The sequence below is a fragment of the Equus caballus genome, chromosome 7 (assembly GCF_041296265.1).
Source record: "Equus caballus isolate H_3958 breed thoroughbred chromosome 7, TB-T2T, whole genome shotgun sequence".
In the NCBI taxonomy this organism is placed as follows: Eukaryota; Metazoa; Chordata; class Mammalia; order Perissodactyla; family Equidae; genus Equus; species Equus caballus.
The window spans coordinates 71,845,974-71,897,800 of NC_091690.1; the positions used below are offsets into that span (position 1 = coordinate 71,845,974).

At 42.8% G+C, this 51,827-nt stretch overlaps 2 protein-coding genes across 3 annotated transcripts in view; both read left to right on the plus strand.

Annotated features, from left to right (window-relative positions):
* Nucleotides 1-36,090: 36,090 nt before the first annotated feature.
* On the plus strand, nucleotides 36,091-38,682 carry LIPT2 (lipoyl(octanoyl) transferase 2). Of its 2 annotated transcripts, none has more exons than XM_014741938.3 (2): nucleotides 36,091-37,661; nucleotides 38,183-38,682. In XM_014741938.3, the coding sequence occupies exons 1-2, from the start codon at nucleotides 37,196-37,198 to the stop codon at nucleotides 38,410-38,412; spliced, it is 696 nt and encodes a 231-aa protein (XP_014597424.2). In that variant the 5' UTR covers nucleotides 36,091-37,195; the 3' UTR covers nucleotides 38,413-38,682. The 2 variants fall into 2 exon arrangements, with proteins under 2 accessions (XP_014597424.2, XP_023501497.1); XM_023645729.2 differs by having other exon boundaries at nucleotides 36,091-37,625.
* Nucleotides 38,683-50,996: 12,314 nt separating this feature from the next.
* KCNE3 (potassium voltage-gated channel subfamily E regulatory subunit 3) overlaps nucleotides 50,997-51,827 on the plus strand; it is an 11,213-nt gene continuing 10,382 nt past the window's right edge. Inside the window, exon 1 of the mRNA XM_005612043.4 lies at nucleotides 50,997-51,153. The gene's annotated coding sequence lies outside the window, so the exon portion shown is untranslated. The remainder of the gene's footprint in view (nucleotides 51,154-51,827) is intronic.

Below are 51,827 nucleotides of genomic sequence, written 5' to 3' on the forward strand. Positions count from 1 at the left end.
CCCAGAGTAGAGCTCAGAGTTCACGAATCCCATACCTACGTTCTCTCGCGAGGTGACAATCAGTGCACAGGGGAGGGGAGGGACTTTGTTCCCCTTAAGCCAAAGGAGACAGGAGACTTCAAGAAAACTGCTCAGTGAGCTTACCATGTCACCCTGAAGTTTGGGGATCATAAATCACAGAGTTTGACACGTGCTTGAGAAACTAAAACATGAAAGACTAACGGACCTTATAGGACAAGGAGAGAGATGGTTGTGCTGAGGATGAGCTGTGACCACGGGGCAAAGACAGGTGTGTGCCAGGGACCAATGCGGACCTTCTTAAAAGTGACCTGCCCTCAAAAGGATCACACAGAAGACACTGTGACCCCAACAAAGAGGATGCACTGCTAGAAGCTCGGCAGCTAACCCGGAGGAGAGGCTTTGCCTTGTCAAGGGAAGTGCAACGGCTCATGGGAGCATCCCCCAAGGACCTGCTAACACCTTCCAAAGAGAAAGAATTGGTTTTGGACATCTGACCCACACCAAACAGCAGCATCATATTGTAACTGATGCCCTGTGTCCTCATCTTCTCTCTTCCTCGGAGGCAGATGGATGTGCCTTAACACTAAAAAAGTTTATGTTTTATGCTCCTTGCTTGCATAGGCCACTTTAGGCCCATAAATTTCATATTTTTAATTTTAATTTTTTTTCTTAAAGAGTGTATTAGTTTTCTGTTGATGTGTAACAAGTTACCACAAACTTAGCAACTTAAAGCAACACAAACTTATTATCTCAGTTTCTGTATGCTGGAAGTTTGGGCATGGCACTACTCAATTCTCTGTTCAGGGTCTCACCAAGCTAAACAAGGCATTGGGTCAGGTCTAGGGCTCAGGGTCTTCTTTCAAGCTCACTGGTTATTGTCAGAATACAGTTCCTTATGGTTGTAGGATTGAGGTCTCTGTTTTCCTGCTAGCTATCAGCTGGGGACTACTCTCAATTCCCATAGGCCATTCCCAATATTTGCCATGTGGCCCCGTGTTATGGACTAAATATTTGTGTCCTCTCTTCCCTAAATTCATATGCTGAATTCCTAACCCCTAATGTGAATGGTATTTGGAAATGGAGTCTTTGGAAGTTAAAATTAAGGTTAAGTGAGGTCATAAGGGTGGGACCCTGATCCAATAGGATTAATGCCCTTGTAAGAAAAGACATCAGGGGGCTGGCCCCGTGGCCGAGTGGTTAAGTTCGCGCACTTCGCTGCAGGCGGCCCAGTGTTTCATCAGCTTGAATCCTGGGCGCGGACATGGCACCGCTCATCGAGCCACGCGAGGCGGCGTCCCACGTGCCACAACTAGAAGGACCCACAATGAAGAATATACAACTATGTACCAGGGGGCTTTAGGAAGAAAAAGAAAAAAATAAAATCTTAAAAAAAAAAATTTAAAAAAAAGAAAAGACATCAGAGCTCACTCTGTGTGCCCTGTAAGCACACAGAGAGAAAGCAACAGTCTACAAGCCACGAAGAGAGCTTCACCATGCTGGCCCTCTGAACTCGAACTTTCAGCCTCCAGGTCTATGACAAAATAAATTTCTGTTAAGCCACTCAGTCTGTGGTATTTTGTTATGGCAGCCTGAGCTGACTAATACACTCCCCCCCAAAACAGTTCACAACACAGATGCTTGCTTTTTCCAGACAAGACAGAGTGCATCTCTCTGACTTCAGCTTCTTTTGAAGACTTAAAAGGAACTGGAGAAGTTTCATTACCTGAGGACCAAAAAAACCCTATGGAATCTGCCCAAGATTTCATCTAACGGCAAGGAAAGACCTATTCAGTAAGTTGAATTTTAGAGAACCTGGTGGGAAAAAATATTCTACTTGCAACAGCATGAGTCCAACTTGTTCAACAAACTAGTTAAACTTACATTATAACAGAGGAAGCAAAAACACAATAAAACAAATACAGAGCACAATAACAAAAACACATAATAGCTCAGGAAGTGGCCTGAGTGCAGAAATTCCCAGGCTGGAAGTTGGGATTGGGTTGTAGGCCTGATTCTTTCACTGACCACTTAAGTTGCAGTGTGGAACATATACCAAATAAATAACTCGCAGAAACAATGGGCAAATATGAAAATAATATGAACAGGCAACTCAAAGAAGAGGAAATGCAAATGGACAGTAAACATATGAAAATATGCTCAAACCCACTATTTGTCAGGGAAATATAAATTTTAAAACATAGGATACAGTTTTTCAACAATATGTATGACAAAAAAATAAAAGATCGAGAACATCAGCCCTTGTTAAAGAGTAAGGAAATGGACATCACTACACATTGCTGTGGGAGGTGTAACATTATATCATAATCTCTCTGGAAAATATTCTGGAAGACTCTATTAAAATTTAAAATATATGTACCCTTTGGTCGAGTAATCTCTCTTTTAAGACTCTATACTATTGGAGCAAGAGTATCAGTACCTAAAAATAGATGTACAAGGATATTTATGGGAACATTGCTCATAGTGGCAAAAAAACCCTGGAAATCACCTGAATGTCCAACATCAGAGAAATGATTGAATACAGTTTTGTTCACTTACATTATATCATGGAATATGATTGAGCAATTTAAAAAATGAATTAAATCTATATGTACCAACCAGGAGGAATGAGTATGAAATATAAAGTGAAAAAGCAAACTGCACAGTAATGTGTATTTCATGTCTCTATTTTTGCTAAGGAAAAAAAAGGGAAGAACAAAACCCCTTTTTTAATGCTCATATATTTGTATTAGCAAAAAAAAGGGTGTGGAAAGTTACGCAACACAGTGTTAACACTGGATAATTGGTTTGGGATGGAGGATGGTGGTAAGGGAGCGGTGAAGGTATCAGAGGAAAGAAAGGGTAGATTATTAACGTGTGCTTTATACGTTCATTTTTCCATTGTTTGACTTATTATAAAGTGTATGTATTACTGTTCTAATTTTTTTAGAAAAATGTATGTTTAAAAATTAAAAGGAAAGCGAAAAAGCATAAGTTTGACAGTCAGAAAAACCGAAGTTTGAATCCCAATTCTATCATTTACTAGCTGAGTAACCATGAACAACTTATTTAAACTTCTCTGAGCCTCTGTTTTCTCATCTGTTAAAATGGGGGCAATACCTAACCCCTAGAGTTGTCATGAGGATAAACAAGATAATGTATTTCAGTGCTGAGCACATAGCAAGTACTTGAATAGTGGTAGCTGTTATTAGCCCCACTGGAGACTGGATTTGTTAAAGGGATGTTAGAGGACTGAAAAAGGGGACAGGGAGATAAAAGAGAATAATGAAGCAGAGCTACCTCCCTAGGGATGGGGGACAAAGGAAAGAGGATGGGATCATCAAAATCTAGAAGTTCAGAGATTGGGCTTGTTCCCCAAATCTGGAAACTGGTACCAACTGCTGCTGTCAAGGTGAATGGCCTTTGCTAGGGTGACACTCACCAGAACAGGAAATAAACAGGAAGGAGCAAGTCCCATCTCCCTCCTCCAGTGTTCCAGTTTTCCTCCCGTGCCCCTTGTAGGGAGAGGTTGATAGAGGACCAGACTGGCAAAGCAGAAATGTGATTTGCAGAGTCCCTGCTCATCGCAGAGTTTGGAAGAGTAAATTTGCAGCTAAGAGATACTAGCACGCTTTCTTCAAACCAGCTGTCTTTAACTACTGTTCTACAATTAGTTAGAGGACAGTTGAGAGCGGTAAAGGGGAAGGGCAGGTGGGAGGAGCAGAGGTGGTAGTGCTAACCCTCACCTTTACTGTCCAGGAATTCAGCTAAGACCCAGACTTGCATACTCCATTCCACAAACAAAAGCCCTCTGTTTGTCTAACCCAGCCTCTTCAGGAAGCTGTTGAGGGACCGTTCACTGTTACTCATCCCCATCAAATTCCTAATCAAAGTATCCCTTACAACGATTAGAGTACTCTGCCCCAGAGTTCTCATATACACAATTCTTCCTAGCTTGTTAAATTTCCTGCGGTATTTTGGTACCCAGAGGTGTGTTGGCACCCCTTAGAAACGGGAGTCTTTGGCAGCTGCTCAGGTCCTTATTCCAGGTGACATCGCCAGCAGGTCACTTTTTGTCTTTCGTCCTCAGTTTCCTCTGGTATAAAATGAGAAGTTTAGGCTAGATTATCCCTAAAATATCTCACAATTCCAGCATCCTATAATTTTGCCTATGTTAAAAACAAAATGAGTCATGGCTCTTCTTTTTTTAAATAATAAACTGAAAAAGGGTTTTTTTAAAAGCTAGATTTTTGATGGCTCTGAGGCTAAGTTTAGGGTTTATTATTATTATTACATTTGGGTTAAAACTGCACCTTGACATTAAAGACTTTGATACTTTGGCCCAATCTAGACATCAAATGCAAATTAAGATTTATTAACGGCTCGTTATGGGCCAAGTTCTCTACCAGAGACCCATAAGAAAGATAAAATACCAACAAGCTTCAACTCTGAGGAGCCTATAACCTTAATAATTAACTAATAAGATGACAAAGCAAGTGAACAATACTTGAGTAATGTACCAACTTTCTGTTCCGAACTGAAATTGACTGAGTGCATTGTAACGGTTTGCTGGCTGGTGGTACAGAGGTAAGGAGGTTTCCCAAAGGGAGTGAGCTGAGTTCTTTAGAATTCCATATATACCTTGTTTATTTAAAAAGAGGGGGAAAACCTCTGGCTATTAACAGGGCAATGAAACATGAGGATTGGCCCAAAGAGACATTAAATGTGGTGGAGGCAGTGAAGAAAAACAAGAAAGGTCCCGCTCAGGGCTGACCTACCACACTGAAATGCTGCGTGGAGTTTTACTGAGTACTTCCATAACGTATCAAATAGTGCTTGGAGCTGACTGAGAGAGCAGATTACTCTCCCCACTCCCACTCTGTGCTTCTAGTGCTATGTTCTAAGTGCTACAAATGTATTTTGGAAGTCACCAGGACACCCAAGAAAAAGTAGCTCTAATTTTCTTTACTTTTGCCACTAGCCCAGCCTGAATGCCCTTCTCATGGCTTGTCTGAATACTTCTCATCTACTGTCATCCTCCAGGACCTACACAGTCTAGCTCAAGCCCCAGCTCCTATCTGAAACCTCCCCAGTGTGTGAAACATTGGCATAGAGCCATCTGTCCTCTCTACTGAAAGGACAGGGCTGACTTTAACAATATCTGACTCTCTGTATCCCATCTCCTATTGTCTGCAATTACAGCCACCCACAGGAACAAGTCACCATCACCTCAAAAGAATAAATATAATGCCTATAATATCTGGGAAGAGGTATGAATACAGATCAGTACCAGGAAACATTTTACCATTGGCATTCTCTCCCTCTGTCACTCTGTCTCTCTCTCTCGTTTTCCTCCCTCTTCTCCTTCCTGACCATTTGCTTGGTCTCTTTAGTCTTCTGTCTCCTTGTGGGGTGGCCCATCATGGAAGAGAGAGCATCAGATCCTTGAAGAGCTATACATCAGTGGAATAATCTCACGTCCTTCAGCTCCTGCTGAATGAGAAACTCACAAGACAAACAAAACCTTCTTTCAAAATACTGGCTATCACTCCAAACATAACTTCATTGTGTTACCATGTAAACAAAGTCTCTGTCTCCTTCCTCCTTGCCAAAGACCACTCTTCTCTGTTGAAACAAGAGAGGAGTAAAATCCAGATTTTCCCCTGTAGTAGGCTGAATAATGGCCCCTACAGATATCAGGTCCTAATTCGTGAAATCTGTAAATGATACCTAATATGGAAACAAGATCGTTGCATGCCTACCTAAATTAAAGATCCTGTGAGGGAGAGATTATCCTGGATCACCAAGGTGAGCCCTAAAGGCGATCACATGTATCCTTATAGGAGGGAGGTAGAGGGAGTTCTGATGATCCACAGACAAGCAGGAGGCAATGTGACCATGGAGGCAGAGATTGGAGTGATGTGGCCACAGGCAAGCAACGCTGGCAGCCGCCAGGAGCTAGAAGAGGCAGTGAATGAATTCTTCCCTAGATCCTCCAGAAGGAGGCATGACCCTGCCCTGACACCTTTATTTTGGACCCGTAAAACTGATTTTGGGCTTCCAGCCTCCAGAACTGTGAGAAAATAAATTTCTGTTATTTTAAGTCAGCAAGTTTGTGGTAATTTGTTACAACAACAATAGGAAACCAATATAACCTCACTGAGATTGAAGTGTACCAACTAGTAAGGCACGTACTCAACTCTCTCTGCTGAACTATGGCCTTCAGAGCTGGTACTGCTCATATGGAAGATATCGGGATCATTGGATAGGAGAGAACTGATGCTTCTGTGATTCTTGCTGTTGCTGGCTGGGTTCTTCAGAAGCAGATGCTAAGATGGAGTCTGGTACGCTGGATATTTATTAGAGTCAACGCCTGTGGAGGGAAGGGAGGATTAATATAGCCCTGGGGCGAAACCATAAATGTATATTGTTGCACTGTCCATGTGAATGTGAACTGTTTCTGATGCTCTTCTCTGACTGGAATAGAAAAGGATACATTTGCCAAGTCAATGGTTGTGTATCCATGGACCTGAGGCCCTGTTAATCTATTCTAGCAAAGAAATCACAACTTGCCCAGAGCTCGTAATTGGAGCTACTAGTTGGTTAAGTTTGCTATAGTGTGCTATCACCCTTCAGGATCTACCTGGCATGCTGGCTACAACTAAGGTACTATCTGGTTGAGTTTGTGCAGTTTACTGGCATCCTCCAGTATCGTATTGTTTCTGGTGAATTAAATGGAAATATGATGTGGACCATCTCCCCTGCATCATTTGGATCCTTAAAGGTGGCACTAATTTCCACCATCCACCCCACCTCCAGGGTATGGTATTTTTCTGATTTATCTTGGCTGGATAGGAGGTAGTTTCAGAGACTTCCATTTGGCCTTTCTTCCTATGGTAGCTCTCATCCCACAGGCCAAGGACTCAATATAGGGTTGCATCAACTACCAGGTATGTCAATCTCAATTATACATTTGAGATCTGAGGAAATGAACTCTGAGTATGGCTGCAAACCTCCTGGACCCACTGTAAGTTGGCTTGTCTATTATCTGGTCTCTGCTCTAAGAGAGGAGCCATGATAATGTTTTAGGTATAAATGTCAACTTGGATCCTATAAACAACACTCCCTAAAATATTTTGGTATTCTCTTTTTACCAAAAAGAATTTGGTATTCCCTTTCCAGGGGGTGAAGTGGGGGAGGACTGAGAGAGAATCATTACCATCTATATTTGCCAGAATGTTCTTGAGTTCTTTCTCCTGGGGACCTAGCCTCTTCTTCAGTCATTGGGTTCTGGTCTGAGAAGTGGCTCTGAATCATCAAATTTTAATTGGGGCCATAATTCTCAACGGGTCAAGCCTCTTTGCTTGACACTTTGACACTGTTGCTCATTGTAATAACTGTATCTACCTAGTTTCTAGTCACTTCTATAATCTAGTGGATAAGTACTGCCAACTGGCTTCTATCACTTTGCAGTTCTAACATTCCCATTGCTATTTAGTGTGACTAGTTCTGTAACAGTTTCTCCTACCACTAGCCCTGGTGTACAGAGGAAAGCCACCATTCAATTTGTTAGTAATGCTGGTGCCCCTCTCACCAGCACATTCCTTGTAACTTTGGTAAATGGTGTAAACCTTCTTTGGAGCCTAGTTATCTGATGAGTCTTCTGGCCTCTCATAGTATATTCACTTCCCTGAGCCTTTTTTAACCCTTTCCTCCACCAAATGCTTTGGCGCTTCTGACCTTTTAACTTCATCTAGCGTGGGCCATCATTTCCCCATCTTCTAGAAGCCATCCTAAGAGCAATTTTGCCTATCTACTAAATCAAACGCCCCCCCATCCAGTCTTATGGTCTGGTTCCCTCAATCAAGCCTCCTCAGAGTCTAGCCCCATGTGCATGTCCTAGCTCATGCTAGTAAATGATGGCTGGGCTTTGTAGCTCCTTTGCAGCTCCTTTGGTGAATAGTCCTTTTCTTCCTTTAATAGGCCCAGCACATCCCCACCCGGATTATGCTATGTCTTAACCCTAATTAAAGGCTAGTGGCCAGGAGTACGGAAGGGCACAGATCGTGAGGGAGGCACATTTTGTCTTAAGGGTCTGAGTTCTCTGCATTGTCTTCAAGCAAGCAGGGTGTGCCACCTCTTAACAGGAGGGGGGGGGGGCTACTTATGCATGCTCAGAGGATTTAGAGGAGTCTGGGTGTTCAAAATATACTCAGATGTTCCCATCCCATTAACCTTGGCATATCAGACCTGCCTTGGTTGGTCATTTAATCTTCTCTGAAACTTGACTGCTCTGTGAAGTCCCAGTCCAGGTCTTCAGCTTTCTCTGCCCTCCTGTTGCAGGAGATGAGAACCTCTTTGTAAGCTTTCATACTTAGATTTGATTACCTGTTAATTGCTCCAGCTTTTCATGATCTTTTTTCTAGAATATCCATGGATTTGGCAATAGTCACTCAATTCCATTATCCTTGTAGTTACTATTTCTCCTATACTTCTCAAATGATGAATATACTGCACCAGCTAGTGCATTTCCCTCCCTGGGCATACCACCCTAATTCATCGCCAGTGAGAAGTGGACCACCGTCTTGTGCCACAAGTTGTTTTTGCTCCACCTATCACCAGTGATGAGGTCCTCCTTGCCAACCAGGTGATTAGTGATCTAGCTTTAAAATTCCATGTTACCACCAGCTTTTTTGGACCATTCCTGACTCCAATTTCCACAGGTTGGGTTCTCCAGATGTAGCTGCTGATATCTGTACGTGTATGACCTACAAAATATTTATCAGGGGTCCATATGTGTGGAAAGGAGAGGAAGGAAGAAAAACCAGGCAAAGGGAAAAGGCCAAATGCCATGCAGGTCTGACAAAGCTTCAGCCAACCCATGGGAACCTCTGGAACATTTATAACTTATCAGAGTTGTCCCATGGTGGGCCAAAATGACCCAGTCTTTATACCCCTGCCTCACTCAGTCACCTAACTTGGGCTGCCCCAGGAAGAGCAAGTCCTTAGGGGAGGTAGCTCTCCAGATGGCTGAGGCACATCCTGAAGGAACTGACAGCTGTAAATTGTCTGCTAGTAGCACTTCTAGCAATTGGGGTGAGTCCTCCTTGAAGGGAGATCTAAGGCAGCAGATTTGTGATGTTAAATTAGGCTGAAGATCAATTTATGCCCAGGGCATTGTTGAAAATAATAGAGCAATCAGCCAGCAATTAGTGGAGCCCAGCATCTGGGTGTGATACCAATGGGGCAGACAGCTTAACAGAGAGATTAGGGAAAGAGACAAAGAGAGCCCTGCTAAAACCACTGTTATCTCAGGGTTATTGTGCAAATGCTTAAGGCTATGTCCTCTGAGGAGTGACATCAGAAGCTTCACACTGTGGGGAAAATAGACTTCACTAAAATAGTTCAGTTCAGTCATTAAACAAAAAAACAAGCAAACAACAAAAACAAGCCCCAGAAAGGAGAGAAGGGAATCAGGATCCAAAGTGGCTTCAACATATTACCTAGTGTCCAGTTTTCAACAAAAAATTATGAGACGTGTGAAGAAATAGGAAAGTGTGGCCCATACACTGGTTAAAAAAAAAGCAGGCCACAAAAACTTCCAATGAGAAGGTCTAGATGTCAATTTAACAGACAAAGACTACAAAGCAGCCGTTATGTTTCATGCATTCAATGTTCAGCATCCAAAATTCAAGGAATTCAAAGAAAGACAAGAAGTAAAGGAAGATGTGCTGACAATGTCTTATCAAATTGAAAATGTTAACAAAGAGATAGAAATTATAAAAAATAGGGGCCAGCCCAGAGGCTCAGTGGTTAAGTTTGCATGTTCTGTTTTGACAACCTGGGGTTTGCTGGTTCAGATCCCAGGTGTGGACCTACGCGCCACTTGTCAAGCTGTTCTATGGCAGGCATCCCACATATAAAGTAGAGGAAGATGGACACAGATGTTAGCTCAGGGCCAGTCTTCCTCAGCAAAAAGAGGAGGATTGGTGGCAGATGTTCACTCAGGGCTAATCCTCCACAAAAAAAAAAAAAAAAGAAAGAAACTATAAAAAATAATCAAATGGAAATTCTGGAGCTGAAAAGTACAAGAACTGAAAGACAAAACTCACTAGAGTAGCTCAACAATAGATTTGAACTAGCAGAAGAATCAGTGAACTTGAAGCTAGATTGATAGGGATTATGCAACTTGAAGAACAGAGAGAAAGAAGAATAAGGAAAATGAACAGAGCTTCAGGAAAACGTGGGACACAATTAAGTACACCAACATATGTGTAAAAGGGGTACCAGAAGGAGAAGAGAGAGAAAAAGGAGCAGAAAAAATATTTGAAGATATAATGGCTGAAAACATCCAAAAATTTGAGGAAAATCATTGACCTACACACCCAAGTAGCTAAATGAACTATAAGTAGGATAAATACAAGAGATCCACACCCAGATATAGAAAAAATGCTGAAAGACAAAGAGAGCATTTTGAAAGCAGCAAAAGCAAATAACTTGTCATATACAAGAGAATGCCAGTAAGATTAACAGTTGACTTCTTGCAAGAAATAGTGGAAGCCAGAAGGCAGTAGGATGATGTATTCAAAGTGCTGAAAGTAAAAAACTGTCAACAAAGAATTTACATCCAGAAATACTATCTTTCAAAAGTGAAGGTGAAATAAAGACATTCTTAGATCAATAAAAGACCTACTTTATAAGAAATGCTAAAGGAAGTTCTTCAGCCAAAAAGCAACTCACTCCAGTGGTATTTCAAATCCACATGAAAAACCAAAGAGCACTGGCAAAAGCAATTATATTAACTTTTATAATTATAAAAGACAGTATCAATACATATTTCTTCTCCTTTATTCTATTAAGTGGATTTAAAACAATTGTATAAGGCAATATGTATATTCTTTATATATGACATGAAGAGCTAAAACAACAGAAGAAAAAATATATAAACTTGACATATCAAAATTAAAAACTTCTGTGCTTCGAAGTACACCATCAAGAAAGTGAAAGCATAGCACACAGAATGAAGGCATAAAATAGTTCCTTCCACTCTTATGATTCTCTAATTCAAGTTCTATTCTCATTTATTTATTTATTTATTTTAAAGATTGGCACCTGAGCTAACATCTGTTGCCAATCTTTCTTTTTTCCCTTCTTCTTCTCCCCAAAGCCCCCCAGCACATAGTTGTATATTCTAGTTGTAGGTCCTTCTGGTTGTGCTATGTGGGATGCCGCCTCAGCGTGGCTTGATGAGCAGTGCCATGTCCACACCCAGGATCCAAACTGGCAAAGCCCTGGGCTGCCGAAGCAGAGAACACGAATTTAACCACTCAGCCATAGGGCTGGCCCCTATTCTCATTTATTTTTGTTTTTATTTATTTTGTTTGTTTGTTTTGTGAGGAAGATTGGCCCTGAGCTAACATCCATTGCCAATCTTCCTCTTTATTTTTTGCTTGAGGGAGATTGTTGCTGAGCTAACATCTGTGCCAGTCTTCTTTTATTTTGATCTGGGATGCCACCACAGTATGACTTGATGAGCGGTGTGTAGGTTCGCACCCAGGATCCAAACGCACGAACCCTGGGTCACCGAAGCAGAGCATGTGAACTTAACCACTATGCCACAAGACCAAACCCTGTTTTTATTTTTTTATATATATTTATGAATAGGTCATGACTCTCCTTAAGGGCGGAAGTGTGCCTTAGTTACTTTCATATAGTTCAGTGGGTACTTTGATAATTAATTGTTGATAGTAAAGACAGTCTGAACATACCGCTGCAGGGAAAGGAAAATATGAATAGGAGAATGGTTGCAAGTGGACTTGGTAGCATACTTGATAAAGTTTGCCAACCCCTATTATAATCTCCTGTGGGAGCCAGACAGGAGGTACCCTGGAGCCAGCTATGACTCCATCAATGTTAACGGTTACTTTTTTAAAAAAAATCCCACAGCCTAAGGAATCTCTCGTGATAGCAATCTGTCTACTTTAGTTCCTGGTAAAACGCCCTACAAAGCCCAGACAGGAACAAGGGCACTGGCCCTGGCCTCCTGGGAGTATTTGACAGCAAGTGCCATGACTTCTTGGTTGTATCATATCTGCAGCACCAGCACAAGCGTGGCACCACGCAGGCAGGTTTGTGAAACGAATGAATGAATGAAACTCCAAGGGAAAATAATTCAAGGCCAGAAACAGAATCTGCAAGAGAAACTTTTATAATAGAAATATTTCAGCCTACAGGAAAGAACATCCGGAGAAGATAAAATAGTCACCTTCAGGTCTTTATAGCCTGGGGCCAGTTGTGCTGGTAAATGTTTAACCAATTTATGAGAAAAAAAAAAAGCCCTCATTTGTAGGTTTGCTGATTTCCATGGTGTAAAGACTTTTACAATGGCCAGTTTCAAACTACTGACATGCACACAATTAGCTCTGAGAGCCAGTATGCTACTGCTTGCACCATACAGTATTTCAACACTGGAGCACAGTGTGTGGCCATGTTATTTTTCTTTTCTTAGTTTATACCTCCCCAGACTCTCTCACTGCTTTGCACTTTGAGCTCCATGATCTCTTTAGCCTCTAGCCTTTTCCCAATGCTTAACTTCCCCTGTCTCTTAAGACTCAGTTCAGGATCACCTCCTTTGAAAGAAGCCATGTTGTGACTATCTCTGCTGAATTAGGTGCTTCCCCTTGCACTCCCACAGTCCCCTGTTGTTCCCATTGTCACTGCACTTACATATCTGTATTGTTTTGTTTGCTTGGTTCCCTTTCCCGCCTCTCCCTCCACGCCTACCACGTAGTCCTGGGTGGAGCCTCCTATTACAGCATACCTTTCCCCTTAGTTAGTCCAGGGGGCTACAACCCACGTCAGATGAATTTGAGTCCTGCCATAGGGGTGTGTGAACTGGAGCTGCAGAATTCAGGCTGTGACGTATGAAATGGGAATTTTGGCCATCAGGGGAAAGCTAATCTGAGAAAAGAAATCCAATATGCAAAGTAAAACAGAAATGGATGGACAGATATGTGATAAATTAAACAGAGCAAAATGGAACAGTTGTAAAATCTAAGCAGTGGTTGATGAATAAATGAAAAGCAAGAAGAAAAGTTAAAATATTGAGGCATATGAGGAAGCCATCTGGTTTAAAACTAATTCAGCCTGACCTTGTTTTTCCAGAAAGAAGTGATATGACCTGCCAAGTATTCACCGTACATCTGCTTTAAATGCTTATAATATCCCAAAGCAAAGAAGGATGCCTTTAAGGATAGGGATGTGTGCCTCCCTCCATATCAGAATTTCTTTAAAAATGAGCATTTCTTCCCAGAAACTAAGGGTCAAACTGACCTACTGTGTACATCTTGTGACCATTGACCTGCTGTGCTAGCACAACATTTTGTGATCGTAGTAAAAAGAGATATTGCTATCATACCTGATGCATGTCCCTTGTTCCAAGATAGTACATAACCACACTGTATACCTTGCTTCTTTGAGGTGCTTCCTTCCTTGGTGAAGGCGCTTTCCTGGGCTATTCAGTTCTCAGACTGGCTCATATAAACTCACCCCAATTTTGATTTATAGATTGATTATTGATTATTTGCATCAACATGGTATATATGTGTACAAATCTTTCACTTTTTCTGTATATAGAAATTTTTTACGATAAATTATTGAAGGAGGGAGGAAGAAACAGATAAGAATTAGAGAATAAGAGAATCCTGGGGAGATTCCAGCCTTTGGGTCCAGTTGTCCTAAGGGCCCAGCTGCTTTCTTGTCTGTCTCATGATTACCTGGGAAAAAATTCCCATTTTTACTATGTAGGTCAAACGGGAATTCTGTCACTTACAATCAAGAACGTCTTACTAAAAGAACAATACAAATGCAACTGTTTTCACACCTGTCTCCTCCACTAAACTATAAACTCTGAGAGGGCAGGGATCCTGTATTATCTGTTTTTGTCATTCTACTCTCCCAAACCAGACAATTTAGTGGAGTGGTAAATAGCATGGGTTTAGTGGTCAGACAGGTCTAGATGTGGTCTAGGTCTGCCATCTCACTGTGGGATAGCGGGCAAATACTTACTTAAATCTTTCTCAGCCTCAGTTTCCTCATTTGCAAAATGGAGATAATATTTGCTGAATAGAATAAGGGGTAAAATAGGCAGTGCGTGCAGAGCATTCAGCCAAATGTCTAGCCTGCAGCACGTGCTTGATAGATGTTAGCGAAACTTACTGTTATTAGGTGACTCATATGACCTCACATTCTCTTATCCTCTGTCCTCAGTGTTTAAAGTTACTAAATTTTCTGTATTCTAAACTGCCATTGATCATAAACCACACCACAGATTTAATAGTAGCTTATCACAAAAATAAGGAACTAATAACACATTAACTATATGTTCGATGGTTTAAAATGTCAGTGCCAGAGACAGAACACCTCTGTTTTAATGATCCTTGATAAATTGCTTAACTTCTCTAAACTCAGTTTCTTCATTCAGAAATTGCAAGTGTTCAATAAACGTTAATAAATATTCTTATTAATATATTCATTGATTTGTAGCATGCGGTCATTTTTCAAATTTTCAATAGGGAGGAATGGCTAGAGTTCACAAGGTACTTTACGGAGAGAAGAGAACGTCACACAGCAAGAACTCCAGAGAGCTACAAAATATCTTACTTGAGTCTTTCAGCTCAGTCATGATCAGTGCACGTTTGTGAAGAAACTACCAAGGCCAGGGAAAGAATCACCCTAACACGCTACAGGTAACAGTGGCCGCTATTGTCCAGGAATAGTGTCTCTTCCCACCAGCCAGACTGGAAAAACTTATATTTCATGGGGCACTGGGTGGAGTAATCAGAAACGTCTTGGCTCAGTAGTGGAAATAATTAGCCCTAGACTGAGCAATACTCTACATGTACCCAAAAATCATAAAGGCAAGACCCAAGAGGATCGAATAGCTTCTAAGTAACTTAACTGTATCCAAGAACAAAACAAGAATATTTATAGAAATACAAAAATATCCAGCATTCAATAAGGTAGAAGTCACTATATCTGACATCTAATCAAAGATTAGGAGGCATGCAAAGAGGCAGGAAAACGTGACTCATAATGAGAATAATATTAACTCATTGAAATTGACCCAGAACTGACGTAGATGTTAGAATTAGCAGAGAATGGCATTTAAACAGTTCTTATAATTGTATTCCATATGTTCAAAAAGTCAAATAGGAGCATGAAAGATATAAAAAAGACACAAATCAAACCTTTAGAGATGAAAACCTCAAACATCTGTGATGACAAATACACTGGATGGAGTTAATAGTAGATTAGACATAGTAGGAGCAAAGATTCGTGAATTTAAAGGCATAGCAATATCCTATACAAATGAAATACAAAGATAAAAGTGAATTAAGAATAGTGAAAAGAACACGAGTGAGCTGTGGGACAACTTCAATTAGTCTAATATACGTGTAATCGGTGTTCCCAAAGAAGAGAATAAAGAGTAGAACAGAAAAAATATTTGAAAAAAATAACAGTTGAATTTTTTTCAAATTTGGTTAAAACTATAAACCTATATATCAAAAATCTCAATGAATGCCAAGCACAAGAAACATGAAGAAAACTACAACGAGGCACAAATAGCCTAATCATTCAAAATCAGTGATAAGGAGAAAATATTGAAACTAGCCAGACAAAAAAAGCAAGTTACATACAAGGGAATAAAGATAAAAATGACAACAGACTTCTTGTTAGAAACAATGCCACTGAGAATATAATGCAGCAACATCTTTAAAGTACTGGAAAAATAACTGGAACCTAGAATTCTATTTCCAATGAAAGTATCAGGTTTTTTTTTAATATCGTTTTCAAAAATCAAAATAAAAATGTTTTCAGACAAAAAAACTGAAAGAATTAGTCACCAGGAAGCAAATACTGAAAGAAATGCCAAAGGATGTTCTTCAGAAGAAGAAAAATAATACCAGATGGAAATATAGATCTATACAGAGGAATGAAGAGGACAAAAAATGTGCTACATGGGAGAATAAATAAGAATTCTCATTATTTGTGTCTCTGTAAAAGAAAATTAACTGTTTAACAAAAAGAACAAGATAGTATAGAGTTTATAACGTATGTAAAAATAACATGTGTGACAGCAAGAGCACAAAGAGCAGGAGAAGAAAAATGGAAGTATGCTATTTTACAATTCTTACAATGTATTAGGAAAAACTCAGTTTTCCCCACCTTCTGTGTGGGAAAAAATCCAGTTCTTCCCTACAGTATTTCTCTCCTATGTGTCTCCTTTACTAGTCACACAGAACACTTCACTTCTGACACTTCTAGTCACTAAACGTGTGGAGGTTTTTCCTCACACCAATGAGCAATTCGTGGACACCAGAGTTGTATCCAAGAATTCAACCCAATTCTGACACTGTCTACCCAGAGGTAGCATCAGATTCCACAGGGTAATGGCTCAGTCACACAAGACTGCACCCTTCCCACTTCAGACACCAGTCGCAAGTCCAGGCTGTTACCTGCACTTCTGACCAACTGGCTATAAATCAGAGGTTGCCTCAACTCCTTCTTCAGGTTTGATGAATTTGCTAGAGTGGCTCACAGAACTCAGGGAAACACTTACTTACATTCACCAGTTTAGTAAAGGATATGATAAAGGATACAGATGAACATCTAGATGGAAGAGATGCATAGGCAAGGTATGTGGGAAGGGGTATGGAGCTTCCATACCATCTCCAGGCACACCACTCTCCCAGCACCTCCATGTGTTTACCAACCCAAAAGTTCTTTGAACTTCATACTTTGGGGCTTTTATGGAGGCTCCATTGTGTAGATATGATCAACCATTAACTCCATTTTTAGCCCTTCTCCTTTCTCAAGAGAATGGGGAGCAGGGCTAAAAATTCCAAGCTTCTAATTGTGGCTTGGTCTTTCTAGTGACTAGCCCTCATCCAGGAGCCACCCAGGAGCCCACCCAGAGTCACTTTATTAGAACAAGACACTCCTATCACCCAAGAAATTACAAGGGTTTCAGGGGTACTGTGTCAGGAACGAAGGTCAAAGACCAAGATTGAAACAAGAGATGCTCCTAGTGTTCTTTTCACTTAGAATATTACAAGGGTTTTAGGAGGTCTGTTTCAGGCACTGAGGGCAGAGACCAATATATATTTTCTATTATCTCACATATACTATATGTGAAATGGCATAATATCACTTAAAGGTAGATGGAAATGTAAAAATGTATAGTCTAAACCCTAAAGCAATCATTATATAACAAAACAGAGTTGTAGCTAACAAGCAAACAAAGGAAATAAAATAGAATCACAAAAAATTTTAATTAGACCAAAAGAAGACAGAAGAAGAACAAAAGGAAACAAAGAACAGACAGGTAAGTAGAATACATAGAACAATTAATAATATCAGTGCCAAAGAGGATCACTTCATAATGATAAAGGGAGAGAAAGAGCCTACAGAAAGATGTCGTCAATGGGAAAAACCTCGTGATAGAGGATGGCTAATAAATTAGGGAAGTAACATCTAGAGGACATAACAGAAAACAAATTAGGGAAATAATCATCTAGGGGACATAACAATCCTAAACAGTAATTTACCTAATAACAGAGTTTCAAAATAGGAAGCAAAAACTGATAGATCTGCAAAGAGAAATGAGTAAATCCACAATTCTAGTTGGATTTCAATATCTCTCTCTAAACAATTGATTTAAAAAAAATAGAAGATCAGTAAAGATGTAGAAGATTTAAACAATAGTATTAAACACTTGACTTAATTGATATTTCTCGTACACTCCACCCGAAAACAGCAGAATACACATTTACTTCAAGTGCACGAGGAACATTTTCCAAGATAGATTACATTTGGGGCCATAAAACAAGTCTCAATAAATTTAAAACTATTGAGATCATACCAAGAACGTTCTCTGACCACAAGGCAATTAAATTAAAAATCAATAATAGAAAGATGTCTGGACAATGCCCAAGTATTTGAAAACAAGATACATACTTCTAAACAACCCTGGGTCAAAAGACAAATCAAAAGGGAAATTATAAATTATTTTGAATGAAAAAAAATGAAAACACACAGTATCAAGATTCATGGGATGTCACTGAAGCAGTAACCAGAATGGTATAACTCTAAATATCTATACTAGAAAAAGAAAAGAGGTCTTACATGAATTACATCCGTTTCCACCTAAAAGTAAGAAAAAAGAAGAGCAATTTAAACCCTTAGTAGGAAAAAATTAAAAACAGAAATCAATGAAGTCAAAAACAGAAAAATAGAGAAAGTCAACGAAACCAAAAGAAAGCTCTTCGAGAAGATCATAAAATTGATAAACTTCTAGCCACACTGATCAGGAAAAAAAAAAGATGACAAAATTACAAATATCAAGAATGAGACTTGTGATATCCTTAGATTCTACAGATATTAAAAGGAAAATAAAACAATATTACGAACAACTTTATGTCAACACATTTGACAATTTGGATGAAATGGACAATTTCCTTGAAGATGCAAACTACTAAGGTTCACTCAAAAAGATATAGACATTGAAAATGCAAACCAATCTATGGTGACAGAAAGTAGATTAGTGATTGCCTGGGAATGGGTGAAGGGGTTGGAGGAAGGGATTGCAAAGGAGAATAAGGAAACTTTTGGGGGTGATGGAAATGTTCATTATTGTGATAACGGTCTCTGACATACACGTCATATGTCAAAACTTACCAAACTATAAACTTTAAGTATGTGCAGTTCAGTGTATGTCAATTATATCTCAATAAAGTATTAAAGAACAAAAAGTAAAATGAGCCAGTTCTTCATGCCATATACTGCAGAAATTCAGAGCCCTCCTCCATATCTCTAGGGGCTTGGGAAGGCATGTTACCTTCTTCTCAGTCAGTCGGGGTTGCGCTAAATTGTTGCAGCAGCTCTGTGTCTTGCTTCTGATCATTGCCCTTGGCCCTCGCTTTACTCTGTCTGACCCCCTTTGTCCCACAGTGGACACCAACCTCCCACCTCCCATACTTCTTTCTCCCAAGGAGGTACTAACAAGTGTATTACTGAAGAGTTACAGGTGGTGGAGAGTAATTACATCACAGACAAGAAAGAAGCTGAACGTCAAATGTTACTTCCCTAATTTATTAGCCATCCTCTGTCATGAGGTTTTTCCCATTGGCATCTTTCTGTAGGCTCTTTCTCCCTCTTTAAAGTCCATATGTTTCTCCTCTCTCTGTTCTTAAGCATTTTACCTTCTAGTCTCTGAAGCTGTCCGTGAACAATAGCTAAACTTTCATCATTCTCTTATGCAGTGCAATGTGTACCTTTCTTTGTCTTGCCCTCCCCTTCCAGATCATACCCTGTTCAAGGGGTGAGGGAGAAAGACTCACCTTTCATATCCGAAAGGGCTGATCATGGCGTTTTTCTAGACAAATAAAATCTTATCTCTACTGATGAATGTGGCATTCTCTGGAAGGCAAACATGACTATGGTAACGTTTGTTTTCAATATCCATTTTTTTCCCCTTCTTGATACAGTTCATCAAGATATACTACAATAAACTTTATCTCAGGAAATGCCCTGCTCCAAGAAGCTTAAACTGGCCACTGGCCTCACGTCAATGCTCTGGCTAGAACTTTAGAAACATAGAATTTTGCAGATGGGTAGGACTTCACCAAGCATCCATTCCACACACACCCCCACCCCATTTTACAGAGTCTGAGGCCCAGAGAGTTCAAATGACTGGTCCAAACCAGACCCTGTAGCTGTGGGGCAGGGGCTGGAGCCCAAGTCTCCTGGCTCCATTCAGTCCCATTCAATATAACAAATGCCTAAGTGAGCCCCTGGGAACCGAGGCAAGGAAAAGGAGTGGTGGGGGCTTTCTGGGAAGGGGCTCTGGATGTAGTGACTTCACTGGGTGGGGGCTAAGAACCTGAGAACATCTGATTGTTCCCAGACTGCAGATATTGTGTCCCCATCCACCACTCCCCAGCAGGTAAACTGACTCTGTATGATACAAAGCTAGATTAAATTCTTGTAATCCATGAGGCCAAGCTAAAGGTAAGAGCACATAGGAGAGCTTAATTCTAGCTAAGAATTTTAAAAGGCAGGCAGGATATATCCACAGATGGAGCTGGTAGGGTGTGAGTACTTTAGGCAACGGTCAGAAGCAAAGGCCATTTCCACGTTTGCCAGTTAGATCTGAATCCCAGTTCAGCCATTTGAGCAAATTCGCTTTCCCTCTCTAAGCCTGTTTCTTGAGCTATACAATTGAGATAAACTATCTCCATGCAGAGTTGTTGGGAAGATTAAATAATATAAAGTGCAAAATGTGTTTAGCTAATGCTAAATGGTGGCTCTCACAACTATTATTACCATACGCCAGGCACTTGCCCAGTTAATCCTCAGAACAGCCCTAAGAGGTAAAGTTTTATTAGTATGACTGTTTTGCAGATTAGGGAAGTGGAGTTTGGAAGGATTAAGGACTTTGCCCAAGTTTCTTAGTAAAAACACTGCTAAGGTACCAAACTCTGAGGCATGGCTGCAGCAGAAAGTACATATTGGGGGCAGCAGAAAAAGATAAATTCAATCAGATGTGCCTAACCCTGGAAGACGGGTTGCCTCCTCGAGGCCCTGTACACCTTTTATTGAACTAAATGATGATAGGTCGTGGTTCATCTTTTTGGAGGCCATTTTGACCTTAGGTGGCAGCAGGAAAGACTCCCACTAGACTGAAAGAAGAAATTCTTTTTTTTTTTTTAAAGATTTTATTTTTTTCCTTTTTCTCCCCAAAGCCCCCTGGTACATAGTTGTATATTCTTCGTTGTGTGTTCTTCTAGTTGTGGCATGTGGGACGCTGCCTCAGTGTGGTTTGATGAGCAGTGCCATGTCCGCGCCCAGGATTCGAACCAACGAAACACTGGGCCGCCTGCAGTGGAGCGCGCGAACTTAACCACTTGGCCACGGGGCCAGCCCCCAGAAAGAAGAAATTCTTAACAATGAGAATTGTTCACGGAGCAGATAACAGAAATTTTCTCAAACTCAAGTAATGAATGGGCCCCTGTTTAAATTCTCACAGACTCACACCAAAGTTGACTTAAATTATTTTTATTTTTATACCACTTACATATTTATAAGCACAAAACTCAGTCTATATTCCTTGTGTTTATAACTCTTCTACAACTCTAAACTAAGACGAATGAAACATAAAACTACAAAACCTATACAATTCGAATAAACACTTCACTGTAAGGTGACAGAAGACGTTGTTTTGCTGAAATTAAATCGCCGTGTGGAACCTGACCACAGCACAGTTCTTTTGAGTCTGGGCACCCACGGCACTGTGTGCTGCAGACAGCCCCCGCCATGTTTCTCTCGTCAAGCTTGGGGAAACCGTTATTCTGACAGTGCACCAAGACCTCACTTGACTTTCACTTGGCACGGGCGCATCATTTACATTTAGTCCACCTCCCTATTTTCCTGGTCTGTCTATAACAACCAACATAGCACTATCGGGCATCAGAGGGATCACAAACACAAAGTAAATGCCAAAGAGGCATGGCAGCTGGTGGTCTTTCAAACAGTTCAGAACACGTTTATTTTAATTGTTTGGATCACCAAAGTAAAAGATAACATTTAAAAGATCTCATAGACATGTTTCAGCCTCCTGAAAACACATATATTAGCCTCGAGGGATCTACAGACTCGGGTTGGAGAAACTCTGGTCCAATCGTTTTTAAAGCTCTGTGATGTCTTTACCTTAGACCGCAAACTGTGAGGGTAGGAACTGAGTCCGATCCATTTCTGGTCCTCACTTCCCTACACAGGGCCAGGCACAGGGTATTTGATCAGGTAGGAATACTGAATGGATGAGCAAATGAATGAGTGAATGAGTGAGGTGATCTCTCTTCCAGCTCTGGGATATTCAGCTCTACCATCCAGCTCTGTATTTTCTTTCCTCTCTCCAACTCCCATTGTTCTCTTCAAGGGCTTGAGAAAAGTATATCTTAGACTCGTGGAATATTAGAAATGGAAGTGCCCTATGAGATGAACACAACTAAAGTGCAGAGGGAAAATGACCTGCCCCAGGGCACCCAGCTAGGATGTGAAAGCACCAGACCAGAGGCCATGTGCTCTGATTCCCATTTCTTCCAGGACATTATTTATTTATCATTTATTCATTTATTTATTTTTGGTCAGGCTCCCTTGGGGGAGAGCAATGTTCTCTTGTGACCTCACCTCTCTATGGCAGTGTTTTGGGAACAAACTGGATTCTCACGGTTCTCGAATGGTGGCAGGGTGCCCATGTCAGGCAAGGTATTTTTCATAACGAAAAAGAAACAAAGATAGCGTCAGATGTCGTTTGTAATTTTCCCATAGCAGCCGGAATCTAAAATCTCTTTGTTTTCCTTCTCAGCTTATTATGTTGCCCTCGTCCTTGGTAAAGTGGAACAAGAAAGTGGATTTGGGGGCTTTAAAAAAAATCTGTACTTATTTATTTACGTATGTATTTACTTCCAGAAGCATTTATTTTTGCAACATAGGCCAGTATGGACATCCTGCAGCTCCCTCCCGCCTTTCTTCCTTAATTTAGATAGCTCACTTTCCTCCCATGGCCAAAACCACTAGTGTCATCCCTCACCCCCGGACATCCTTCTTCCTTCCAGGCAGAGAGGCAGCCCGGCTCCTCATGCCTGGCTTTCCCAGGGGGTCGTCCTAGCTTTGACCCCACAACCACCAAATCCTTGTTCAATGTTTAATCACTTCCTCTCTCAACACGCATCCTGCTCTCCGTCATCCTGCCTCTTGGCCGTGGCCCTGGATCCCAGGTGAAGAGAAATCCAGACGGAAGGAAGAACAAAATGCAGATATACAGATCATCCACTGTGTACCTGGGACCAGGCTTCTTTTGTGTGGGGTGGAGGGGGTTTGGCTTCTTTCACTCAGGATATTTATTTATGTATTTTTATTGTGGTAAAATATATATAATATAAAATTTACTATTTTAGCCATTTTTTAAGTGTACAGTTCAGTGGCATTAAGTACATTTACACTGCTGTGCAACCGTGACCACTATCCATCTCCAAAACTTTTTCGTCATCCCAAACTGAACTCTGTACCCCTTAATAATAACTCCCCATTCCCCCTCGCCGAGCCCCTGGTAACCACTGGACGCTTTTATATACATTATTTCACTCAGTTCTCACATCCACCATATGAGGTAGATTCTGTCATCCCCACTCTTACACCTCAGACAAATCCTCAGCCTCAGCCTCTGAGAAATCTGAGGCTCAGAGAGGTGAAGTAACTTCCCCAGGGACACTCAGCTCCTAAGAGTCCAGGCTGAGATTCAACTCTGTCTGACCAGGCTCCTCCACTCTTCACATCTGTGTGCTCTTTCCCAGTCTGTGAGAGAGCGAGAAGTGATGTGGAAGACGTGGTCTCTGCCTTTAAAGAGCCGACTCTTTCAAGAAGATCAAGTTTAGTTTGTCTAAATGTGCGGCTCCACGCGCACAGAGGCTATCAAGTGAGAATAGGGCTGCGGTAAATACCGTCGGGACTCTCTATTACCATCCATTCCTTCAGTATTTACTGGAAAATTGCTCCACATCATCAGGGCCTCTGCTGGGCCCAGAGAGCCATCAGACCCCACCCCTCACCTGGAGGAGCTGACCGCCCAGTGCGGGAGGCGGGGATCTAAACAGAGGTGTACGAGGCAGGGTGCTGTCCTCTATGGAGAGGTCAGGGAAGGCTCTATCCCATATTAAAATGTTTCTATACCCCATATCAAATATTATTTCCTTGCTAAGAATATTTGAAAGGCTTTTTAAAATTTTACTTTGAAATCATTTGGCTATGTCTACTTAAATTATGATAAGATTTGATTTCTTGGCCATCACAGACCATACATGGAATGTTTGTAAAGTGAGAAAAGCAAACTTACAAATTACTTTTTAAATGTAATCAAATGTTTTCGAACACCAGTTCCAGCTTTGGCCTTAAGGTCTACATCGCAGCCAGGGGCAGGGCCACTGCATTGCTCAACGGCAGGGAGCGCCGTTCACATGTACTGCAACGTGAATGTGCCCCTGGAGTTGTCCAATGCAGCAGCCCCGGCCAGAGAATCAGGGGAAATATGAAGAAGAGCCCACATCCAGTGCACAACCAGAAGGAGCAGGTAGCACTCGTACTCACTTTCCACATCCCAAACTTAGTCATATGACCAGGTCTAGCTTCAAGAGGAGTTGGGAAGTGTATTCTTTTGCTGGGTGATCTTGTGCTTAGTTAAAACTCAGACACTCTATTAATAAAGGAAGAAGGGGATATGTGGCAGTCACTGTCACAATTAAATTGAACAACTAATTAAGCTGATAGTAGTTCACACTGGTAAACTTTTAAAAAATATTTATTGATTTAGATTTTCAGTTTTTGTATTTTCGATTCTGTAAAAAAAATGGGAAGGAGCGTGGTCTTAAACATTTTTATAAGTCTTTGAAAAACTTGTCAGGGGCTGGCCCCGTGGCTGAGTGGTTAAGTTCACGTGCTCTGCTTCGGTGGCCCAGGGTTTCGCCAGTTCAAATCCTGGGCTCAGACATGGCACCACTCATCAAGCCATGCTGAGGCGGCATCCTGCATGCCACAACTAGAAGCACCCACAACTAAAAATGCACAACTATGTACTGGGGGGCTTTGGGGAGAAAAAGGAAAAATTAAAAAAAAAAAAAAAAAGCTTGTCAGCTCCAGGTGCTGGGCCTGTGGTGCCTAACGGATACAAGATCTCTGAGGATGGTGAGGCCACTAACCCAGAGAGGGAACCTAGGGTGGGTGTGATCTCTCTCTGCCCCAGCTACCCTCTTAGACAAGAAGGGAGCCCTTCAAAGGGTGTGTGGCTAGATTCCGTAAGCAATTTTTGGGGCCAAGGAAGTGTAGACAATCAAACATAAATATCAACTAACCCTTATGTAGTTGGGGAACAGTCCACGGGAGTAGGGGAGGAGGAAGCAAGAACGGAGTCAGGGGACAGAATAACAACCAGAATGAGGTTCAGGGCCAAGAAATTGGGAAGGGAGACAAAATAACATGGACGGACACATACAATGGTAGGTTTCAGAGCAGATTTACAAAAGTCATTGTGAGTCATCAATGGCAGTGCTGTTGTTTAAAAATAAACACAGCATTTAGATAGCTCCAGGCTCCGAGGGAAAAACAGAGGTTGGGTTACGTAAAATCCTGTCCCAAGGTACCCATAATCTACAAATAAATCTGTGTGAGGTGGGGAAAGTAACTCAAGTGACTTGGTTCCTGTAGAAGAGGAGCCCAGGGCTCCAGCCTGAGGAAGGTCCTGGTGTGAATTGGAAGGAAATCTAGGCTGGGAGACTGGGGATCTGGGTTCATGTTCTGTGTCTAGCACTATTTATTTGAAAATGTGAGCTCCTTTGTGGCAGATAAGGCATAGTTTGATCCCTGGATCCCCACCTAGCCTAGTGCCAGGCACACAGTAAGTTCTTAGTAGATATTTGCATAATGAATGAATGATTTGTTAAATAAATAACCAGCTGTGTGTCCTTGAACTGGGACCTTTTACCAGGTGTCTTGACCATAAAAGGAAACAATGGGTCAAGGTGGCCTTCAGGTCTCTAGGGACCTTAAATTTTCAGGATTCAGGACTGATATTTGCCTGTCATTGCCCTAAAATGTGTGCACCCCATAGCATGCTGAATCGAATCTAAAGTCAACCCACAAGGCTCAGCTCCAAGAGCACCTCCTCCCCAATGCCTCCCCCATCCCTTCCCTCAACAAATTGTCTGGACCTCTGCTAATATGTAGTCAGCCTTGGTTATTGTAAGTTGGGTTCATCACCCTCTCACCCTCCCCACATTTGACCTGTGACCTGAGGATACAGAGTAAAGCTAACACTTATGTTGTGTGCCGGGCACTATAAAAGCTTTAAAATCATCAATGCTTTTAATATCTTAACAACCCGTGAAGGAAGCACTATTATTTTCCTCATTTCACAGATGAAGAAACTGAGTGACTAAATTGCTTACCATTAGGCTGCTAGTAAGTGGCAGAGACAAGATTCAAATCTGGGTAGTCAGGCTCCAGAATCCTCGCCCTTAACGAGGACCCTGTCTTATTCCTCTTAAAATCCCTCATAGTACACATCTCACAGTTTGGCACATAGCAGGTGCCCAGTAAAAATGTTTTCTGAATAAATAAATAAAAGCAGTAAACTGGAAAGCTGGGTATTAGAAGGGTATGTGGTTCCCCTGAGTACCCATCTACATACTGAGCCCCAGCCTTTCCCCAACATATGGGGTTAGTGTGTTGTTCCATCTCTCCCTCTGTCTATCCATCCATCCACCCATCCATCCACCCATCCATCCATCTATCCATCCATCCAATGAATACTTACTGTCCTACCCCACCCCACAGTGGGTGCTCGTAATATAAAAATGAATTGGCACAGAAGTAGAAACAGACACGTCCACAGGTGATGGCAGTACAGCATGACAAGAGCTACAGAGAAGAGGGAGCCACTGACTCTGCCAGAGCACTTCTCATAGAAGAAGAAAACACTTCTTCTATGAGACGGAAATGTAATTGGATGTTTTTAAAATCTGCCCCCAGGTCCCTGTTGGGCCAGGGTCCTGCTTGATCCCAATCCATGTAGCTGGACGCGGAATAGCCTGTCTTCCCCAGCTGCTGGCTGCATTCTTGCTTTGGGGATCCACAGTTCTGTCTGTGGTCTGCATCCTGGTGTTCTTGCTGGCTACTATGCTCCTAGATTGAGCCACATCCCTTTGTACCCTGATTCTGACTGTGGATCCTGACCCTTCAGCACAAGGCCCATAGCCAATTATGGCCCCCTTGCCAGATCCCATCGGCTCCCTCTCCTTCCTCGTTAACAACAGCCAGGGGCCCAGCCTGTCCCTAGGCATGTGATAAGACATAAATGTGGGACCTCTCGGGTCCCTAATCTCTAGTATCACTAACCCTCTCCTCAGCTTCTAAGGAGGCACAGGTAAGACTAAGCAAGGACTCAGGCCAGAGCAGGCCCGTGAGGGCTTGGCCACCCTGTGTAGACTCTGATTGTCAGCGCTGTCTACCAGATCCCTGCCCACACCAAGATTCAAGAAAGGCAAGGGACTTACCGAAGGACATAGAGGGAAAGGGCATACGCTCAGGACTCCTGACTACCAGGCTGTTCTTTCCACTACACTAGGGGTTCTGAAATCCGTTTTTAGTAATGGAAACTTCTCCAATGAAATCTTACACAGATCCCCATTATATAAAGCAGAAAGCCTTTGCTTCTTGGCCTCTCCTTCCCTGTTTCAGCCTTTGTTACCTCTTATTTTTTTCATCATTAGCTCTCAAAAGTGGCAGTTGGTTGGTCCAGTGAGATCTTAAGCCCGTGCACAGGCAGCAGCCACCTCCCTCCAGCCTGTTCCCACCTATCTGACCTTCCACGCTGCAGCCAGGGACGTTTCAAACACCCAGACCTGTCTGTGCCAACCTCCAATTTAAAAAAAATCCATTCATCTATTTGGCTATTTGGCAAAAATACTTATTAAGCACTTTCATTGCACAAGGTAGGCGAGCAATGAACAAAACACATAGTCCCTGCCTGCTTGCGGTGCGTGCAGGAGACAACAAACCTCTGGGCAATCACCCAAACCACTGAACAGGATGTGCTGATCCAGAATAAATCAGAATCGGGAGGATGGCCTGAGGCCACAGAGCTGCACAGGTGCCAGTCCTTGAAGAGCCTTAAAGGTCACTAAGGTTATTGGTCTTTATCTGAAGAGCAAAGGGGATGCAGTTGAATGGTTTTAAGCCAGATAGCAACTTGATGCTATTTATGTTTTAAGATCATGCTGGTTGCTACATGGAGAGCAGATAGGGGGAAGGCAAGAGTGGAAGCAGAGAGGCCTGTTAAGAAGCGATTGTTGTAGTCCCAGTGAGAGATGATGGCAGCCTGGGCTGGAGGGGGGCAGTGGAGCTGGAGAAAGGAGAGAGATTTATTTTGGAGGCACAATCCACAGGACCAGCTGATGGACTGGATATGGGGGAGTGAAGGAAAAAGGAGGAATCAAGAATGCAATACCACCCATGGACTTGGGCAAGAGGGGTCCCCACCTTGGGCCCTGGGCTTTAGAGGCCTTATGTATCAGACACACACACGCAGTTTAATAAAGAATACACGGTTGCCTTGACACTCGGGAGCTGATGTCCTGTACACTAAACACTCCTTCTCTGCCTAACCCCATTCAGGCTCCAGGGTCACTTCCCCACAAGTCTTGCCCTACATCTTCAGTACAAAAAATTGTATATTTTACATTCAATAAAACACACACATTTTAGTGCATAGTTTGAGGAGACAAATGTATCCACCTGTGTAACCACCATCCCACTCAATCATGGATTAGACCATTTCCATTGCATGGCTGTGTCTGAAGTTCTGTAGCTTGTGTGGCTGCTCACACCAGAGCTGGACACTGCTGTAGAAGATGGGGGGCACGTGAGTGGCAGAAGCTCTTGGGTAAGAGAAGAGACAAACAAATGAACTGGTCCCGTGAAATCCTTTCTCTCAGATGGCATGAGCGCAGAGCGCATAAGAAGCATCATTTCCCAGAGGAGCAGGGAATCCATTTTCTTGCCTCTCTTTGTGTTCCAGTTCCTGGCCTAGGAGGAACTCAAGAATTGCTTGGTATTTGCAACAGTTTGCACATGGCAACTAATAAATATTTTGCAATGTTAAACATTTCATACTACTCTTACATTTATCTGGTTACAGCATGTGTGAAGCATGATATGGACTCTTTATACTTAGATATTGCTTTAAGGAATGATAAAAATCACAATATAGTGATTTATATGATGGTAGTGATTTATATGATGAAATTAAAATGTTTTTGGAATATTTTCTGTTATAATGTATTATATGTGAATAATTTTTCTAAATTTATTTTAATATAAATATAATTATGAAATAGATAATTTATTATATGTTCTCATAATATTTAACCATAATATATAAAATTCATGATACTTTTTAAAATCTAAAATATTGCTTTAAGAATTTTATTGACAATTCCAGTTGCTACTGGAAAGTTTTTCTAAACTGAAATTAATAACTAGAAAAAACCCTAAAACATACAATGACTCAACAAAGTTTATTTAACTTTGGACTTTACTGTCAATCAAATAAATTTATTTTAAAATCTTGATTATAACAACATGAGTGATTTTGCTGAAATGAAGGCAAGAAAAATTTTTTTAAGTACATAATCATTTATGAGTTAAGTGTTTCTTCTTATTCTTATTCTGTCCATCAACAGAACACCATTAAATTTAGTCATCTTTGATATTTTACCTACTTTTAATCATAAAAAATCCATAGCTTTTGAGTAAAAGAAGCCATACACAAAAGACTACATAATTCCCTTTATATGAAGTCCTGGAACAGGCAAAACCAACCTACTGTAACAGAAATTAGACGGATGATTGCCTGGGGAAGAAGGGAGGAGAAATTGATGCAAATAGGCATAAGAAAACTTTCTAGGGTAATGGAAATATTCCATATGCATGATTGATTGGTGTGGTGGTTACACAAGTGTATACATTTGTCTAGGAACAACAAAGTTCTTAGAAAGTCCTTGATCATTCTCAGTCCCCTAAGCTAGAAATTTCAGAATCATCTTCGATGTTTTCCTAGTAATTCATTCATTCAGTAAACAGTGAGCAATTACTTTCCGACAATATATATAGTGGAGAAGAGTATCAAGATTGTGAGCAGACATATCTAGGTTTGAGTCTTAGTTCTGCTGGTTACTAGCTGTGTGACTTTCAGCAACCTCTGTAGGTGTCTACTTCTCTGTAAAATGGGAGCAATAATAATGCCTATCTCTTATATAATAATTTGACTAGCCTTTGTCCCTGATTCCTGGGAGGGTGACTTTAAACCCTCTGAATTTCCCAAGTAATAGGAGTGTCTTTGTTATCACAAACTCTTTGGATCATAAATCTGAGTTTCTGCTAAGAGATGGGATGACTTAGTATGGGGGCTGGTCACCAGAAAGATCAACCAAGTGATTAGACGGTTGGGACTTTGAGCCAGCCTGGTCTCCAGGGAGAAGAGGAGGACTGGAGATTGAGTTCAGTCACCCAGCCAATGATTCAATCAACCATGCCAATGTAATGAAACCCCAATAAAAACTTTTAACACAAAAGTTCAGTAGAGCTTCCTGGCTGATGAACACATCAGTGTGCCAGGAGCGTGATGCCTCCTAATTCCATGGGTGGAGGTCATGGAAGCTCTAAATTCAGAACCCTCCCAGGCCCCACCCTGTGTGTCTCTTCATTTAATTGGTCCTGATTTGTATCCTTTATAATAAAACTGGAATTGCAGCTACGGTGCTTTTCTGAGCTCTGTGAGTTGTTCTAGGAACTTACTGAACCCAAGGGGGTCACGGAAACCTCAGAATTTGTAGCCAGCTGGTCAGAAGTGCAGGTGGCCAGGACCCCCAGCTAGTGAAGCTGGCATCTGAAGAAGGACAGTCTTGTTGGGAACCATGCTTTTATACCTGTGGAGTCTGGTGCTAACTTTGGATGGTTAGCATTGGAATTAAATTGTATTTCAGTATTCCAGTTGGTGTCAGAATACTGTGTCAAAGGGGCGTATACAATTAAATAAGAAAATATACACAAGGGGCTCAGCAACAATAATAGTGACTTCTTCATAGGGCTGGAAGGATTAAATAAGATAAAATGCATGAAGCACTTAGCATAGTCATCATACTTGAGACTGTTGTGAGCTACACACTATGCTACTCAAAGAAGATAGTTTGTCCATTTTAATTGCTGGGCAGTATTCCATTGCATGACTATAACACACCATTTTCTTATTGATAGATACCTGGGCTGTTTCCAGTTTGGGAGTATTATGAATAAAGTTGCAGTGAACTTTGTTGTATAAATCTTTTGCAGTATAAATGTTTTCATTTATCATGGGTAAATTTCTAGGATTAAAACTAGGTCATAGAATACACATATATTTAGTTTCATAAGAAATGCCAGACCTTCACCAAAAGCATTGGTACCATTTCACACTACCACAACAATGTATAAGAGTTCTGGTTGCTCTACAACCTTGCTAACACTTGATGTTTTCAATTTTTTCAATTTTAGCCATTCTGCTGTGTGTATAATGGCATTTCATCATGGTTTTAATTTTAACTTACATTTCCATGATAATTAATGATGTTGAGCACAGGAAGATAGGAAAAAGAAAACATAAAAATAATAAACAGAGACAACAAACAAAAAAATAAAATGTCAGGCTTAAGCCTTAATATATCACGAATTACCTTAAATCTAAATGATCTAAATATATCAATTAAAAGACAGAGATTGACAGAGTGGGAAAAAGCATGACCCAACCATATGTTGTCTATAAGAAACTCACTTTAAATATAACAATAAAGGCAGATTGAAAGCAAAAGGATGGAAAAAAGATATATCATGCAAAATTAATCAAAGGAGAAAGTAGGAGTGGCTACCATAATAATGGATAAACTTCAGAGCAAAGAAAATTATCAGAGACAGAGAAGAATATTATAAAATGGTCAATTCACCAAGAAGATATAACAATCTTAAATGAATATGCACTGAGCTGCAAAATATGTGAAGCAAAAACCGATGAGACTTAAGGGAGAAATAGGTAAATCCACAATTATAGTTGGAGACTTTACCACCCTTCTCTCAACAACTGGCAGAACAGCTAGACAGAAAATCAGCAAGGATATAGAACTCACCAACACCATTGACCAACAGATTCTAATTAACATTTATAGAACACTGCATCCAACAACAGAAGAATCCACCTTCTTTTAAAATGCCAACAGAACATATACCAAGATAGACCACATGCTTGGCCATTAAAAAAAAAAAAATTAAGAGAATTGAATCATGCAGAGTGTATCCTTTGTCCACAATGGAATCAAACTAGAAATCAGTAACAGTAAGATAACAGGAACACAACATACTTTTAAATAATCCATGGATCAAAGAGGAAGTCTCAAGGGAAACAAAACAAATACATTGAATTGAAGGAAAATGAACACAGAACATATCAAACTTTGTGGGAGACAGCTAAAGTCACACTAAGAGGGAAAAATTTATAGCACTCTACCTATATGCTAGGAAAGAGGAAAAATATCAAAGCAATTATCTAAGATCCCACCTAGAAAACATAGGAAAATAAGAACAAAATAAACCCAAAGCAAGCAGAAGGAAGAAAATAATAAAGATAAGAACAGAAATCAATGAAATTGAAAACAAAAACAATAGAAACAATGAAACAGAGCTGATTCTTTAAAAAAATTAATAAAATTGACAAACCTCTAGCAAGACTGACAGACAAAAAAGAGAAGATACAAATTACCAACATCAGGAATGACAAAAAGGACAACACTGCAGACCATGTAAATATTGACAGCTTAGATGAAATGAACCAATTCCTTGAAAAACACAAATGACTACAACTCACCCACTATGAAATAGATAATTTGAATAGCCCTATAACTAAGAAAATTGAATTTGTGGTTTTAAAAATCTCAGAAAAGAACTCTCCCTGCCCAGATGATTTCACAGAGAATTCTACGAAATGTTTAAAGAAGAATGAAGACAATCTGCACAATCTCTCCCAGAAAATAGACTTCCCAAATCATTTTATGAAGCTAGTATATTACCCTATAGCAAAAAAGAAAACTATAGACTAATATCTCTTATAAACTTAGATGTAAAAGTCCTCAACAGGGGCTGGCCTGGTGGCATAGTGGTTGGGTTCGCACACTGTGCTTTGGCAGCCCAGGGTTTGCAGGTTTGAATCCGGGGGTGGACCTAGCACTGCTCACTAAGCCACCCTGTGGTGGCATCCCACATAAAATAGAGGATGATTGGCACAGATGTTAGCTCAGTGGCAATCTTCCTCAAGCAAAAAGAGGAAGATAGGCAATAGATGTTAGCTCAGGGCCAATCTTCCTCAAAAAGAAAAAAAATCCTCAACAAAATATTAGCCAACTGAATACAACAATGTATAAAAAGAATTCTACGCCATAACCAAGTGGGATTTATTCCAGCTATGCAAGGCTAGTCAACATTCAAAAATCAATCAATATAATCTACCATATTAACAGGCTAAAGAAGAAAAATCACATGAGTATATCAATCATTGCAAAAAAAGCTTTGGACAAGATTCAACATCCTTCATGATAAAAACTCTCAGGAAACCAGGAGTAGAGGGAAACTTCCTCAACTTGATGAATACTATCTACAAAAAACCTACAACTAACAGTATATTTAACAGTGAAAGACTGAACGCTTTCCCCCTAAGATTAGAAAAAGGCAAGGATGTTTGCTCTTACTACTCTTATTCAACGTTGTGCTGGAAGTTCTATTCAGTGCAATAAGGCAAAACAAGAGAATTAAACGTGGGCCAGCCCCACAGCTGAGTGGTTAAGTTCGCGTGCTCCACTTCAGGCGGCCCAGGGTTTCGCCGGTTCGGATCCTGGGCACGGACATGGCACTACTCATCAAGGCATGCTGAGGGGGCATCCCACATGCCACAACTAGAAGGACCCACAACTAAAAATACACAACTATGTACTGGGGGGCTTTGGGGAGAAAAAGAAAAAATAAAATCTTTAAAAAATAAAAAAAAAGAGAGAGAATTAAATGCATACCCAACAGAAAGCAAGAAAATAGAATTGTTCTTGTTTGCAGATGACAAGACTGTCTACAGAGAAAATCCTAAAGAATCTACAAAATACTCCTAGGACTAATAAGTGAGTTCAACAAAGTGTCTTGCAGGATGCAAGATAAATATACAAAAATCTATTGTACTTTTATATCTTTGCAATGAACACATGGACACAGAAATTTAAAACACCATTTAAAATCACCTTAAAAAGAGAGAAATACTTAGGTATAAATCTAACAAGATATGTATAGATTTGTATGCTGAAAACTACAAAACGCTAATGAAAGAAGTCAAAGAAGATCTAAGTAAATAATGAGACCACACTCACGGACTGGAAGACCCAATGTAGCAAAAATGTCAATTCTCCCCAAATTGATAGACAGGTTTAATGCAAGTCTTATGAAAATCCTATCAAGAGTTTTTTAAGATCCAGACAAGATTATTCTAAAATTTATATGGAAAGGCAAACAACTAAAACAATTTAGAATAACTAAATCAATTTTGGAAAAAAGAATAAAGTGGGAGGAATCAGATCACCTGACTTTAAGACTTATTAGTTACAGCAATCAAGAATTTGTGGTGTTAGTGGAGGGAAGCGACATAGATCAACGGAAGAGAACCCCGAAATTGGCCACACAAATATGCTCAACTGGTGTTTGACAAAGGTGTAAAAGCAATTTAACGGAAGAAACAGCCTTTGAACAAATGGTGCTGAAGCAACGGGACAGCCATAGGCAAAACAAAACAAGAAAACACGACCAAAGTTTCAAAACTTAGGGGAAAACACAGGAGAAAGTCTTCAGGATCTCGGGTGAGGCACAGACTTAGACCAAAAGCATGATCCATAAAAGGAAAAGTGAACAAACTGGACTTTATCACAATTACGTTTGCTCTGCAAAAAACCCCATTAAAAGGATAAAAATACAAGCCATAGAGTGGGAGAAACTATTTACAAACCACTCATCCAACAAAGGACAGACAGTCTACAGAATATACAAAGAACTCTGAAAATTCAACAGTAGAAAAGAACAATCATCAGAAAATGGGCAAAAGACATGAACAGACATTTCACTGAAGAGGATATACAGATGGAAAATAAGCACATGAAAAGATGTTCAACACCATTAGCCATTAGGGAAATACAAATTAAAATCACAATGAAATACCAGTATACACCTGTCATAATGTCTAAAATAAAAAACAGTGGCAATGCCAAATGCTGGTGAGGATGCACAGAACCTGGTTTGCTCATACGAATCTTGCTGATGGGAATGCAAAATGGTACAGCCACTCTGGAGGGCAGTTTGGCAGTTTCTTGAAAAACTAAACATGCAGCTACCATGTGACCCAGCAATTGTACTCTTGGGCATTTATTCCAGAGAAATGAAAACTCATCTTCACATGAGAAACCTGTACATGAATGTTTGTAGCAGCTTCATTCAGAATATCTGAAAACTGGAAATAACCTAGTTATACTTCAATGGATGAATAAACAAAATGCGGTACATCTATACCATGGAATACTATTCATCAACAAAAAGAAATGAACTATTGATACATACAATAACCTAGACGAGTCTCCAAAAAACTATGCTCAGTGAAAAAAAAAACCAATCCCAAAAATTTACCTACTTTATGATTCCATTTATGTAACACAGACAGTGTTTGCCAAGAGTTAAGTAGTGGTGTAGATGAAAAGAGCAACATGAGAGATCTTTGTCATGATGGAAAGGTTCTGTATCTTGACTCTGTCAACATCAATTGTCACAATCCTCATCCTGACATTGGCAAGAAATTACCATTGGGGGAAATGCATACAGGGTATGCAGTATCTCTCTGTATTATTCCTTACAACTGCTTGTGAGTCTGCAATTTTCTCAAAATACAAAATTTAGTTAAAATATTACCTATGTGGTTTCTCTCTTCTGAACCATAATTGATGCAATACCCTTCATCTATTGGGAATTTCTCTTCTCTTCGCAGTTTGCTGAGAGTTTTAGTCAGAGTAGGTGTTGATTTTTGCCAACTGCTTTTTCTGCATCATTGAAAATAATCATATGGTTTTTCTCCTTTATGATAAATTATATTGCTTGATTTTAGAAAGTTAAACCAACTTTGCATTTCTGGGATAAACATTACTTCATCACAATGTATTAATCCTCTTAGACATTGCTAGATTCAATTTGCTAATATTTGCTTTAGGATTTTTATGTCTATATTTATGAAATGTCTTTTAGATACCTACGGGAGCAATCCAAGTTGTTAGTTTCTAAAATTAAAAGAGACCCGAGAAAAATAGTAAAATATTAAAATTTGACAAGGCTGGATGGTGGGTAAACAGTAATTTGTTACATTATTCTCTAAACTTTTCTGCTTTCTTCTTTTCGTTCTTCTTTTCAATTGCACCATCCTTGGCTGCAGCTTGGAAGACAGATTCGGAGGATAGACTGAAGACACAAAAACTGGGTTCTGTACCCTGCTAGGAATACAGGGGTGGTATAGCCTCCTGTATCCTCTTCACCCAGCAACGGGCCTAACACATAGTACTCAGTAAAAGTCTATGGAATGAATTCAGATTTGTTTACATGACACTCCAATACAATATAATGGATGCTGTAGTCCAGATCCATCCTCCGGACCTAGCCAGTCATTCCCCCAGCTTTTGGGAGTAGGTTGCTCAGGGCTCATAATCCCTCTCTGGGAATTGCCCTCCACGGAAGGAAGCAGCCTTGCCAAAAGTTACAGAGCCTCTCCAGATATAGCCTTTATCTATCACTGGTCAATGCAAGGATACAAATTTCTGGCCCCCTTCTTTCATCTGAAACAACTTTAAAAGGTCATCCCAGGCTCAGATCATTCTTTGGGATTGTCTGAGGCCTCTGCTGAGATTGTTTCGCATTTCAACCTCTCCCTCTGCCTAACCCTGGTTCCATCACTCTCTTCTAGGCATGGTCTTGAAAGTATCTTCTCCCCCGCAAAAAGCTCCTGCAAGTTCATCTCCTTAGAATCTCTTGCTCAGGGAACTCCATCTAGGGCCCCCAATACCCAATTTTATTTTTCTTTCCATAGCAGTTATCAACATGTGAAATAGCCTTATTTATCTAATGCTGTAATGCTTGCTTACTGTCTGCTCTAATAATGTAACTTCCCTGGACACCTCGCCCCCCACCCCATACACTGTACACCACTGTACGAAGCGCCTAGGGCAGGGCCTGCAGAAACAAGGAGGCCCTAAACACTGCTTGCTGAAACGAATGAAACATTAAGAGTCACACCTAGTACCGGATCTTGGGATCAGCCTCTCAACAGCTTGTAACAGGTACTGAGGACTTGCCCCCGAGTCCCCGCCCCCTGGCACGCCCCCAGGCCCGGGCAGGGGGCGGAGTCCGCGGATGCTGAGGCGCCATGCAGCCGCGGGCCGTTCGGCTGGTGCAGCTGAGCCGGGTGCGGTACGCCGAGCTGCTGGCGCTGCAGGAGCGCTGGCTGCGGCGGCTGCAGCCCGAGCCAGGCACTGAGGCGCTGTCGGGGACTGAGGCGGGCGCGCTCCTGCTCTGCGAGCCTGCGGGGCCCGTGTACACAGCCGGGCTGCGCGGCGGCCTGACGCCCGAAGAGGCGGCGCGGCTGCGGGCCTTGGGCGCCGAGGTGCGCGCCACAGGCCGCGGCGGCCTGGCCACCTTCCACGGCCCGGGCCAACTGCTTTGCCACCCCGTGCTCGACCTGCGACGCCTCGGCCTGCGCTTGCGCACCCACGTGGCGGCGCTGGAGGCGTGCGCTGTGCGCCTGTGCGAGCTCCGGGGCCTGTCGGGCGCCCGCGCGCGGCCCCCGCCCTACACCGGTGTGTGGCTCGGCGAGCGCAAGATTTGCGCGATCGGTGAGCGCCGCGGGGCGCGGCCTGACCCCTGGAGGGGAGGGCGAGCGCGGGCGCGGGGGAGGCGTGTCTGGCGCGGGCTTTGAATCGGAGCTACCCGCAGCGCGGGAATTTTTAAGCCTCTTTACTGACATCTCACATTCAGAACCCTCAGAAGGGCCCTCAGGGTTCATCTCGTCCAACGCTCGTCTTTACGAGAAGTGAATTGCCAGGTTACTTCCCGTGAATCACAGTCAGGACAATAAGGGCGCTTAGTAGTTTTCAGGTTTTTCTTTTTAAAGCAACACAATCTTTATGTTAAAGGACGTTTTCTGGAATCTCCATAATAAGTGCAGCTGCTGTGGGGCCTCACGTCCCTCCCTAATTTTGTCCCCCTTCCCCGATCTGTGCACGACTCCTTGGGTGCTCCAGAAACAAAGTTGGAAAACCAGTGATCTACTCCAGTTCCTTCATCACATTGAGGGGGATTGTGAATCCCAGGGACGGAGGGTTCCCATTCTAAGACCCTCTGGCTTGTCTTGCAGGAGTCCGCTGTGGAAGGCACATCACGTCCCACGGCCTGGCTCTGAACTGTTCGACGGACCTCACGTGGTTTGAGCACATTGTGCCCTGCGGGCTGGTTGGCACCGGCGTCACTTCCCTGAGTGAGGAGCTCCAGAGGCACGTCACTGTGGATGAAGTAATACCACTTTTCCTTGAGGCCTTTAAGGAGACTTACAAGTGCTCGTTGATCTCAGAGGATAGCCCCAACTGAAGGACGTTCATGTTACCACAGCTGGGAGGTCCTGCCTTGGAAAGCACCGAGCCTTACTTGGAGTCGCTGACACCCAGATTCTAGACTTGGTCCCATCATTCACTCACCATGCGACTGAGCAAAGCATGAGCTCTGAGCCATTGTTTCCATTTGTATCCTGGTTTATTTATATCTTTTCCACCTCAGATATAGTAGATGTGAAAACATTATGAAAAGCAACACATGTTATATGAATAAATATAATATGAAAAAAATAAATATACATTCGCACTACTGTTGACATCATTTTTCAGAGAAACTCAGAAAGCATAGAGTGTCATTTCTCAAATATTTATCACTTCCTAAAGACTGTATTTAATTGGGCAGTTCTGGGCTCCAGTTCCTTTCATGTTGTAGGAATCATATCTCTGTATGGCCCAAGTGAAGGTGGTGTTATGTGGTGCTTCTTCATTCTCAGGAGACCTGGGTGCTTTCCACAATAAAGGGAAAAAGGAAAGACCCTTTTAAAGAATAAAATGGGATCCTGGCTTCCTGGGTTGGATTCCCCAAGCCTGATGGCTATTTTTAGTTAGGTAACCTGAGCTAGGCCAGAGGCTGGGGGAAAGACAAGAATAATTTCTCACACTGTACAAATGCCCAAGATAGAAGTCAGTTTATCTTATATGACATCCGTAAGTTTATAAGGCTGTGTATTAATTATCTATTGCTGTGTAACAAGTCACCCTAAAACTTAACGACTTAAAACAGTAAACATTTATTATCTCATATATATTCTGTGGGTCCGGAATTTGGGAGAAGCTTAGCTGGGTGATTCTGGGTCAAGGTCTCTCATGAGGTGCAGTCAGGATGTCAGCTGGGGCAGCTTCATCTGAAGATTTGACTGAAGCTGGAGGATCAGCTTCCAAGGTGGTTCACTCGCATGCTTAGTTGCTGTTGGTTGTTAACAGAAGGCCTCACCTCCTCACCTTGTGGACCACTCCATAGGGCTGCTTGAATGTTCTCATGACCTGGTAACTGGCTTCCCCCAGAGCAAGTGATGCCAGAAAAAGACAAGGTGGAAGCCACAATGTCTTTTAAGGCCCAGCCTTGGAAGTCACACAGTTATTTCTGCTGTCTCCTAATAGGCGAATCCTACTCAGTGTGGAAGGGACTACACAAAGGTGATGAGAGGTGAGGATCATTAGGGGCCATCTTGGAAATTGGCTACCACAGGCAGTTAGGGTGGAAAGAGCCTTGACTGAGAAGTCAGGTGACCTGGTTCCAGACCTGGCTTTATGGGCAAGTCATTTACCCTCTCTGGGCCTCAGTTTCCCCTTATACAAGTATTGTCCAATAGAAGTATAATGTGAGCCACATTGTAGTTTTACATTTTGAAGTAGCCACATTAAAAAAGTAAAAAGAAACAGGTGACATTAATTTTAGTAACATTTTAATTAACTCACTTGACCCAAAATATTGTCAATATAAAAATATTTTACATTCCTTTTTTAATACTAAATCTAGATATTTGGTGTGTATTTTATACTTAACAGCACACCTCACTTTAGCCACACTTCGAATAGCCACATGTGGCTAGTGGCTACCATTTTGGAAAGTGCAGCTTTAGATAATAGCATATCTAAAGTCCTTTTTGAGCTCCTAGGGTTCTGTGGCCTCACTGGCTTCTAGAAAGAAAGGTGAGTCCTCCCATATCTGAGGTTTGGTTTTTGACCCTGCACATAATTTATATCAGTTATCCAAGCTGAAAGGGACTTTACAGGTATATTCCTGTCTCCTCATTTTACAGAGATAAAATCAAGACTTTGGAAGAAACTTGCTCAAGGCCACACAGTAAATTAACAACAAAGCCAGGACTAGGTCCCAAGTATAAGCCCCTTTCTCACACTTTTCCTGCTGTGCACACTGACTTGGAGCTCAGGACATCATGCTTTACATGTCATGGACACTCAGTCAGTATTAGTTGATTGGTGCTTTGTTCGCCCATAATTTACCCATATCCTTTGTAGGCCTTGGTTTCCCAGCCGTGGAGCCAACAGTGCTGTTGTAGGAGTGGGCGAGGTAGGGAGTAGTTGATAATTACTTTGCAGTATTACTGCCAAGAAGAGAAATAATTATTCGAGGAAAAGTGGAGTTAGATGCTCATGGTTGGAAGGCTGTGCACAGTGTTGCTACCCATCTGGTACTCAGCCAGCAACCCTAATAAGTGACTATACAGCCTGTTCTTGAATGCCAGAAACATTTACTCAGCATTTATTTTTAGTCTCAGGTACTGTGTTAGCGGTCTTAAGTACATTCTCTCATTCCGCACCCTCTCCTATCCTTCTGGATCAGTGAGAATCATTCTGCCTGGTATAGTGGCTGAGTTACCTGACCTTCCTAAGCCTTGGTTTCATTAGGCTCAGGGATTGGCGTGGAATAGGCAGCAGGAAATGTAAGGTAGTTATTAATATTGTTCACCAAATATTTCAGGCACATGGCAGAACTATTCACAGCCCCCTTGTGGTTGGGTTGAGCCAGGTAACTTGCTATGGTCAATGAGTTACAAATGGAGGTGACATGCCACTTCTGAGCTGGAGTATTGAATTGCTGGTGTCAAACCCCTTAGGGTTTCTCTTTCCCTCTGGAACAGTGACCAACAACATTCAGGATGGTGGCAGCTTCCTAAGGGACTGCAATGAGCAGAGCCCCTGCTGCTGCTGGACATGTCATGGAGTTAAGTCACCGAATTGTGGGTGTTGTTCCTTACCACAGCATAGCCTAGCCTATTCTGGATTGATACGATATGTTTGTATTAATTAGGACTCTTGTACGGTGTATTTGCAAGTGTAGAAACCCAACTCAAACTAACTTAAGCAAGAGACAGTGGCAGCATTATTGGAAAAGGTCCTGAAGCTCTCGTAAAATCCAAGAGGTGGGCTGCAGCTGGGCTCAAGAACAGAACCAGAGCATGTAGCCCTTTAGGAACTCACATAGTCTTTTCTCTCCTACTCTCTGCCAGGCTTCTTGGTGTCTTTGCTTCATTCTGTCTTGCTTCAGGCCCGCTTTCTCTGTTTCCCAGGCCACGTGGTGGAAGGTGGCTGCTGCTGCTGTTGTCCGTGGGTGTCGGAGTCGAGTCAAGGAAAGTCCCCAGGTTTCTGGCTTGAGCAGCTGAGTGGATGCTAGAGGTATTGCTGGGATAAAGAACACTGGACGAGGACCAAGTTTGGAGAGGAAGATGATGTGTTCCGTTTTAGATAAATCAGATTTGAGACACTTGTGGGAGATGCAAATGGAGAGGCCCAAGAGGTAGCTGGGTGTGTGGATCTGGAGCATGGGCGTGGTGAGTAGCAGTTTAGATCTGGGAGCCCAAGGAGAGAGGAGGGAAGAGGACTGATAAATGTGAGGCACAGGCTGAGGAGGAGCAGGCCAAGGAGACTGAGAAGCAGTAGACAGAGAAGTAGTGAGGGGCCCGGAATGAGGCAAGTGACCATCTCATTCACTCCTCTGGCAGCGCGGCAAGATAGGTAGGGTTATTTCATGGATGAGAAAACAGAGGCTGGGGAGGCTGAGTGACTTGTATGAAGTCATACGGTTAGTAAGGGGTAGTGTCAGTCCCGGCTCCCAGTCTGGGTCCTTCCACAGTTGCCTCTGACAGGTGAGCACGGCAGGCGCCCTAGAGGAGACAAGCCTCCAAGAACAGGTGGGCTGTGGGTCGGCAGAGCCAGGGAGGATGCAGAACAGAAGGCCAGAGTTCAGTTGAACCGGGGCCTGTGGAATCGGGTAAGGCCACTGCTGTGGGTTCCTGACTCTCCTTCCTGCCTGGACAGAGCCCACTGCCAGTTTCCCACTGGGTCCCTTCCTCAAGGAAGGAAGCTGAGCATATGAAGGAGGATATTTAACACCCTGGCTTTCCCGCCTGCAGAAAGCCTCTTCTTCTTTGTGTAGAGTCTTTTCCTCATAAATAAACAGACTGTCCAGGACCCGGTGAACAAGTGCTAAGCGTGAAGATATGACCAGCTGCAGTGACTGGTCCAGCATCTGGTTCCTCTGGAGAGGCTGGCAGGAAACCAAGCAGAACCAGCACAGGCAACGTGACCAGGTACACCTTGCTTTGTGGAAAAAGCTTCTCTCTGAAAACCCCATGGAAATCAGATTTTTGCAATCTAAATCGTATTTTTCTTCTTACCAAGTTGTAATTTACCATGCATATTATCATACCATATTATAATACCTATAAAGTAAAAAAAAGCAACCAGCACTTCCATTCCCACCTAACAACACATCCCTTTCATTTGTGTCTCCAGTACTTGATCATGAACAGACATATTTTATGTACTTTTAATTATTATGTGGATAAAATTTTGTGTATTCTTTTAAACCAAACATAATATTACAAACATTTTCCCATATTGCTACATAGTCTTTATAATTATATTTTGGAATGTCTTAATTTTGTTTTCTTTTAAAACAGATCTTTTTTTTAACATAAGTCATGCATGCACATGGAATAAGAAGGTACAAAATGGTAGCATTGAAATGTAAATCTTGCTCCTGTCACTTTCCTCTGTAAACCTAATTCTCTTTCCTGGAGGCCTAAATGATGGTAAATGTCTTTTTGATGTACTTCAGAAATAGTTTATGCATATATAAGCATACATGATTATATACATTCTTTCTCGTCTGTAGCATAATACACACACAGCACTGCCCTTTGGCGATTGTTTCAGATCAGTGTTTAAGGACCATCCTCATTTTTAAAAACGGAGTATTCCATTCAGTGGACTTACCATGACTCATTTAGCTAGTGCCCTATGGAGGCCATTTAGGTTATTAGTAATCTTTTACTTTTACAAACAAGGCTGCCATGAGAATCCATATGTAAATGTGTGTATGTTTGTGTATTATATCTAACATGGTGAGTACAGAAGTTGCATTTCTAGAAGTGATTTTCTGAGTCAAAAGATATGTGCGTTTTTATTTTAATAGATATTGTCATATTGCCATCCATAAAAGTTATACCAATTTATACGCCCATCAGCAATGTACAGGGGAGATGCCTGAATTTTAAATGTTCTAGAATCTTAGATTTTTCATTTTTAAAATTTTTCATCATAAAATCTTTTAAACATACAATAATGAACCCCCACGTACCCATCATGCAGCTAAAACAGTCATTAACTCATGGCCAATCTTAGTTTATCTAAACTGGTGCCCACTTCCCGCTTCCTCCCTGGATTATTGAGAAGCAAACCACAGATACCATATTATGTCATCCATAAATATTTCAGTATGTATTCCCAAAAGATAAGGACTCTTTAAAAAAACATAACCACAGTATCATTATGACACATAAAAAACCTTCTTCAATAATGACAAATATTCAGTCGATATTCAGATCTCTCCAATTGTTTCTTTCTTTCTTTCATTTTTTTACAGTTGGTTTGTTCAAATCAGGATTCAAACAATGTCCACACGCTGCATTGGGTTCATATGTCTTGTAAATGTCTAAGTGTCTTTTCACCTATGGTTGCCCCTCGATCCTTTCTGTCTTTTTCTCTTGTATTTCCTGAAGATTGAAAGGTAGATATTGACACTTGGTCTGATTCCAGTGTGATTTTTTGGGCAAGTCTGCTTCGTAGGTGGTGGTGTGTTCTTTCATCAAGAGGCGGGTGATATCTGCTTGTTTTTTCTTTTTTGTGTTGACCATTCCCTAGATCCATTGTTTTATTAGGGGTTTGCAAAATGTGACACTCTGATTCTATCATTCTTTCTTCACTTACTAGCTGGAATACTTCTACAGAACTGGCAGGCTGAGTGCAAAAGAACTCAACATGACCAGTCACATTCGTGTTGTTGCTAGAATTTTATTTGTTTTTTAGTTTTGTTCATATTCAATAAAAGTTTGTATTGAATGAAAATTGTCTATATAAAAGATTTGCTTTTCCAGTTGCCTTGGAGTTCATACTGAGTTTAAATTTGAACATAGTTAGGTTGTCAGCCCTGAGGACCTCAGTAATTTTTTTCCTTTAAAAGCAGTCCATACATTATTCCAGTCCAAGAGACACTGGTTCAAGGCCATAGTGTTACCTTTTTTCAATTTTCCTAAACTGTGAGATTTTCTAAGCCAGACACTGTTGGCGTGTCTTTGTATTCTAGTACCTAACACATAAAAGGAAGGAGTGGCTTAACGACCCTTACGAGGCATTCCCTATAGCCTCCACATTGGTCCTTTCATTGACAGACATCAATATGCAGTATGTGCAGTGGTCATCCTGGCCCTGCTCACCCAGCCCGAGATATGGAGCAGGCAGCTTCCATTCTTGCAGAGTTCTGCCAGTTAGAAAGTTAGTCCTTATCCTAAGCTCAAACCTGCCCCCAACATTGTCATAACTTTGTGTTCCTGCAAGGCCTCCTCTGAGGGGTCTTCCCTGGCCACACCCTACATCCCCCTCAGGTGGCAGTGGCCACACTGCATTGTAGTTACTTGTTTCTATGCCTGACCCCATCCTGTGAGCTCCCCAGGTAGGGACTGTAGCTGCATCATCTGTGGCCCCCTCAGACCCAGCCCAGGGCCTCCTCATACAGAGAAGGTACCCAGATATGGCCTGTTGAGTCAGCGAATGAATTCTATCCCAGGAGTGGTCTCTTCTTCAAGTTAAACTTTCCTGATGCTTCTGTTCTGCATAGAACATGGGCTCCAGACTCCACACCACTGCCCTCAGCTCAACAGGCTCCAATTGGCTAATGTGCCCTTAATCTGTGTTGCTTGGAATTGAAGATAACATGTCTGATGTGGTCTGGCCAGTGTGAGGTATGTCAGCCTGAGCTGGGCCCCAGGGGACACAAAGATGGATCAGACTTGGTCCCTGGCTTCAAGGAGCTCACAGCTTTGTAGCGGAGACATGCCTGTAAACAATATTCACCATAAGCTGCTACAAGTACCATGAGAGAAGTTTGTACAGGGTACTGTGGGAACATAAAAGAAGCAGTGACAAATCTTAAAAGGGAGGAGGGGCAGACAGGGCTCAAGGTGACATTGGATTAGAATTCTAGGTGGCAAGTAAGAGAAAACCCAGCTCAAACTAGCTCAAATGAAGAGAGTATCTTAGATCTCATAACTAAAAAGACTTGGGATTGACTTCAGGCACAGATTGATCCAGGAGGAGGTAGCATCTAAGGGTGAGTTAGCCAGGCCTAGGAAGAAGGGTATTCCAGGCAGAGAGACCAGCACAGACAAAGGCCTGGAGGTGACAGACAGCTTGTGGGTATTTCAGGAACTTCAGGCTGTCCTCCTACCCCTTTCTAGGGTAACCAGACTGGGCTTACAGCCTCCTCCCACACTGCTTAGTTCTCCTACTCCTCTATACCACCCCTTGCCCAGAGCAGGCTGAAAAGGGGTGGCGAGGACCCCACCCATCTGACTGTTGTCACTGCCTGTACTCATCCTCCCACTTGCCCCTCCATGCACTCACCACCATTCTCCATCCACCACGGGCCTCCTTGCTCTTGAGCTTCTATCTGGGTTGGGGCAAAGGGAGGCAGTGGCAGACCACAGTGGGGAGGGGAAGGAAAAAAAGGGAGAGGAAGGTACTTATTTCCCCAGCTCTCTCCTTGCTGGGTCAGCATGAGTTGGTTGCTGTCTCTGCCAAAGGCCGCAGCTCCAGCCCAGCTGCCCTCTCTGGGTTCCAGTAACCCCTTCCTCCTCTCGCCCTCTCAGCCCAGCGGTGGCTTCCGTCTCCACCCACTGATAGCCAGGCCTACTGCACTATTCTTTGTTGGTTTCTTAAACCCTCCTTCACACTCTCTTCAAATTACACAGTTTCAAGGTGTCATCTGTTTCCTGCCAGAACCCTAACTGACACACGGCCCTAATCTGCAGTCAGAGGCTGGACTGTGGGTGTGCAATGCCCTGTGAAATGTTGGGTGCCTGCAAGGAGGTATTGTTACCCAGCTCAACTCAGTTCCACCACACTCGCCCCTCTCCAGCCCAACCCACAAGGGCCCAGGGCTGTCCTAAGCACTTTCCATGCATTGTTTAATCTTCACAGCAAATAACAGGCCCACAAGCTTGAATTACTGACAGTGTTTTGAAAAGGGGAAACTGGCTCAGATGAAGATTTGCCCGAGTTCCTGTTGTTAGTTAGAGGCAAATCTATGGTTTGGACTCAAGTCTGGACTCCAAAGGCCATGCGGTAAACAGCACCCCTGACTCCCGCTCTGCCCTCCTCACAGGACAAGTGAGAGGACCAAACAAGGCAGCGAGCGTGAAGGTGCTTTTGAGACCCTGAAGAGCCCCCACCCCTGGTTCCCCTGAGAACTGTGGTGGGTCCTGTCCCTCCCAGGAGGCCAGGTTGAGTCTTTCTTTAACAGAGCATTCGCCTTAGAGAGAGAAGGCGTCAGGATCAGGATCGGGGTGGGGGGTGGGGGGAGGAGCTGATTTCTGGACCACAGAATTTCAGATTTGGGAAATGAAAGGGATCTCAGAGCCGATCTAGAAGGCTTCTCTGATAGCCACTCTGAGAAGGAAGCTCTGCTTGCACACCTCCAGTGATGAGAAGCCCATTCCAGCAGAGGCAGCCTGTTCCATGCTCCCGGTGAGCAAAGATCTGGGTCCTGTGACTGCCCCATCCTCAAGCCCACTTGGTCCCAAGTCTTCTCTCTAGGACTCCAGAGAACATGCCTGCTCCCCTGCCCCAGATGCGTGAGTCGGGCTCACAGCACACTTATTCCCCTCTTCTCACTTTTGCTCAGCTCTGAATCTCTGGGGTGCCTTCCTCCCTCCTCTCTGCCTGCCCAACTCGTATCTGTTTTCCACAGCCCACCGTAGAGAACACTTGTTGTTTCAGACTGCACAGCCATTCACCCTACTTCTGATAATAGTGTCCAAATTTTCCTTAGGGAATCATACCCCCTCCCCGCACCAACTTGAAGTTTATGTGTTTTTTTTTTTGAGGTATAATGTCAATTATACTTCAAAAAATTGTTATAATTGACATATAACATTATATTAGTTTCAGGTGTATAAATGATTTGACACTTGTATACATATTGTGAAATGATCACCACAATAAGTCTAGTTAATATCTATCACCACACATAGCTACAAAACCATTTTTTCGGGGCTGGCTCCGTGGCCGAGTGGTTAAGTTCACGCGCTGCAGCGGCCCAGGGTTCGGATCCTGGGCGCGGACATGGCACCACTTGTCAGGCCACGTTGAGGCGGCGTCCCCCATCCCACAACTAGAGGGAGCCACAACTAAGATATACAACTATGTACAGGGGGGGTTTGGAGAGAGAAAGCAGAAAAAAAAAAAAGATTGGCAACAGTTATTAGCCCAGGTGCCAATCTTAAAAAAAACCTTGTTTTCTTGTGATGAGAACTCTGAAGGTCTACCCTCTTAGCAACTTTCAAATATGCAACAGAGTTTTATTTCCTATAGTCACCATGCTGTATGTTACATGACTCTTTCTTTTATAACTAGAAGTTTGCACCTTTTGACTCTCTTCACCCATTTCTCCCACTCAAGTTTATGTGGTTTGAATAGAGATGATGCCCCTGTCAGCTTCTTTCCATGGCTTCTGTGATTGGTGCAAGGATGGGCACTGGGCCTGTATCAGGTCAGTAAGAGTCTGACCCAGGACTTCTGTCAGGAGGGTTTGGGGAAAAGAATTTCTTTCTACTGGTTTTACTGACAGGATAGAGTATACACATGGACCTGAAAGCAGCCATCTTATTACCACAAGTGGTATCCTGCCTGAGAATGGGGAAACTATGAAAAAAGGAGAGCCCAAAGATGCATAGAGACAGCTTCCTGAAGACATCATCTAAGCTCCTGGATCCAGTCATACCTGAATACCTCTGAATTTTGTAATTACATGAGCTATTAAAATTACCTTTTCTACTTAAGTCAGTTTGAGGTGGGTTTTCTGTCTGTTGCAACTAAGATTCCCGACTGATACACCCACCTCCTCTGCAACCCTAGTCCTCACCTACGCCACTTTTGCCTGCATTCCAATAGCCCCTATTGTTTAAACCATAAGATTCGAAAGTCCATACTTACGTGAGCATGAACACACATGCCCTCATTAATAGTTATTCTTTATGGAGCATTTTCTAGGTGCCAGGTACGAGGTGAAGCACTTTACATGCACAGTCATGTATCACTTAATGACAAGGACATATTCTGAGAAATGCGTCCTTAGTGATTTCATCACTGTGCAAACATCATAGAGTGCACTTACACAAACCTAGATGGCACAGCCTACCACACAGCTAGGCTATATGGTACTATCTTATGGGACCACCATCGTGTATGCGGTCCGTCATCAACTGAAACATTGTTATGTGGTGCATAACTGTAATTTCTTACTATAATCCACACAACCATAAGATGTAGGTATTTTATCCCCATTCTACAGATAAGGACACTGAGACTCAGAGAAGTTAAGCTCTCACAGCCATTAAGTGGCAGGGCTAGGATTCAAAGCCAGCTCTGTTGGACCCCGAAGTCCGTATTCTGGACCACTGTGCCACCTCACTTACCACAAGCAAGGACACAGTGTGTGTGAGGGTGAGGTGAGAAGAGGCCACCGAGGTCTGCAGTCCCCTGACACCACCCCACCCCACCCCAACTTTGTTCCACCTCTTCCAGTGCTCTTTCCACAGCTCTGTGCTGCCTGCAGAGCAGGAGAAGGGTGAAGCGCAGAACAAAAGGACAAAGCATTCTGAGGGTCAAACTGACAGGCCAAGAGGAGATAAGATCATGGCAGCACAGGCACAGCCTCCTGATGAGTAATGGAATAAAGTAACATGATGTGACCGTTAAACTTCCTCTGTGATTCATGCTGTTTTTTCCCTGGTGACCCAGGCTTCTGAGACTGTCGGCAGACACAATCCATGCTGATCCTACCTCCCAAAGCTTCTCCTCACCTACGAGACAGACATCGAGTTACATCCGGGGTATTCTATGGTGAAGAAGATACCCCTGGTCTGTGTTCTCGTAGTGCTTACAGTCTAATGGGAAAGGCAGATCCCAAATGAGTACTCAGATAAAAAGAAGACTGCGTTGAATTCTATGAAGAAAACATACGGGGAACTGGATGGAACAAGAGACAATCCCTATGTTCAAAGATCTCACAATCTATATATAACTGAAATAAATAGTCCTATAAAGTCAATGCAATGCCCTGGCAGGATGTGAGAAGGAACCCTAACTGAGCCAGGGCTGATCTTCAGGGCTGGTCTCAACAACCACTCCAATCAGAATCATTAGGGAATCCTTTTTCTTTTAAATGCTCATTTCTGGGCTCCATTCCAAATCTCCTGAAGCAGAACCTCTGGAGTGGAACTCAAAATCTGCTTTACTGAGAGGAGCTCCAAGATGATTCTTAAGCAGACTGAAATCTGAGACTGCACGCCCAGGGTCAGGATGACTTCCTTGAGAGGTGACATCCAGACCAAGAAAAAGGAGTAGCTGGGTCAAAATAAGTAACCACAGAAATAACAAGGAAGTAACGTGTTTTGATGAAGATTAGCAATTTTGGACAACATTCCCTCCAGTGGTAGGTCTTTTTACAATGATAGCACTTTTTAGATATAATCTGAGATTCTGTGATTGAAGGAGGGTATGTGCCTCGGATGTTCTAAAACAGATCTTTGTTTGCAAGGGAGCAAGAGCTCGCCTCGATTTGTTATTAATTATTCTAAGGCTGTAGGCCGGTAAAGAAGGCTCTGACAGGGACTCCCCCAGAGTCCCTGAGCGGCTGTTCCCTGCCCCCCGTCCACTCCCCTCCCACAGCCTCCCATTTCCCAGCTTTTCTTTTAAATGCTAAAAGAAAAGGCCCTCATTTCCCAGCTGTCCCTGGCGGCCTCTCTTTTCCTGAGCCTGCGGTGTCACCAGCAAGGAGGCAATAGTTTGAGTGAGGGCCTGGTGGCCAGAAAGTGAAGGAGTCCTGGGACAGGGACCAGTGAGGTGTGGCTGGACATCGGTTGTCTGGGCATGTGAGGGACTGCTGAGACTTGCAGGGAGGAGACATCGGTTAGGGTGAAGGAGAGAGTGGTGTAGTGGATTCTGAATCTGAGCTCTGCCACTGACTTCCTTGAAGCCAGTCCCTTCCCCAAACTGAACGAAAAAGAGAGTTTGTGTTAGAATCAGATGACTTCTCTGGTGACCATCGGGCTTTAATACTTTGGATTCTAAGATCTCATCTGACCCTAACATCACTGTGGAGAATGCTTGCAGGAACTGTACCCATTTTACAGCGAGGAAGCCACGGCCCAGAGAAGCAGCGACTTGCCCACCATCACACAGCCTCTTAGGAGCAAACCCTGATTCCACCAGCACCCAACGCTCAGCCTCGCCTTCCGGAGATCAGCCTAGCGCCGGGCAAGCTGAAGTGAAGGGAGAGGCATTTGGTCTCAGATCCAGGAAGCGGGCGCTGCAAGGGACGGAAGGGTCGGAGCCCACAGCCGGGCGAGGCCAGGCCGCTGGGCGGAGGCGCCCGAAGCCAGCCTGGGGAGGAGGAATGGGTGTGCTGGGGGCCGGGCGGGGCCGGAGGAGGGGACGCCCCGGGGAAGGAAAAAGGGAGCCGACAGAGCGCAGGTCGGCGCGCAGAGTGCAGGGGGCGCGGGGCGGTGCTGGGCGCCGGCGGCGCGCGGAGAGGCCAGCGGAGAGCAGAGAGGTGCCCTGCAGCGGCACCGCGAGCGAGGGCCAGGTGTCCGACGAGCAGACCGGCGCCCCTCGGAGTCTTGCCGAGAGATAGGTAAGGCGCACCCGCAGAGTTGTCAAGGCTGAGTTGCAGCGGCGGGGAGAGGTGAAGGAGCTTCCCGCCTCCGTTGAGACCGCCGACCGGAGGTGGGGGGCGACTCAAATCCGAGCTGATCCTCCCCAGGACTGAGCCGCAGGGATCCCGCGGCCCCACGTGGGAGTGCGGAGCTGGACTCCTGGCACACCCCGCCTGGAAACCGTGGAAGCTTGCTCCAGCACTCACAGGTCCCTGGACGGCGCCACCAAAGTTCCTTCCACATCCACAAACATGCAAGCGATCACCTGCGGGTCCCCAGCCAGCGCACACGCGGAAATGGCCCACCCGGACCCAGCGCGGTCTTCTTGCTTGGCGGAGCCAAGCTCTGCGGGGTTTACTTGCCCGTTCGCTGCTCCATTGGGCCCCTCATCTGGGGACTCCCAAAGGCATCTTCTGCTGCTAATGACATAGGTCTGGGCTGGGAGTCGGGAGACTTGGGTTCTAGTTTACAGGGTGTGTAAACTTGTGGCGGTCCCCCACCGGCTCTATGCCTTGTGCTTTCTCTTCCTAGGTCACCGCCTGTAAAATGGGCCTCCTGGGCCTGTTGCTCTTGCACTTCGTGTGACATGCGGGGAACGGGGTCTGGACCTGGGAGTCTCTTGTCCAGAAAGTGGATGAGTTCAGACCCTTGT

What these genes read in the sequence shown, in the direction of transcription:
- LIPT2 (XM_014741938.3), top strand. Translation starts at nt 37,196, where the DNA reads ATGCAGCCGCGGGCCGTTCGGCTGGTGCAGCTGAGCCGGGTGCGGTAC. An exon ending in GCGCAAGATTTGCGCGATCG is followed by an intron (nt 37,662 to 38,182) that starts GTGAGCGCCGCG and finishes CTTGTCTTGCAG; the next exon opens with GAGTCCGCTGTGGAAGGCAC.